The sequence below is a fragment of the Carex rostrata genome, chromosome 23, assembly GCF_964058835.1.
Source record: "Carex rostrata chromosome 23, lpCarRost1.2, whole genome shotgun sequence".
Lineage (NCBI taxonomy): Eukaryota > Viridiplantae > Streptophyta > Magnoliopsida > Poales > Cyperaceae > Carex > Carex rostrata.
The window spans coordinates 66,232-138,320 of NC_135940.1; the positions used below are offsets into that span (position 1 = coordinate 66,232).

At 34.0% G+C, this 72,089-nt stretch overlaps 5 protein-coding genes and 1 long non-coding RNA gene across 7 annotated transcripts in view; 2 read left to right on the forward strand and 4 right to left on the reverse strand.

Moving 5' to 3' along the window:
• Nucleotides 1–3,538, reverse strand: part of LOC144575030 (vacuolar protein sorting 38-like) — a 3,556-nt gene extending 18 nt beyond the window's left edge. Inside the window, exons 1-6 of one of the 2 annotated variants that reach the window (XM_078325146.1) lie at nucleotides 3,192–3,538; nucleotides 2,697–2,903; nucleotides 2,267–2,450; nucleotides 1,638–1,798; nucleotides 893–1,135; nucleotides 1–312 (exon numbers count right to left, since the gene is read on the reverse strand). The exon at nucleotides 1–312 is cut by the window's left edge and continues 18 nt beyond it. In XM_078325146.1, coding sequence (XP_078181272.1) covers nucleotides 196–312; nucleotides 893–1,135; nucleotides 1,638–1,798; nucleotides 2,267–2,450; nucleotides 2,697–2,903; nucleotides 3,192–3,425 — 1,146 coding nt within the window. In that variant the 5' untranslated portion in view covers nucleotides 3,426–3,538 and the 3' untranslated portion in view covers nucleotides 1–195. Of the gene's footprint in view, nucleotides 313–892; nucleotides 1,136–1,637; nucleotides 1,802–2,266; nucleotides 2,451–2,696; nucleotides 2,904–3,191 lie in introns of both variants that reach the window. The other variant, XM_078325145.1, reaches the window with a different exon arrangement.
• A 5,161-nt stretch (nucleotides 3,539–8,699) lies between these two features.
• LOC144575137 (uncharacterized) lies at nucleotides 8,700–10,935 on the reverse strand. The gene is made up of 2 exons (XM_078325257.1): nucleotides 10,181–10,935; nucleotides 8,700–9,774 (listed from the first exon to the last, which is right to left on the reverse strand). Exons 1-2 carry the CDS (start codon nucleotides 10,932–10,934, stop codon nucleotides 8,999–9,001), a joined length of 1,530 nt encoding a protein of 509 aa, XP_078181383.1. The 5' UTR covers nucleotide 10,935; the 3' UTR covers nucleotides 8,700–8,998.
• A 12,317-nt stretch (nucleotides 10,936–23,252) lies between these two features.
• On the forward strand, nucleotides 23,253–24,279 carry LOC144574953 (uncharacterized). The gene is made up of 3 exons (XR_013518320.1): nucleotides 23,253–23,308; nucleotides 23,484–23,644; nucleotides 23,845–24,279. It is a non-coding gene; the product is annotated as an uncharacterized LOC144574953 (long non-coding RNA).
• An 11,419-nt stretch (nucleotides 24,280–35,698) lies between these two features.
• On the forward strand, nucleotides 35,699–43,059 carry LOC144574850 (protein sym-1-like). The gene is made up of 10 exons (XM_078324931.1): nucleotides 35,699–35,963; nucleotides 36,966–37,056; nucleotides 38,854–39,274; nucleotides 39,558–39,645; nucleotides 40,103–40,197; nucleotides 40,383–40,455; nucleotides 41,771–41,863; nucleotides 41,993–42,079; nucleotides 42,425–42,505; nucleotides 42,683–43,059. Exons 3-9 carry the CDS (start codon nucleotides 38,907–38,909, stop codon nucleotides 42,503–42,505), a joined length of 885 nt encoding a protein of 294 aa, XP_078181057.1. The 5' UTR covers nucleotides 35,699–35,963; nucleotides 36,966–37,056; nucleotides 38,854–38,906; the 3' UTR covers nucleotides 42,683–43,059.
• A 20,879-nt stretch (nucleotides 43,060–63,938) lies between these two features.
• Nucleotides 63,939–64,748, reverse strand: LOC144575154 (NDR1/HIN1-like protein 13). Its single transcript, XM_078325271.1, has one exon. The coding sequence runs from the start codon at nucleotides 64,746–64,748 to the stop codon at nucleotides 63,939–63,941; it is 810 nt and encodes a 269-aa protein (XP_078181397.1).
• A 3,202-nt stretch (nucleotides 64,749–67,950) lies between these two features.
• On the reverse strand, nucleotides 67,951–68,727 carry LOC144575155 (NDR1/HIN1-like protein 13). Its single transcript, XM_078325272.1, has one exon. It carries the CDS (start codon nucleotides 68,725–68,727, stop codon nucleotides 67,951–67,953), a length of 777 nt encoding a protein of 258 aa, XP_078181398.1.
• Between the last annotated feature and the right edge of the window lie 3,362 nt (nucleotides 68,728–72,089).

The window sequence follows — 72,089 nt, forward strand, 5'->3', positions numbered from 1 at the left end:
AGAAAACATTGTAGCATGTACATAACCCGAAAGCGGAAAAGTAGAAAAGAACAGTGAACTCTGTGAGGGGTGCACAATTAAAACTGCACCAGCCCCCCCCCCCCCCCCCCCAAAAAAAAAAAAAGGGTAAAACACCAAAACAAAACAGTATGGTTGGTCAATGTTGTGCATCTCTATGATAGAGGCTATATCGAATTACCTATCTAAAAATTCGTCTGACAAGATAACTCTCATGAGTTCCTTCAAGTTAGCCAATATATGTCTCGGGCCCAAGCTTTCTGCACCAATGTAATTCAATACCTGTTCCAAATCCTACAAAGAAATTAACTTTTTAAGATAAGTAAACAGGGGATCTGATGCATAGCAGATGCATGAAATACAGTAGGTGGGTCGTGGATACACAAAAAATGCATGCATTCAGAACTCCGATAAACCTCACACAAAAACCAAAGCACAAAATGTAACAAAAACATGAAAGATTGCTCGACCAAAACCACAGGTATCGAGTTCAAGTGCTATCTGCAAATGCTTCACCAACAACCTTCAATAAGAATATGCTCAAATGTGTGTACTTTTACAAATGCGTGTACTTAGAATTACAAGCATGACTTGGGAGAGACAGAAAAATGCTGGGACAGGATGCACGTAAGAAGAAGAAAATTTTCAGACATTTCCAAGATTATAATAGATTGCAAAAGAGCCCCCAACTTTATAATATTTGCACAAAGAACCCCACTTTTTAATACACAAAACATGCCATGATGTAGGTTCTTTAATTTTTTCTTGTTTTGCAAAATCACAGAAAAGATAATGTATTCAAAGAAATGTCCATTATAATGCTAAGAGCCTCAGATAAAGAGCTAAAGAATAGCAACTAAAAAAACAACTATACCTTATTCAACAGGAAAATTGCGTAGGATGCCCTTGTTATTGTATCTTGACCATCAAAAAAGAGTGGGAATTCAGTAGGAATTGAACTAGTCAGAGAAAGTGCTGGGCTTGTTGCTGCTGAATCAGCACTTGACAAAAAAGACTCAACTGAGGGGGCATAGTCGTGAATATATGACCGTGAACCTCCTAACCTTAAGGGGTACCGAAGCGGTACCTCCAGGTAAGAAGAAATAAGCTGGAGTGCCTAATGAAAAAACAAAAATAAGAAAAAGACCAAAATTTGAACTTAGCAATGTACACACAGAACTGCAGTAAGAGATTTAAACCATAAGCACAGTAACAGTAAAACTATGTGATGGAAAATACATCTCCAAACCCAAAGAACACTGAAGCCAAGCAAAGCTAGACAGGATGTTAGGTCATTGTCTCCTTATCTTGTTATCAAGGGATGGGTCTGGTCATTTCAAAATTCAGGGGCAATAATGTCATCTTTCCTTCACTTAACCTTGATTTTGCTGGTTACTTTTAGTTTGAATATCCAAGAGAAATCTACAACTGGCGGCGAAATGAGAAATGCCAGGTTCTATTTGCATATACAATGCAATACTGGTTAATCATAAAATCGTATTTAACCAAGCCAGTTAGTTACCGGAATGAATCCCAGTAAAAAGAAAGTATTAATAAACTAACTCATACCAGTACCATGCAAGAACACATTGGACAGGTACGATTTAAAGTCAACTTACATGGGCAGCATAGCCAAGAGCAGTTGCTGACTGCTGGACCTCCTTCTTGTCAGAGAAATAGCCTGTCTTCTTTACTGGCAAGGCCTTCAAATGCATACCCAGAATAGTAAGAGATGACTGCGAAGAGCCTCTAGAAATACTTTTAGAGGGTGGTACAACATCTCCTATAAGATTAACTATGTTAACCCAAGAAATATACAAAACATTGTGACTTGAAGTCTTGAATATTATTTCAAACAGCGAGAATAACAGCAAAGTGGCAGAATATGGACCGATGATCCTATCTAATAAATGATAGACCAGCGGGAATGTAAAATAAAGATTTGATCAGAAGTTGATTAAACTAACAGACAGAATCAATGATCAGTTAACAAGAACCAAGCTAAGGAAGCTTTTTGACAAACAGTGGAAGCTAATTCTACTGGCTTCATCTAATAAATAATAATTAATATACAACAAGATCAAAGTATCAGATCCTACTATACATAGATAGCACCACACATAACTTGTATTGGAGTATAGATATACACAGGTTAGGTCAACCCAACAGGTCCATTGCAAAATAGCCAATTTTCATTGCTCATTACCAATGAGAATCAAGAATCTAAGAGAGAGAGAGAGAGAGAGACCAGTTGATTTACTGCTGCTAGAATGAGAATCAAGAATCTTCATAAATATATGTTCATCCAAAGTTCTGACGGGATATATGCTAGCAACTTGAGCCACCATGTGCTGTTGCCTCATTCGCAGCTTCTCTTGTATTTTCTTAAGCCGGCAATGACCATTCTCTCCAGACAACAGGTTTTTAGCTTCCTGTCATGCAAGGTTGTTCACCAGCACTAGTCATATTAGTTTAGCTGTTTATTGTTATTCTTTACCTATGGGTAGACTATAGATATGACAAATATATTGGTTTGGAAATTCTTTTCACAGATTCTTGCAAATTATACCTAATGCATAACAGAAACAAACATCATCACTATGTACTTAAATACAGGTACTGGGCTAAGACATGTGCAAAATAAATTTGACAACTGAAGCTTCTCAGATTATCATCACCTGCAACTGATTGTGTGCCACAGAGAGAGTCTTGCTGGCTACCAGCAGAGTTCTGATTCTAAGACTCAGCTGCTCTATTCTGGTCTCCACATCCTCTGAAGAATTCTTACAGAAAATCAACAGGTTCCTTTGCACAGCCTTTCTTGCCTCCAGTTTTTTCTTCATATCCTCCAGTTCGTTTGTCCTCTGGAGAGATCCGCTCCTTACCTGTGTTTAATTAATCACTAATTTAAATACTTGTGTATGTCAGTTTAGTTCATTAAAGAAACCAATGTCGAGTATTTTGATAGAATTGATTTGAACAATTTATTAGTAGAGTGAATTATTATAACGGTTATGTAGGATGTAGCTATTGACTTATTAATAAAGAATCTTGTGTCATTACAGGCCCGAATCTTTCCAATTCTACCCCCAATTATTCTAGCAAAACCAATAATCTGCAAAAGGGATTTCACTCGCCAAAAATTAAGAAAATAATAATTAAAAAAAAAAAACCTTTATAATCGAATCGAGTCTCTGAGAAAGGACTTGTTTCCTCTCCTTGGCTGTCCTGAGAGCCGCAGAGAGGCTCCACAAGCGCGCGATCTCCTGCTCCATGTCCTCCCATTCCACCACCCTGGGCGCCTCGACGCCCGCCACGTCATCGGGGCTCACCACTTGCCAGTCCACATCGGCCCCCGTCGTTTCCACTCCAGCTGATCGATCGGGTTCTGATTCGCCCCCTTCCATCTCGTGCAGCACATTCTGACCGCTCCTCACCAACGCCACATGGCGGAGAGGAGGGGGCGAGAGAGAGAGAGGGAGGTAGCAGCGTCAAAAATATAGCTAGCAAGAACAAGAAGCAAGAGAGACTTCTCTGAGTGTGAGTTGCCTACTTGCCTTCTCTTCTCTGGATGGAATGGAATGGAATGGAAGAACGAAGCGCAGAAGCGACAGTTTCGGTGCTCGGGAAGCCAAGCCAATGGATGGGGTCAAATCCAATATAGAGTATTTGTTGAGGGTGTATAAACAATTTTTCTAGCGGCTCGGACCGGTCTGGAGTCTGGACTCTGGACCGGCATCGGCTTGTTTAGTTTTTCTCAAGTTTTTTTCCTTATTCAAGTATGGAACTAACTAAACAATTGGTATTTACTACTTGCTTACTTTGATTATGTGAATATGGTACTCGTATTTTGTAACACCACGTTATTTCTAGGTATGATATTTGATACCATAAAAAAAAAAAAAAAAAACAGATTAAGCCCAATCGAGAAACAAATTAAATATCTATACATGTCTTGAGTTAGAATGACATGCATAATTATCCTTATAGAAAATATTGTAGAAAATCTCATAAAAATTATAATAATTGCCCATCTAATTTCTGAAACAAACGTCTTCTTAGTTGACTTCAAATAATTATGAAATAAATACAAATCAAAATCTTATTTAAAAACTTCGTTTGAGCTATATCTTTTGATAACCTTCCGAATTTAGCTTCTGTTGTAATTTTTAGATGAACAACCGTTAGTATCCTAATCACAGATCATTCATATTAATTCAGATTTGAATGAAATTTAATAGCTGAAAAGAGAACAATGATCTACAACTTTCGTGTATAAGACTACCCTAAATTTCGAATGTAGGATTCTCTATAAAATTATAAAGTCAGTAGACGTTTCTGTTCGGAGACTGCAGACCTTCATCGACCATTTCTATCTTTTCTCCTCACTGGAAAATCCGATTAAGGTGAAAACAGTCGCGTTAGAACCATAACAGAAAATTCTACGACTCTTATGTGAAAAATAATTTCATATTCCGAACCCATAATTCCAGTTTTGTCAATCTTTGAAGATGAAAATTAAAACAACAGAAACAGATCTCTGTTCTTAGTCCAAATTGACATATTAAATTTGATCATGGCATATAAAGGCCCAGTCCAACCCAACCAGAAGTTGGAGGCAAACCTTAGCCTCACCTCTATATAAACCTCTTCTCAAACCCTAGCCGGCTAGCCGCCACAGCACCCTTTCCCCCATTTCGGATCTAAACCCCTGCTGGACCCAAACCGGGTAGCCAACTTCCGAAGAGAACCACTGCCCGTACGTCCGGATTTTGGAGAAGCGTTCAACATGAGAGTTGTAGTGCTCGGCGATATGGAACCGTGAGCGCTGGATTCATCCCGATCGGAGTCTCGATCATCGAGAACCGTCCAAAACAGTGACTGCTGCGCGTACCCTTCCTAAACTGCAAATTTCAAGTAATACACTTTATAATTCTCATTTTTCTTAACGATAAGGTCTTGGTATTAAATTGTATTCATGAAACCTAGATGTTCTAAATTTTCGAAGAAAATGATGTACAATAACCGAGTCATCTATTTCTTTAATTCCTTTTCTCCTTTGTTTAATTAAAAATGATTAGTTTTATAATGACACATTACTTAGCTATATTAATTGAATAACCATGCATGGCATGATGCTTCTGTACTCCACATGGATTTGATTTTGTTTTGTTCATCTATTGTTAGTTGTTAAAATTGATAAAAATGATTCGGTTATAAAATTCATTCCTTTCTTAATGAGAAATTCTTAAATTATTTATGCAATGGAGTAAAGATATACTTCTGTGATTTTAAGTACTCATTTAAATTATTCTCTTAATTAGTAGTTATATAATAGATACTAATTCTTTTCAAATCTATAATATCAAAATAAATAAATAAATAAAAATCATGTGAATCAAAACCATCTGTGATATAAAGCTTCAAATTTGCTTGATTTGCTTTCTTTATTTTTTGTAATTATTTAATAGCACATATAATATCAGAGGTTTAGACTAGCCACGGTTTAGAAAGTTAGAACTAATAATCTGTGATTATAATGATAAATAGAGAACTTTAGAAAATAAGAATGCGTGACCTTTATTAAATAGAGGTATATTTAATTCTTAGGTTCAACTTACGAGGGACTAAGAGACGTGGTTAACAGTCAAGAATTTACTACGCAAACAGGTGCGGGTTTCCTGGACTTTTTGTAAAATACTTATTTCCTTAATATTTTATTTCATGATGCATACATGTGAATTGATTGCATGTTGTGAATCGAACCTTCCGTAAATATTTTGGATTAGGCATCATTGGAAATCATAAATGGATAAGGTATTATCTTGTTAACCAAAGATTTGCATACGGTTAATGAACATAGTAGATACCTTGGGATTGTTGCATATCATGAAGTAAATATGAATTGATGTTGAGTGATTAATTATGAGGTAACGCATCCACAGGTGATGGATGGTCAGTGAATTAATGATAAATAACGCATCCACGGTTGATAGATGGTCAGTGAATTAACGCATCACAAACAAAGTGATGGTCAGTGAATTAAGATAAGATAACGCATCCACGATTGATGGATGGTCAGTGAATTAACGCATCACAAACAAAGTGATGGTCAGTGATAACTGCTAGCAGGGTAAAAGTGCAAGATAACACATCCACAATTGATGGGTGGTCAGTGAATTAACGCATCACAAGCAAAGTGGTGGTCAGTGAATTAACACATCACAAGCAAAGTGATGGTCAGTGAGCTATTAGTTATTAAATGAAAGTGTAAATTGTTTTATGTTATGATGAATGGTGCATTTGTGAGCATGATTGCATAAGGATAGTATAGTTGCATTATGATTGTCAAATATGCATATTGGATTAGTAGGATGGTCTTTGAATTTATAAAGGTTTCATTCATGATAGAATTACATAGTAGGATATATTTTTATTATTGTTGAATGATTAAAGTAGTTTAGTAAAAGGATGATTTTACAAATCTCCGGGCTGGAACTAAATCCCGCACTGAGAGAAGGTTCGATCTCTCACCCGTTCCACTTTTATGTGGGTTCCAGGTAATTAAGAGCAATGATTCGAGCAAGGACAAGAGTGAGACTGAGCGGGAAGACTTATGATTGATAAATTGCCACATGTTGTTTAGTTTTGTTTTCCTATGATTCAATAAATGATACATTGAGCAGGCATGGCAGTGCTTGTGTTACTTGATGTGAATTATTACAATACAAGTAATAAATCCTAATTTACGCTCAATTCGGTTGCAAGTGTACAACCTTGTCGAATAGTACTTAGGGATCGTCTCCACAGGGACAAGTTGGAATATCAAATCTAACCTAACAATTTAATTTAGTAAAAGAAAGTAAAAAGGTTTGTTTGTTCAAAGGTTGGTTTGGTTTTGATTAAAATTAATTAAACTAAAGTCTTAAAGCAAAATCTGAATTTTTAACAAGTATGAGAAAATTAGGGTTTCTTAGGGTTCCTATCCACTAGTGTTATGACTAATTGGTTTATTAAATTTGTTCTTTTAGTTATGAAGGCACAGTTGGGTGTTGTAGGTACAAAGGGATATCTCTATATTAATATCATCTTTAAATTAGAATAAACGTCACCTCTCGGTACTTGGCTACTCTAATCTAAAGTCATTAAGTTCTTACTGTCCCAATTGATCTAGAAAACTATCTTTCACCTCTCGGTACTTGGCACAATTTTCTAAACTATTGGGTGAAGCCCGTATAAGACAAGCGTCACCTCTCGGTACTTAGCCTATCAAATACTCTATTCCTTATGGTCTGGACCTAATATTCAATTTCTCAATTGCAAATACCAAATCCTAGGGTTTCATGTGATTTCGATTAAGTCTTCACGATCAATTAAAATAAAGAATAGATCATAACAAAGAACAAGAATATATAAAATAAAACTAACTAAATCATAACAAAAGTTTCAAGTACAACCCTAATCAACCCTAGAAAAGCCTTTAGCCAGTCATGGCTAAAACACAAATCAAAAGAATAAAAGAGTTCCAAAGGAAAGAAAACAATAAAACCGGTTGATCAATGGTGTTCTCTTCTTCCTCCTTCTCTCTTCCTTGCTTTTCCTTGTTTAAAACCAGAAATTCTGCCTAAAAAAACGTACTCAATCTGTTCTACAGGTCTCCTTTTTATCCCCCCTCCAAAACCTAGAAATAACTAACCAAAAATAGCAAATTCGGGCTCTGAACCGACCTAATTGCGGGCCGCAATGCATGTTGGCAGAAGCTCCAATCTTCGTGCTAACTCACCCGTTTTGCTTCGTTAAGCTCCAAACACTTGATTACCTGTAGAACAAACATAACTAGGGCAGTAACTTGAACTTTTGGACATTTCTAACCTAATTAAACCTAATTTAATCAAAACTTGGCTTAATTTACATAACAAACCCTAGGTTTTAATATATACAACTTCAGCTTATCATTACTAGCCATGTCCGCCATGATCGTTTGTTTAATTCGTTTGATTTTGAAATAAATGTGGATTTATTTATATTTTTATTGATAATGTATGTGATGTGCATACGCCTTACGTAGAAATACGTGGCGGGTTGTCCCGGGGTGTGACATATTTAGTTGTAGGGTAAAGTTAATTCTAATTAAATTATTTCTCATATTGTACACTTTATCAAATAATTTAAGTAACATAATTAATTGTCTAAAAGAGAAGTAAGATGTTGAAAAATTAAATGAACTTACTCTAAATTAATTCACAACTCTCACTGTATTTACTCCACTCCTATATATTCATCATTTGACAACTAAAAGTGCAAAATAAGAGATTTATCTCATCTCTTATTCCACAATCAAATATTGATCACAATAAAACATGATCAATATTTATATCCTTGTATGTGTTCTTATTTGATATTGGCATTTCCAACAATCACATTTCGTTTTTTCTTGATAAATACGAATAAAGGTACAGCTTCTTTTATGGGGAGAACATGATGTATACTAGCTATTCATCGGAGGAGCCAGCAGCACCAACCTTACCATTAACGGCTTGTACAAACCTTATTTCATTACCATCATGCATGCATTTTCTCTTTAATTTAATTGGAAGATTGTATGGTAGAAACTTTAACAGATGCCTAACATTACAAAATCAACAAATAATTTTATTTCATTACCATCATGCATAACATTACAAAATCAAATAAATACTCAACGGCAGCAATATATATTCAAAATTCAGGTATACAAAATTTGAATTACTGAAAGCAAAAACATATGTACTCAAGATCTGTCTTACCCAACTGAATTACAAATCCAAGTACTGAAACGGGACACTCTTCCCGCTCTTCAATTTTACAAACACCAGCCCAAATTATACACATTTCACTTTCCTCAAAACATACTATTCCTTGCATGGTCCTAACTAAATGACCTTCATGTGAGCAAGGGAACACACAAATATACCCACACGCACTTTCCTGGAATTCATCTTTAGTCAAAATCGTTCGAGCTAGAACTGGAGCTCTCACCATGCTTGTTTTGTTTTCTCAATATTTTCAAATTGGAAGAGATGGAATCTGACAGAGGCAACCTTTCCAAAAGACTATCTGGTTTTACACCCGTTTCACATGTGACCGACCCGTTTTCTGCACCCTCACTTTCTCCTTCCTGGACAACTGGCTTAGGAACCACGCCCGAATTAGGTTCAGCCTTCACAATTTCTTCACGGAGCTGTTTCAGAATTGATTTTACTTCTTTAACTGAGCTTGTTTCCTCTTCGAACTCTAAGTTCTTGTCTTTTTCACCATTTTCTTCAAATTTGACGGCTTCTTGAAACAATGCTCTTGTATCAGAAAGCCCATTACATGAGTCATCAGGGCCATTATTAACCTTTTGCTCCTCATGTTCTAAATTTTCATCATGTTCACCATTTGCTTCAACTTTGACAATTTCTAGGTCAAGTGCACTCACATCAAGAGCTCCATTACTTGTGTCATCAGGGGCGTTCTTGAACTTTTTCTCTTTGGGTTCAATTTCATTTTCTTCAAGTTTAACTGACCGGAAACTGTCAGATGGAGTATGTTCTTTTCTTGGTGGTAAAATTCCCAATGAGCACAAATTCAAATATTCAGATAGCAATATAGTATCAGAATATGAACTTGTGTCATTCTCTTCCCCACTAACCAAATCTTTCACCATCTCTTTTGGGATAAGTATTTCTTCTTTAGATTCCAATTGTGAATTGTCAGCATTGAGGAGGTTTTTGCCTAAATAGAAATAAAAGATCCAAGTCAAAAACTTGTATCATACAGAATAAATTAATGAATATAAAACTGAACCAGTAGACTCGGGATTTGGTACCAACCAGACTAGCCTCAGTAGTTTTGCATGGTAACCTACCAAATACCACTACATCTTTATTGATCATGTTATTTTCATTGTCAGTTCTTTCATTGAGCTATTTGTGATAAGCAATCCGGCATTAAGCTGGTCCAACCCCAACCCCCAACCCAAAAAAAAAGGATTCACCAACTATCCCAACACTATAATCTGCTTGCTAGGCTGTAATAAAATATTGTACCACATTTCATAAAATATTAAATAATTAACATGTTTTGCCTAAATACAAAAAGGTTAATATTGTACAACTTAAGCTCCACAACAAATTCTTACCTGAGCAATATCTATGAATCTCTGGCAGATTAACATTTCCAGCCACAGTGCCAATATCACACCCACCACGAATAGTCAATCCATTTTTCAAATTGAGCTCCTTTGGATCATCCTTTAACTCAACACCACGCAAATGTCCAATAGTAGTATGATTATGATTACTCCTCAAAGCAGTAGCATCTCTCTCAGCCAGATCCATCTCAGTAACAAGAAATGGGTCCAGCCTCGAGAATCGTGTCGTGCCTGGTAAGAACTCATCAAAAGGGGTCTTTCTCCGATGAAGAATCGTAGGAGCCGAGCCGGGTACATGCCTGGAATCCTCAATTTGATCTGAAAATGGATCCCATCTCGGTATATTAACTAGTGAGACCTTATCCCCAAAGTCTGATGCATCATACATCCAAGTTTCCTCATCTGGGTCTATTAAGTTCCTCTTTATTTCATGCCTTATGCTCATTCTAGCTCTTCTCCTTTCAATTAAGCTCGCTAACCTACGAAACCTCTCTTTTTCAGGGTTTCTCTTCTCATCATGCTGATTTTCTAATTTATCATCATACTCAGAATAGGATGGAGACTGGCAACAGTTGAAATCAGTATTTATTTGGGAATTGTTATCCCTGGAACAGCTTTCAAGGGATTTAGTTTCTCTTTCGCCATATGTGAGGAGAGCAGCAAGGAGAAGAGATGTAATAGCAATAACTGGAGAAAAATGGAGGATGAAAAAGAAGAGAGAAGGGAATATTTTGTACAGCATAAAAAGAAAAATGCACACACAGAAGGGATAGGGGTATAGATGGATATGCTTATAGCCAACCCGGATAGAAAACAAAATTTTGTTTTTTTATCAGTGGAGTTAAATCTTCACTTTTGTCGACAGCCATGCTACTGGTCAAAAGCTCTGGTGTAATAAAAATATTGATTTAGTAATTTATTTACAAGATGAGCAATGGTACAATGAAATACTGGTAAATAATATAACAGAGATAAAAGAGCGTGTTCATGGTAAAGGCAAATGACAGTCAAGTGGTACTTTGAATTTTAGAAGAAGTATCTTGGATCCATTGAAAATGACATGAATTTTAAAAGAACATGCAATTCAGTTGTAATAACTATCATCAGGACAGGATCAACCTTTGGATTTTGTAGGAACCATCATCATTGTCAGTTGTCAGATAGAAATAGAAACCATAATTCAAAATATAACAGAATAGAATAGTTGATAGCAATATGGAGCGACGGCACCTTACCTTAAAATTAGAATTAGAATTAGAATTAGGATCTTCTATCATGGAAAGCAGCATCTGCATCTGGTAACATTGTCTTAACATTCTAACGGCAACCCAAGATTCGATCCCATTACTGAGCGAAAAATCGACTGCCTGATTCCTTCCTTCGACTCCCCGTCGGTTTCAGACCTCAAATCTGTGAGGGATGCTGTGATCGATGATCGGAATCCAAGAGAGATTATATTTATATGGGTCTGTCCGGTGTCGGGTGGGTCAGATTCACTTTCAGCTCAGATTTTTAAATTGGCATGAATCTCAAAGCACAAATAATACTTGCCTCCCTGTGCCATTCCGAGTAATCACCGGCTGGCCATTCGTTTCAGTCAAGTTCAATCAGGTACTCGGAAGGATACGGATCCGAAAACAGAGCGGATAGTGATAAACCATATTCATATCTTCTTCTTTTTTTAGTTTTTCGTTTTTTTTAATATGGATACGAATTGAATATTAAATGATTTCAAATAAAGCCGAGATTTTTATATTTACCCCAAAAAAAAAAAAATATTAAAAATAACCATGGTTTGGCGAAATTTTTAAAAATACCCAACCCATGGAAAAAATCCGTGGCCCGGGATTTTTTATTCCGCCCCGTGGAAAATATCGGCGGCCCGGAAATTTTAATATATATATATTTTTTTTTTGGAAATTATGTTGTTCAGTTTATTTGGAATTTAGATTATTTGAATTGTTAAGTTTGAGTTTTGTATGAATTTTATTTGTATGAATTGTTAAGTCAAAGTGCTTATGAATCTAATTTTGTACCTCTGGTTAACATAGCAAAATATTTTCAAAAATCATGAAAATTGACCGACATATAGTCTTGACATTGTAGAACAAAACTGTGAAGTTTCATACAAAATCTCAAAACAGATCGCGAGATATTATCTCTCAAAAATTACCTGAACTGTTGAAGGAGTGCTTCTGAGCTCAACTTTGCACCTCTGGTTAACATACGAAAGAATCTTCCAAAATCATGAAAATTGACCGACATGCAATCTTGACATCGTAGAACATGACTGTGAAGTTTCACAAAAAATCTCAAAACAGATCGCGAGATATCATATCTCAAAAATTGCCCGAACTGCTGAAGGAGTGCTTCTGAGCCTAACTTTGCACCTCTGGTTAACATAGGTAAACATCTTCCAAAATCATGAAAATTGACCGACATGCAGTCTTAATATCGTAGAACATGACTGTGAATTTTCACAAAAAATCTCAAAACAGATCGCAAGATATCATATCTCAAAAATTGCCCGAACTGCTGAAGGAGTGCTTCTGAGCCCAACTTTGCACCTCTGGTTAACATAGCAAAACATCTTCAAAAATCATAAAAATTGACCGACATGCAGTCTTGACATCGTAGAACAGGACTGCATGTCGGTAAATTTTCATGATTTTGGAAGATGTTTACCTATGTTAACCAGAGGTGCAAAGTTAGGCTCAGAAGCACTCCTTCAGCAGTTCGGGTAATTTTTGAAAGATAATATCTTGCGATCTGTTTTGAAATTTTTTGTGAAACTTCACAGTCATGTTCTACGATATCAAGACTGTATGTCGGTCAATTTTCATGATTTTTGAAGATGCTTTGCTATGTTAACCAGAGGTGCAAAGTTGGGCTCAGAAGCACTCCTTTAGCAGTTCGGGCAATTTTTGAGATATGATATCTCGCGATCTGTTTTGAGATTTTGTATGAAACTTCACAGTTTTGTTCTACGATGTCAAGACTGCATGTCGGTCAATTTTCATGATTTTTGAAAATGTTTTGCTATGTTAACCAGAGGTGCAAAATTGGATTCAGAAGCACTCGGACTTAACAATTCATACAAATAAAATTCATACAAAACTCCAACTTAACAATTCAAACTAATCTAAATTCCAAATAAACTGAATAGCATAATCTCCAATATATATATATATATATTAAAATTTCCAGGCCGCGGATTTTTTCCGCGGGTTGGGTATTTTTAAAAATTTCGCCAAACCGTGGTTATTTTTAATAAAAAATATTTTTTTTGGGTAAATATAAAAATCTCGGCAAATAAATATAGAGGGTTCAAATGCCTCTATTTTTGTGCCTGCCTCCATTTTTAAAAACTTTAATAACTCAAAATTTAAAACTTAAAAGTCAAAATGAAACCGTTGGATATTATCTATGCACGTGCAAAAAAATTATGACATTTCAACTTTGTTTTGGTTGTCATCAAGAGTCTATAAAATTGTACTAATATGGATAATTTCTAAATATTGATTTTTCAACTTAGTGATTGACATAAAAACAAATTCAACATGTACTAATATGGAAATGAAGTTTGACATTTATATTTTAAATTTTGGGTTATTAATATTTTAAAAATTGAGACATAATGGAGGCAAAAAAAATACAGGCATTTGGACCCTCCTCATAAATATAAAATATTATTAAAAAATACTAAAATTTATAATATTTATCTAATTATAATAGTGGATAACATAACTTGTTCATAAAATATTAAACTATATAGTATATGTTGGCTTTTTGAGCCCTCGACTTATCTGTTTGACTAGATTTGGAAAACATATATAAATTGCATTTAATAATTTCCTTGAATTGAGATGTGTGCAGGTTCATAAGATTTAGAAATGCAACAAGACTATTGAGGTTGTTGAGGCTATTTCCTTTATCCTTGAGATAACTGACTGCATCACTGCTCAAATGATGGCTAAGACTTCAAAATCAACATCTACTCTTCACAATCTTCCGAAAAGTGATCATATGTCAAAATCGGACACTCGAGCACCAAGATACGCTAGTTTAAAGAGTGTTGAAGTTCCAGAACAGTTGATGACCATGTTTAGTATATACCAAACCAGCCGGATAAATTTGCTTTATTCCGGCCCCAGCCGGAAGTTGAAACAGAACCGACCGTTGCCAGGACCGTTGCAACGGTCATGGACCGTTGTGTTCCGTCAGCCTGTGCACCTTTTGTATTTTGGTCGCCATTTGGTCATACGAACTCCGATTTGAGTGAATCAAAGCTTGAAATTCTCAGGAGACCGAGATCTACAATTTCTATGTATTAAATTTGTTAAAAATATGAAATTATGGATCTTTATAGGTCTTTGAAGACAAATGTCAGATTTAGAAACAAGAATAAACCTAGATTTGCTTCTCTCCCTTTATATAGAAGCCAATGCTAGGTTTCTTGGGTGTGCTCCAGCCATCAAACTTCATTTTCTCTATTCACAAGAGAGCCATCATGGTTTCTAGACCTTAAACTTCAATACTCATTCAACAACCAAACATCTCCTCCACTATACTCAATCAACTTCAATAATCCGAGTGATTTGTGAAAGATCTTTATTTACTACAAACACCTTATAACCCTTCGAGCCTTTGTCCTCACCCCTGTTATCTTGAGCCTCGCGCTCACCTAGCAATCCTTGAGTCCTCACGAATTGGATTGTCTTTGAGCCTTTAGTGCTCGTATTCGGGCCGTGTGACTTCCTATAAGTTTGTAAGGGCTCACTGGTTCCACCTTATATTCCTTTCTCATTGGGCAAAGAAAGGCGTGTCATCTCAAAGGTCGCAGGCCCCGGAGACATAGACGTTAGTGCCAAACTCCGTAAACAACTCTTGTGTCAAGTGTCTCTAAACTCTACTATTTACTTTATTTATTTTATATTTTAGTTTAGATTCAAGTTATTCGAGTTTTCGCCAAGAATAACTTATAGACACGCTAGATAATTTAACTTAGATTAAAAAGTTTAACAAGACCTATTCACCCCCCCCCCCCCCCCCCCCCCCGCCACTCTAGGTGCCTTTGGAACCAATAAGTGATATCAGAGCAAGAAATTCAAATTAAGGCACACTTAATTTGAAAATTTTATTTGGATCTTTAAATGGCACCAATGTTACCAAGACATGTTAAGGAACCTTCAATCTTTGGTCAAGAAACAAATAAGTTTAGCCATTGGAAAAAGCATATGATTTATTTTTTCAAAACCAATGAGGTTTGGGATATTGTAGAAAATGGTTATGTACCAAAATTTGATGAAAATAATGAATTGACCACCGAATCCAAACTTGAAAGGAAGGATAACCTTTATGCAATAAATTATATAATTAATTTGGTTAGTGGTCATGTCTTTTCATTACTTAAAGATGTGGATAGTGCCCATGAATTATGGGACGATCTAATAAATTGATATGAAATAAATACTCAAATTATATGGAGTGAGACAAAGACGGATGGTCAAGATCTCAACCTTGCGTTGATGGCAAAGGTCAATGAAAGATTAATGATGGTGGATGTCAACTCGATTGCCACAAGCAAGAACAAGAAGATGAACTCGGATGATTCAAGTGAAGCATCAACAAGCTCCACCAATGAGGTAACTCTAGCACTTGAAAATTATAATCATGAGTCGAAAATTGAATTGATAAATAGATGTGTAGAAATTGATGATACAAGTAGCTCTTTGGATAAGGATCAAACACATAGGAATGAAATTAAATTGAGGTTTCTTCTTGATAAATCATATAAGACCTTACTTAGGAAAGAAGAAATTATACAAAATTTGAGGTCTAAGATTGTTGATCTAGAATCTAAATTAAATTAATTTGAGTCAATGACTCTTGAATCACACAATTGTAGATTACACTTAGATAATTAGAATCGGTGAGAATAAGAGCAAATCAATTACAAGATGAGAATAGAACCTTAAAAGCAACTAATGTTTTAAATAAAATGTTAGTCAGTAAGCTTAAAAGTTATGAATCCAAAATTGGAAAGTTGGAAATGACTAGTAAAAGTAACAATTGTCAATCACACTTAAGTGAAATAGAGATTTTAAAATTTAGAATACAAAAATTAGAAACAAAAAATAAGTCTTTAAGATCATGTAACAAGTTTAAAAATTTAATTAATCTTGAGCAAAATAAGGTAGGTAATATAATCATGAATTGCAAAAATACCAAGAGCACTAAAGAAGGAGAGAAATATACACTAAACTCAAAGGTTAATAATAATCAAAAATCATATAACTATGCATTTAAGTATAGATATAATAATAAAAGTTGTAAGGATAATAGGATACACAACAATTTACAAAGGATCAAACAAAGATTATTCTAAAGGATCAAATCAATGGTTTCATGATTTAAAAGAATTCAACTAGGAATATTTTTCAACATCATAATAAATTTAAATCCTACCAAAATAAAAATGTTTCACCTAAAATAGTGAATTGGAGTCAAAATGAACTCTGGAAACAAACTCAATAATTAAAGTGTCACTTTCAACATCACTTCAAGCAAGGTCCAACCTTGAACTTACCTCATCCCTCAACACCTCTCAAACCCTCTCTTACATTTTGAAATTATTATTGTAAGATTGGACATACTTCATTAGAGTGTAGGTTTAGGAAGAAGAACAATATATCGAATTTTTTTTGGATGCCTAAATATAGAAAAGAATAATTAGATGGTCAAATTGTCTCCTCACTAAATTCCAATTTCAAAATTATTGAGGGGGAGATACATTCAAGGAATGTGATAGTAATCTTGACTAGTATATTTCCTCTATATTATGCAGCTTAAATTAAATTGGCTGTCCTGAAACTGCAACGGCTGGGATTTATTGATCTAAATTCGGATTGAATATGAACCCTCCAGTCAAATAATCTGCCTTCTTTTGATTTAATGTATCTGTTTTAGATGTAGAAGCCTAAATTAAGTTAAAACTATACCTGCCACATAAAAGACCACTCGTTGTTTCTCTATAAATCTACAAAGATACACCACCTCTCCTTCCTGAGCCCCGTCTTTTCCTTTTTTTCTACGTTGCCGCAGGAAATACAAAATCAAAATTGACTCCTTTCTTTGTGTGAGAGATTGCGAGAGAGTGCAATATATTTCTTCCTTTCTGTTAAGATTACACTCGGTTCTAGCATAACTTGGGGATCAAGCCAAATCCTCTAGAAGATCTATATCTACTCAAAAGAAGGAAAGAAGAAATTGAAGGATATCAATCATATCTAGTGAAATAGGCAATAAATAGTATTTGATTATTTGTCATTAATTCTAAGGATTGGTTCCATGTTTAGCATGATATACAAAATATTTTTGAATTGATAAATAGGCATGTAAGAGCCGTGTAATTCAATCAAGAAAGAAAAGAAATAAAAAATAAGGGAGGGAATGGAGATTCATGGGAGTCTTGTGTTCTTGAGTTGTTTTATTATTTTTTGACAGTTCTATTATTATTTTTGACATGGTATCAGAGTGTGGTTGCCTGGTGGTATAGCTAGAGAAATTGTTGCCCTTCTTGTCTTTAACTTCCATTTCTTGTGCTATACTGCTCTAAGGAGCGATCCATACTTGGTAGAACAATGTCAGAAGCCGAATCCCAAGAATCGACCAGCAATTCTCCATTGGTAGAAAAAAGTTATCCATTAAGCGGAGGAAATAGCATTACATTAAGCTGAACATTGCTGCACTGATTGAGCAAATGACGAGAATGATGACTCAAATGATAGCTATGCAAACTGCTGTCATAAACAATCCTTGACCGGTGACACAAATCATACCTTAACCTATTACCATGACCGAGGGTATAATTCATTCAAGTGTTATTGATGTAAAATTTGATAGCACAAAACTAAGGTGCACGAACTGTGGCAAAAACCGGCACACAAAGGAGCAATGCTTCGAAGTGGTAGGCTACTCAGATTGGTGGAAAGGTGACAAGAAGAAGAAGTATGAGGAGAAAGGAAAAGGTGTAGAAGCAACAACTGTGGCTACAGGCAGTCTGATGACCAGCAAGCAGCAACCGACATTTGTAAAAGGAGCAGCAGCTGCCAGCACCGAACCAATCTGGTCAGCAGGTAGCAGTCAGAACTGAGTCACAAACAAAAGGAGAAGATTATTATGAAGGTAAAAATGATATTTTCAAAACTAGCATGGGTAAGTGCAATATCTCAAATTTGAGCAAAAACAGGAAAAATGAAGGTTGGGTCATTGACTCAAGTGCAACCGACCACATGACACATGAAAAAACTGAATTAGAAATCATGTGCACTTCACATAAAACTGGAATCATTAACGCAAATGGAAAAGTTTATCTTGTAGAAGGTGCAAGAGAAATTGTATTATCAAATCAAATAAGGTTGAAAAATACACTTGTGGTTCTTTCTCTTGCAACAAAACTGATATCTGTTAGCCAACTTACAAATGATCAAAATTGTGTTGTGCTTATGTTCCCTGACCACTGTATAATCCAAGATATTCTCACGAAAATGATCATTGGCCATGGTACTAGACAGGATGGGTTGTATTACTTGGATGAAGTCAAAAGTGGTAGCAATTATATAGTAAGGGGATATCATATATCTACTAAGAATAAAATTTGGGTATGGCATAAAAGACTAGGTCACCCGTCTTTTGGATACATGAAAAAGCTTTTACCCGATTTATTTTTGCATTTAGATCCTAAAGATTTTGTTTGTGAAACTTGTATCCAATCTAAGAGTCATAGAACAACTTATTATAGTAGTCAAAATAAATGTAAGAATCCTTTTGATTTGATACATACAGATGTATGGGGACCATCCTCTATAATTTCCAAATCTGGTTGTAGATGGTATGTTTCCTTTATTGATGATTGCTCTAGAATGACTTGGCTCTATTTACTAAAAAAAAAGATGAGGTCTCTAAAGTTATTCAAGATTTTCATAAATTGGTAAAGACTCAATTTGGGAAAGAAATAAAAATCATAAGGAGCGATAATGTGACAGAATACTTGAACCAGATGGTATAAAATTCTTTTAGAGAAAATGAGATTATTCATGAGACAACATGTGTAGAAACACCTCAACAAAACGGCATTGCCGAACGAAGAAACAAACATATACTTGAAATGACCCGATCACTACTACTTGAAAATAAAGTACCTCCTATGTTTTGGGATAATGCCCTTTCATTTGTTGTATACCTCTCAAATCGTACACCCACAAGTGCAAATGATTATAAAACCCCCATCCAAGTCCTATCATCTCATGTGACCATACCATCTGTCTTAAATTTGCCTCCAAAAATATTTGGGTGTGTTGCTTATATCCATATACAAAAACCATTTCGCACAAAGTTAGAACCTAGGGCTGAAAAATGTATTTTTCTGGGAATGAGAGCAAATCAGAAAGGTTGTAAATGCTATAATCTAGGTACTAGAAAATTCTATACTACCATGGATGTTACTTTTTTTAGAAAATGAGTCATTTTTTAACAAAATCCAAGATCCAATTCAGGAGGGCAACAGTTATGATGAACCGGACTTTGATCTAACTTTTTTATCCAATCCACTAGTAGCTGGTTTAGGTCCAGGCCCAGCAGCTGATTCGGGTCCATGCCCAGCAAATGAGTCGGATCCAGCAGCAGCTGATTCGGGTCCAGCAGCAGTGGATTCGGGTCGAGTAGCAGCTAATTTGGGTACAAATCTAGCAAATAACTCGGATCCAGTAGCAGTTGACTCAGGTTCGAAAAATGATGAAGGTTCTGAGTAACAAAATTCAGCAAAAACAGGTCAATTGGGTCATTCACCAAATGGAATTAAGCCATGGATAGATCTTATTAAGGCAATACCACGAGAAGATAACAACGAGGTATGTTCTTCTGAAACCCAGCCTAGATATCCTGTACGTGTTAATCGTAGCAAACCACCAAAAAGATATATCCCGGAAGATGGGACGAGTAAAGAAATAACATATCCAATTGCAAACTACACCTCAACCGAAAAATTGCCACAACCATTAAAGAATTTTGCAGACCAACTATCTTCTATCGCCATACCCGAAAAAGTTGAGGATGCCCTTAAAAGTAAAGAATGGACTAGAGCAATGACTATAGAAATGGAAGCCCTAGAAAAAAAATTGTACATGGAAAATAGTTGATTTACCACCAGGAAAAAGAACAGTTGGTTGTAAATGGGTGTATACAATCAAGTACAATGCAGAGGGAAAATTGAAAGATATAAAGCTAGGCTAGTGGCAAAATGGTATACACAAACCTATGGGGTTGACTTCCAGGAAATCTTTTCTCCAGTTGCAAAATTAAATTCGGTTCGAGTTTTATTGTCCCTTGTAGCTAACTTTGACTGGCCATTACATCAATTTGATGTCAAAAATGCATTTCTTCATGGAGACTTGGAAGAAGAAATTTACATGGAGCTGCCTCCCGGTTACAACCATATTGGATCGAAAAACAAAGTGTGTAAATTAGAAAAGGCATTGTATGGCTTGAAACAGTCACCAAGAGCATGGTTCGGGAGGTTCTGCAAGGCTATGAAAAATTATAGGTACAATCAAGAAGATTCTGATCACACCATGTTCTTTAAAAGGACTGAAGGTAAAATTGCAATTCTCATTATCTATGTAGATGATATGATTATAACAGGCGATGACAAAGTTGAAATTGAGAAGCTTCAAATGAAGCTCTCAAAAGAATTTGAAATGAAAAATTTGGGTGGTCTAAAATACTTTATAGGGATTGAAGTATCACGATAAAAAAAGGTATATTTCTCTCTCAAAGAAAATACGTTCTTGATCTCTTGGCCGAAACTGGAATGTTAGATTGTAAACCGGTTAGTACCCCAATGGAACAAAATGTGAAGTTTGAGATTTGTCCTGACCAATGTCCTACGAACAAAGAAAAATATCAAAGGTTAGTTGGAAAATTAATATATTTGTCACATACTAGACCTGACATAGCTTATGCAGTGGGAGTAGTAAGTCAATTCATGCATAATCCAAGTGAAGATCACATGGGAGCTGTCACACGTATCTTACGATATCTGAAGGGGACACCCGGCAAAGGAATCAAATTTAAGAAGAATGGACATACAAAGATTGAAAGATATACAGATGCAGATTGGGCAGAAAATATCATGGATAGGAAATCAACATCGGATTACTTTACTTTCGTTGGGGGAAACTTGGTAACATGGAGAAGTAAGAAACAAAATGTGATCGCCTTATCTAGTGCTGAAGTCGAATTTAGAGGTATGGTGAAAGATTTGCGAACTATTATGACTACAAAAAATGATCAATGAATTAGAACTGGAAATGAAAAATGAGATGAAGTTGTATTGTGACAATAAGGCTACAATTGACATTTCACATAATCCAGTGCAACATGACAGGACAAAACATATAGAGGTAGACAGACACTTTATTAAAGAAAAACTTGACTCTCACATTATTTGTCTTCCCTTTGTTAGATCAACAGAACAGGTGGCCGATGTTTTAACCAAGGCGGTAGTGACTAAACCATTTGAAGAAATGCTGGAGAAGATCGGAATGGTAAACATTTACGTACCCTCGTGAGGGGGAGTGTTAAGATTACACTCGGTTCTAGCATAACTTGGGGATCAAGCCGAATCCATTTTGGCGTAGGTGTCATGAAGGATTATAGAGAAGGAAGTTGGAATTAGTGTTTTACATGGTTTGAAATGGGAAGATTTAATGAGTATTGTTGATTGGCAATTCGGATTTTATTTCTCTGTTTCTTGAAGCCAATGGAAAGAGAAATAAAGGATTCGTTGAAGATTTTAAAATAAGCCCTTATACAAAATATTCATTTCTCTGGTTATCTCTCTTCTAATATCTTGCTTAGAACTGATAAATTATGATTCATTAGAAGTTGATTTTAATCACTCAAGAAGCATTGTTTCAGTTTTTAGTGTTAGATTTCTTTTTTAAGGAAAACAAAATCTTATGCACAATTTAATTTGTCTTTCTTGTATTTGAGGAGATTAATCTTTTATTTTGTTATGATATTCTATATTTTTAATAAATAAAGGAACACACCATATCTAAAGCTCATGTATTAAGTTCGCATTAGTATTGATTAGCTTTCTTTTAATTATGTTCATTATTTTAATTAATTTTGATAATCAGGTGGAAGGTAACAGATAGTGACTCTAGCAAAAGAGATTCACTCGAGGTAATGGATAAGAGAATCTACTGTAGGAGACTGCAAAATCGGTTGTACCAGTAAAACTGGTACAAAAATTGACTTGATTGGATTCTAGACAGAAAATTGAAGACAAATATAATAATCAATGACTATTTCAATTTGATAGAACATATTTACAGTTTCTGTTACCCCCTTTTCTTTGATATCTAATTGTGAGAAAATTTTCTTTGTTTGGATGCAGGAAGGAGGTCAAAAAATTGCTTGAATCATACGGTACAGTCAAAGAGTTAGTTCTTTTCATAACACCTGCTTGTAGTGTACTTAATTTTTTCTATTTTCTTTCTTCTTTTGTCTTTGAATTTTATAGAAGCTCATTCTACGGCCAAGTCAAACAATGCATCTGTCAGTTTGAAACTATAACAGACAGCTACAAACTCGACCAGAGATGGGGCCCTGCCAAATTAACAACAAATGCCTGACAAGGTGTTTTTTTTCTATAAAAATGAACTAATACATGACAAATATGACTTAGTTAATTTTTTGGGTTCTCCTTTAATTTCTTCATTAGGAGAATTACAAAATAACAGTCTAATTTTGGGAAGAGGGGGGTGTCCGACGCCCATCGGACCACTTTTGTGTTCAATGGGTTCTCTCACCGTCAGATCTGCTTTAGGATTCGTGTGTACAGATTTTAAAGCAGACGCGAAATTGCGAGCGCGAATCCTAAAGCATATCCGACGGTGAAAAGAACTCATCGAACACAAAAGTGGCCGATGGGCGTCAGACGCCCCCCTCTCCCCTAATTTTGGTGGGTTTATGTTTTGAAAATGACAGTCTAATTTTGGTCTATGAGTACTTGCCAAGAGGTAGTCTGGAAGAAATTCTGCATAGTGAGTCTTAAATTTTGATTGATAGCTTTCAATTTATTATAACACATGCCTTGAAACATGTAGCTATCTTTTTATGGGAATGAATTATCTTTATGTTGGCAGCTCCCTTTAATTAACATTTCAGCCTTTCTGGAAGAGTGATTTTTATTTACTTGCTGTACTTATTATTTGTCAGGCAGAAAAGAACATAAGGATACATTTGGTTGGAATGAGAGATAGAAGGTTGCGCTAGGTGTAGCCAATGCCTTGAATGATCTGCATGGTCATGGCAATCACCAGCATGTCATCTGTGATCTATAGGGATTTTAATCCCAACTTCAAATATGACAAGCCATACAAGGTTAACTCGGTAATGTCATATCCTACACTTCGAGAGAAGCACGTGTAGATGAGATTAAGAAACAATCATTGGTATATGGGGTGAGTTTGACATGGGAGGTGATAGAAGAACATGTGAAGAATAGTTCGAGCAGCTGGTGGATTGGATGGAAGAACATAAAGCTGCTGGTAAATGGATCGAAACATTAGAGGTCAGATTAGGAGCCTTGACTGTTGTGATTAATTCATTTTTGCCATTTCAGGTAGAATTGGATTTTGGGTTTGGTTCCCCTATCATGGCATTGCCTTGGGTGAGGCCGGCCTGGCTTGGGTATGGTTCCTTCACCATTATGACAACCCAAAAAACAATGGTTCATGATTTGTTAGTGCGCTGCTGTGTCCGAGGTTGGCAGAGGTGATAGAGCAGGATGTTGAGAGGGTGTTTAAGCCGGTCACAACAGAGAGTCTGAGTTTTGTGCTGGCATGAACAATGCAGTTGTGATATTGCAGTTAGCATTGCAAATGTTGCTCAGAATACTTCAACTTTGTTGCAATCTGTTATCTTTGATTCTTTGCCAAGGCTATTGTCCTTGATCTCTTGAAATTAAAATATTTTTAGTCAATATGGAGACAATCTATATTTTGTCTAGTGAATGTTAGATATTGTCTAGTGAATGTTAGATACTTCATAATATAGAAGGATTACCTGTATAATAATAATATGTAATATTGGTTTGATTGGGGTGATTTACTGATTATTGTTCTAATCTTTCTTATTTATTGTCTTTCTTGTTGCTGGTCCTTTTGACTTTGGACCAAAGCAAAGAAAAATTGTTCTCATTTTCTATCGTTATTTATAATTTAGATTTAGAACGAATCTATTTTAATATCATTTATATATATTATTGAATTTTTGTATTAAATATATTATTTGTATGGAATTGTTTTTCTCTTATAATATAGCCCCGTTGCAATGCCCGGGCACTATACTAGTATCTAAATACATATGGACCATTGATTAAGTATATTCAAGAAAATATTTGACCCATTAAAATAATGCATGTGCTATAATTTCAATTACATAAGCAAAATCTTCCGTATCTAAAAATCAATGAATGAGATCTAATCTTACAAATTTTGCAAAGTAACTCTTGTGAAAAATTAATATTTCAAGATGGTAAGACTGAAAATTATAAAATTTTCAGTTTCGGTCTGCTGCGCACCAGTCAATATTTTCTATACCCAAGATTGTGTGTTTCGAACTAAAATTCAAGCCATACATTTTTGAAAACTAGACTTAAGCACATTTCTACAAATATAAAGAACACAAAAAATTATTTATTAGTTTATGAGAAAATTACATTTCAATATCGGATTCCAATTCTGAAAAATAGATTGTAGTTGTCTCTGTAATTTTTAATTTCACATCAAATCCGTGATATTTTTGTATTGCAAAATATAGTTTTTAAGAAACAAGGCTTCATTATCTTTCTAATGATAGGTGGTTTACACAAATCCATTCAGTCAAATTCCAGATATGTTAGTTTGAATCTTAACAAAAACAAAAAACTGGAGACAGAAAAATCCAGCACTGTACCTGTTTTGTCATTTTTGCTTACCTTAATAAAACAATACTAGTATCGTACCCGTGCGTTGCAACGGAAACATATTACTGGATTGAATAGAATGTGGAGAGAAAATCTAGTATTGGATTATTACTACTGCATGAGTTGCTTATTTGCACATTTTTTTTCATTAGAAGAGTTTGCTTCTTTTTCCAACTCATTTCTTGATATACTCTATTGTACCTTCTCTGATCAAAGTAGCTAGTACATTTCTTAACAATTGAGAATTTGTCTTTGGTTTAGTGGCAAAGACACATGGTTCCTTGTGGGAGATCATGGATTCAAAACCCACAATGTGGAAAAATCTTCTGTATTAATACAAATGTATTTGAAATATATTTGATGGCTTGACCTCCAATTCATATTTAAAAAAAAAAAATTTCTCAACAATTTTGTACATGACATGAGGCTTAAATCATATGATCAAGTCTCTAGGATGTATTTGTGTATTTTTACAAATTCTCCAAAGTTCTTAGACATTCATTTCATAATAATAAATGAAACAACAATAAATGAAAAAAAAAGTATCAAATATAATATGAAAAGAATTCTCTCCAGATCAATAAATATATGAAACCTTCGTTGTTAATTGAAAGGTAGCAAAAAGAACAAACAAAATAGTGAAAGACATGTAACAAAACGAATTGGAAAGGTCCTTAACATAAACACAAAAAGGAGAATCATGACATAAATTGAAAAGTTGAGGCATATAACAAAACTAACTGAAAAAGCCTGAAACGTAAATAAAAATAAAAAAGGCAAACATGACATAGATTAAGAAGATGTTAAATTATTACTTACAAGTGTATCAATTCAGGGAAATAAGTTTTTATATAGGCAGGGAATTTTGCCATGGAGGTTGTTAAAGTTCAAAATTTCAAATCTCTGTCAAATGCAAGCAACGGATTAAGAAATTGTGAAAGCATATTAGTAGCTCTAATAAAGATTATTTCTCCTCTTCACACATGAATGTAGCATTTCATAAAAATTGATTTTCTCTACAAATTTGGAAAGATTGAATAATTTATATTTTTATTGTCGAAAATACAGAGGAATAATTGAATTGCAAAGAATCGGAGAAATAAGGAAGGGTTCAGAATTTGTCCGATGCCATTTGTACCAGAGCCCGTCCAAAGGGCTCTTTACACTGTCTGATTGAGTGATTAGATAAAAATAGAAAATTATTCTTTCGCCTCCGGCTTGGTAACTTTTTGTTTCTTATTTGAAGACTAAGTTGAATATTGAACATCAAACAAATGGAGGTTTCCATTACTTCTCAAGATCATATTTCTTATTAAACGCTATTTATTAACAATTTTGTTCAAAAGTAAATTAAAAAAAATATAGAGTTAGAGAAAACAAATCAAAATTTCACTTGTGTTTTTTCTTATTCTTTTAGTAGTAATCTATGTTCAATATTATATATATATATATGTTATTTTAATTCTATATCAACCAACATAAAAGCATAAATTAATTAATTTAGAAGTTCTTGCTTTATAATTAAAGTTGATTCTTAGTTGATTGTTAAAAAAATTGACCTCTCATTCTTAATTTAATTTTTTGAACAAAGCTTAATATTAATTACATTTGTAATTTCCTAGTTATTTGTTATTTTCTATATATTTGTTTTTGTCAAAAAAAGATATCTAGAATCAAAGTTAATTGAAGCCGAATTTTTTATTAATATCCAAATTTAATTTTAAATTTCAAAAACTAACCGCCTTAGCAATGCAATTCGAAAAATACCCTTTCCGGGAAAAATTATAACGGAAACAGGCCCCATTTCCGTAAAATTTTTTTCCGGAAACAGGTGAAATCCGGAAATATTTTATTCGGAAAACGTTTGTTTCCGGAAAATTTTTTTACGGAAACAGGCCGAATTTCCGGAATTTTTTTTCACGGAAATGCATTAAATTTTGTTATAAATTCGCAGTGTGTTTACGGTTCGCTTTCATATCATCCGCTCTCTCTCTCACAGTAAGTTTAAATTTAATTAATTTATTATTTATAATTTAATTTATTTATATTTTAAATTTAAGTAATTTATAATTTTAATTTCATTAATTTTTAATTTCATTAATTTATAATTTCAATTTCATTTATTTCTAATTTAAATTTCATTTATTTGTAATTTAAATTTAGAAGTATTTAATTTGTAATTATTTAAATATGTAACTATTTAATTTGAAATTATTTAAATTATGAATATTGTCATATTAATTGAAAAAAATAAAAAATGGTGCTGAATAAATTTAAAAGTTTTTTTAATTCTAAAATAATTTTATTAATTCTGAAATAATTTTGATTAAATCTGAAATGATTTAGAATTGTTTTAGGAACTTTTTGCTTTTCGGATTCCTTACGGAGCTCTGACAGTCAGATCGACCGGTTTTCGATTGAGGTAATTTTATTTTCTTTATGCTATTTTTAATTTAATTTATATTTAATTACTTCATTCCATTTTTTTTTTTTTCATAATATTGTCCAGAAAATTTAGAATTGTTTACAACCTTCCAAAATGGTTTATAATAATTTAAAAAATTCCAATATAGTTTAGAATGTTGCCCTATTAATTTATGAAATTCCAAAATAGTGTAGAATAATTATTGAAAATTGTCTAGAATATTTTTACTAATGGCAACACAATTTTTAATTAATTATATGTTGTTATTTTTGAAATTGCTAGACCAATCGAAATTAAAAATGACAACTATTTGTGCGAAAATTTATACTGGAGGGGAAATCCAATATAATGATAACGGGGTCTATTACAGTACCCGAGCTAAATACTCATTACCGCTAACCGTGAACCACAATTTTGATTATCTTCAGAATGAGATTTATAAATTTGTTGGGTACAATGCTAGTCAAGCAAATCTGGAAATTCAAGCCAGGTTTAATATGTCCACCGATGGACAACGTGACTATCAATTAGTACCGGTAATGGACCAACAATCATTCGAAATGATTTTAGGAATTGTGTCGTCTTTTTCACAAAGGTTCAAGATTATGGAGTTATATGTAGAATTGGAACCGAACTGTACTAGTCAGATTCCTGAACCTCGATCCCGACCCAGTACCAGTCAGAATCCTGTGGAACCGGACCCAATACCAGTTAGATCTCGACCTAGCACCGGTCGGTACTCTGTGGATGTAAGAATGAGACCCGGACCCAGTACCGGTAGCAACTCTGTGGATCAACCAGTTATATCCCGACCCAGTAGCAGTCAGAATCATGTGGATCAAGACCCAATACCAGTTAGATCCCGACCTAATACCGGTCGGCACTCTGTGGATATACCAATGAGATCCCGACCCAGTTCCAGTGCGGTCCGCAGACATGTACGCGATTATTCGCACGTACCTGTGGATGCAATTGATTCTGATAGTTTGGCGAGTGGAGATGAGATGCTCTCCGGTGAGTCGTCGGGTTCCGATGATGATATCGGACAGCCCAATCAGTCACAACCACAGTCCCGTCAATCACAGTACCCGATTACTGGTCGGGAAAATATGACACATCCGGTTGACAGTTTCAATGACATATCCGGTTTTCGGCCTGCGGATGTCAATTTTTTCGGCAGCTCAAAAAAAATGACAGATAATCCATTGGCTAAAGGTGTATTTTATGAGTCGAAAACGGCTCTAAAGATAGCAATCAATGAGTTTCATCTTGAAAATAATTGTGAGTGCAGGGTTATTAGGAGCGAACCTAAACGTTACGAGGTGGGGTGCAGAGATGCTTTTTGTAAATTTAAGGTGTCCGCAAAGCAGAACGGTCTTTCAGAATCTTGGATTATTACCAAACAAGCACTTCCCCATACGTGCACAGTATCGGCAACACGTACTGATCATTGTCAGCTTACAGGAGAGATGGTTGCCCTTGCGATTGATAAGACCATTAGAAGGGACGTGTGCTCTTCTATAAATCATATTCGAGATATCGTCATGATGAAATATGATAAGGTAACCCCCAAGTACAACAAATTATGGAGAGGCCGTGAGCTTGCTATTGCAAATCTATTTGGGAGTTGGGAGAACTCGTACAACTTGCTTATTCCACTATTGGAAGTCATCAAGAGAAACAATCCAGGAACTAAGTATTGTGTGATGTCGAAACCGATTGAGAAAGAAACTGATAGGCACTTCCACAGAGCGGCATGGGCATTTGGAGCGTGTATTGCAGCGATACCGTTCCTCAGACCAGTGATTAGTATCGATGCATGTTTCATGTCGGGACGGTACCAGGGTAGGCTGCTAATGGCATGTATGTACGATGCTGAAAACCAATTGCTTCCAGTGGCTTTTGCAATTGTGGAGAAAGAAAGCGCTGACAACTGGGGTTTTTTTATGAGATGGTTAAGGTTGGAAGTAATTGGAGATAATCGATTCTTTTGTGTCATATCAGATAGACATTTGGGAATTAAAGCCGTGTTTCAGGATCCAAATCTCGGATGGGATGAGTCTACCGATCAATGTGTGCATCGGTATTGCTCCCAACATGTTGCCGAAAATCTCTACAAGCACGTGGGCCGTAAGAGAGAGGTCAGCGACAGGTTCATAGCTGGAGTGAACAAATGCAAACCTAGGAGGTTGCAGGAGATGTTACAAGACTTTGAAATTGGTTGTCCGAAGGCTATCGACTACCTTAACAAGGTGGGTAAGAGGAACCCTAACGATGAAGACGAGCTTCCATGTCCAGAGAAGTTGTATAAAGCTTTGGACGGAGGCCACCGATGGGGGATAATGACAACAAATGGGTCAGAGTCACTGAACGCCGTGTTCAAAATGAGTCGGCGATTACCGGTTGCAGCGGTCGTGGAGGATACGTTCTATAAATTAAATAAATGGTTTTTTGAACGATGGAACAAAGCTCAACTGGCATGTCAGCATGGTCAGGTGTGGTCCGACAGGGTAACTAAGTTATTGCAAAAGCGTATCGGAAAAGGAAGGGACATGACTGTGATTCCTTATCGTGGAAGTCATGGGCTTTTTGAGGTCCTAGTTAAGGGTGAAAAAATTCCAGCAAGGCGTAATCAGCCGAGACTTGAGTATACTCGTAGGGATTTCGGGTATAGGGTTGTTGTTAAGGACAACAACAAGGTTGAATGTGAATGTCAGAAGCCTCAATTGACCGGCATACCTTGTTCTCATTTCATGGCCGTTGTCCGTGAAATGAGATATAATGAAAATTTATACGTCAACCCCTTGTACCGTATGTCAATAGTGGCACAGACATGGAGTGGACATTGGGAACCGAAAGGCAACCAATGTGAATGGCCTGTGTATGAGGGCCCGAAAATTAAACCTGAGTCGAGACTGATAAAAAAAGGAAGGAGACGGCACGACCGCATACCGATGGAAATGGACAGAATGCGAGGTCGGAGACTCGGACACCAGGCTCATCGTGAGACAATTGATCGAAATGCTGCAGGTATAACTGATCAACCAACTGTTGTTAATTTTTTTAACTAATTTCACAATCTAATGCATGCTCATTATTACATGTAGAGGAGGCAGCAAGACAGGCGCAAGCAGCGGCAGAGCAACCAGCAAGAACAAGTACAACCGTTTGGCGCACCCTTGGACAACATTTCACTATGCATCGTAGAAATTAACATGTGTGTTTTTTTATTTGTATGTGGTTAGAACTATTTTCTTATGTAATTTTTTAATGTTGCTGATTATGAAATTGTAGACCACCAAGATGGACAGTAACAATCGAGAAAAGACCGAGGAAAAGAAAAACATTTGTCAATTCTGTGGAAGAGATGAAAAGGACTGTCCGAGATGTGTGCAGATAAAGGAATATTTACGAGTTGAACTATCTGATGATGATTTTGTAGATAAAAAAGCTTGGCTAGCACGTCGTCTGGGGGAGATAAAAAAGTCTGGCTAGCATTGTTAAGTACGTTATTTTGTGAAGCATTTGTATGTGTTGAGACTTATTTTATTTGTATGTGTTGTATGTGTTGAGACTTATTTTATTTGTATGTGTTGTATGTGTTGAGACTTATTTTATTTGTATGTGTTGAGAACTATTTTATTTTGTTAAGTTATAGGATATGGTTTCGATGCAACACACAGGACAAGATAAATCAAAAATAACAAAATATAACACAAATCTATAAATGAAAAATATACGACGAGTCCTACAAGATAATAAAAAATAACAAGATATAACGCAAATAACAAGATAAAATCCATAAATCCTACTGGCGACGCTGTGCATGTACATGGTGGTCCGGATACTGCGAATGTGAGAAGCGAGAAGTGTCAACCCTAGCACGCTGTGAAATCCCCTTCACTTCATCATCTTTCACCCCCAGCAACTCATACAGTCGGCCTTGAAAACTCGCCGAGTCTGTAAATCCCGTTATCGGCTCCCCCGTAATAGGCAAACCCCAGAGACAACTCACATCCTCTAGAGAAACTGTAATATATTTGACTTGTCAGTAACGAATAAAAAAAAAAATTATTTAAATTAGTTAATACCTGTCATCTCTCCGAATGGAAGATGAAAAGTGTGCGTCTCTGGACGCCACCGCTCGACAAGTCCATGAATGAGGGCCGCATCGAGGGCGATATCGGGCAATGTCGCGAGCTGATATAAGCCCATTCGAATTAAAAACGGTGCGTACCTCTCATTATACTCGCATTTGTGCCGATAATGTCTCACGGATAAAATTTCTGTACTCTACAATAAGGAAAAAATTAATTACAATATTTATTTGATTACTTACAGAGTTATGAAAAAAAAAAAGTAAATGTTTACCTCCTTAGACGCCTCAGATATCCTGTGATTACCGTGAACTATCCACAACAGGGGGCTAAATCTATGCTTAAGTACTGGGTCTGCCATACTACAAAATTCGAACAATATTGTAAATCACCTTAAATTTTTTCAAATTATTCTACACTATTTTGGTATTTTTCTAAATTATTGTACATCATTTTGGCATTTTCTAAATTAATCAGACAATATTCTAAACCATTCAAAATTAAATAAATTAAATAAATTAAATAAATTAAATAAATTAAATAAATTAAATAAATTAAATAAATTAAATAAATTAAATAAATTAAATAAATTAAATAAATTAAATAAATTAAATAAATTAAATAAATTAAATAAATTAAATAAATTAAATAAATTAAATAAATTAAATAAATTAAATAAATTAAATAAATTAAATAAAAAAAAATTACCTTGAAATACGGAGGAGAGCTGGGTTGTGATGGGGAATTGGGGATGGGAGGACCAGCGGGACCAATGCATTTGTAGTGAGGCCTCCTTCCGTAAAAATTTTTCACGGAAACAGGCTGGTTCCGTAAAAAATTTTCCCGGAAATAGCATGGTTCCGGAAAATTTTTTCCCGGAAATAACCTCTGTTTCCATTATAATTTTTCCCGGAAAGGGTATTTTTCGAATTGCAACGCTAAGGCGGTTAGTTTTTGAAATTTAAAATTAAATTTGGATATTAATAAAAAATTCGGTAATTGAAGTGACACTCAATTATGAATTGATGTAATTCCATTTTCTTTATTTATTTTATCTGAATATATTGAAGAAAGATCGGATAATATTATTTTTTCTTGAGATCGAATTTCTTTAGTCTGAATGAAAATATAGCTTTCAAGAAAACTAATTCAAAACATTATGAGCAAATATTGTTGCTGTTCAGATATATTTTTTCTTTATTATAATTTGGGTTTTTAATTTTTTTGTGGTCATATTAGTTTACGCATTAAAAAAAAGCTAATGATAAAGATTAGTAATTTAAAGAGTTAATGGAGGTACCATTTGTTTTATTCTGTTAATTAATGGAGAAGAACAAAATATTTGTATATTTCTTTCCAAAATAACTAAAGATCTATTTCACAATCATCAATATTATTCCAATCCAATGAAGCCGAAAACCTTTGGACATAATATGGTCCAAAGGCCATTGGACAAATTTCAGACCCAATAAGGAAATAATTGAATTGCAGGAATTAAATATAGCTGTAAGGAGAAATAAGGAAATGGACCGCTAGGGATACATTCAATTTTAATTGTGACAACTATGTAACAGTCTGTGTGGTGAGTATGTTTTTAACTAAGTTTAGACTTCTATATATAAAACATATATATTTAATCAAAAAAGACAAATTATATAATTGGAGGACTGATATTTAATCTGAAAATTCATCTTTCAATCTCAGCCGTTGACGGATCAGGACAACTACGTACATAATATAAGAATGGAGATAAACTCTCTGTTTTATTTTAGAATCTTCATCCACGCCTCATAAACTAATGTAGAAATTTTTAGAGTCACAAAAATTGTGATTCAAAAATTACCAAAATGACTTAATGGCTTAAGGACCTAAATTTTACAGATTTATGAATTAGAAACTTGAGAGATAGTTAACTAAATATTTGTGCACTTAACTTAGCACTAATTAAACAACTTTAATTGTCAAAAAATCAAGCCTCAGCTCTGATACAAAAATCATGTTTACACAAAATCTCTCTATAAATTTTATGATCTCCTTCCGTATCTCCTTCCAATTCAAATCATATTTGAGAATCATGTTGAATTCAATTGTTGAATATTTTTTTTATTTTGCATTGTTAATTTTCAAAATTTGCTATCTTCACATTAAATATATTTTAAAAGTTTATAAGAATTTGCATATCATATTTCTTAAGAAGTTAAAAAAAAAAAAATCTTAACAATATATATAATGTTCATGCTCTTTAAAATTGACAACTATATATTTTATATGTAATTATTTGATAAGGAATATTCAAAATAGCAAAAGAAATAATAATTGATGAAATTGAAAATTTTATTTACTTAAGTATTAAATTAAAGTTATTTTTATGTCGTTGTTTCTTTTCAATTTTTTTTTTTTTTTTATGTTTGTGAGACATGGAGGATTTGAGAAAATAATGGAGACTTTCATTTATAACAACAATGGAGATTTGTAAGAATGCATTGTGGGTTGGATTTTCAATTTGCAAACTGAAATATTTTATTATTAATGACAGGGAGCAATTAATGCAAATCAAATTAATTGGTTACAAATGAAATGATCCTGGGGTGAAAAATGTAAGAATCCAAAATAACTATAAAGAGAAATAAGAAAACATATTGTTAGGAATTTATTCAATTTTAATGTGATAAATTATGTTGCAGTTTGTGTGGCGAGTATGATTTTAACTAAATTTAGACTTCTACAAATAAAATAGATGTATTTAAGCCAAAAAGATAAATTATGTGATTGGAGGGTTGATATTCAATTTGAATATTCATCTTTCAATCTCAACCGTTGGCGGATCAGGACAACTACGTGCATAATATAATAATGGAGATATAGCTTGGAAGAGTTTGCTACTGTTCATTGAAGCGCTGTCACCTTCCCGATCGTTCGATTTAAATCCAACGGACTGCGATAAATCCAGATCTATCAGCATGATGCGTGTTCTTCATTGGTTCATTTTACTTTGAACCCTCTGCTAGAGGTGCTACTTTTACCCGATTACCCGGATCCATTTAGTTTGAATAGGGTATGGTTTAAAAAATATAACCGATTAAATTATGGGTATGATTACAAAATTAATAATTTAATATTCGACCCGGATCCGAACCGAAACCGATACTGTAATGGGTAGGATATGGGTTTCATTTAATTATCCGACCCATAACCGAACCCGACCTGATACTCGTATAAATACCTGATAAAACATATATTAATAACTATAAATATATAAAAATACAACTTTGCATATTAATTTTTGCATAAGCTGTGGTGAGCCCAGTATTTTTTTGAATGTGAGAAAATAGAATGCAGTCACATATTCGCTATGTTTATACACATAGATGGATGTCAAATTTATTCCTTCCATAACAGGCACATTAATTTTTTAAATAAAATTTATTACTATGAATACATCCTTCAATATTTGCCTTGATATCCTCTACATACTAATGGAAATTTATTGCTCTCATTGATATGTCATTTCTACAAATTATTAGTATTTCATTCATAGATTTTTGGAGCCATAGAAAAAGAAATCGTCATTTCTAATATTTTACTTTTTAAAAATTATATCTCTTCTTCAATAATTTTTTATTTTCAAAAGTTATTTTTTCTCCATCCTCCTGATTTTTTGTGACATATACCGTTTTGGATTCGGAATTGTCCCGTATCCAAACCAGACCTGGTAATCTACAAACAAGTTATGAATATCTATCTATCCGGAACTGAAAGATTACACTCAAAATATCTACAGGTAGATAGATATCCAGATCTGAACCAGATTCGAATTAAAACAAATAAGTGTATGAATCAAAATTCGGACCCGAACACTTTTATAATACGAGTAAAATTATAATATAATAGTATCCGGACCGAACCCACTCGATAGCACCTCTACCCTCCGCCATTGCCTCTTCTTCTTTCTTCAATCATTTTGCCTTCAACCCCACGCCTCCACCTTCACCTGACCTAAACCCTTGCCTCCGCCTTCAACTAACCTCTCCTCTGTCTCTTCCTCTTCTCTCCCGTCAATGTCTCCTCTACTTGTCATTGTCTTCTCTCCGCAAACCCTTCGCCTTTCTTAAACCTCCGGCTTCATCCTCTTCTCCGTTTCTTCCTGTTCTCTTCTATCGCCCAACCTTCTCTCCTCCGGCAATAAGATTTTTCAACCACAGCCAGGCCAAGGTAACATTTTAAAATGATTTTATTTACGTTTTTCGCTGCTCTGGATTTCTTCTCTGGCAATGTTTCTAAAACAATAGTTGATTTCACATTGGGTAGATTTTGGGATTTAGGGTTTCAAGTTGTTTCAAGTTTTTAGCTGTACGATTTTGACAAGAGAGAGCCAATTTTCGATTTTAAGGTTTAGGGTTTTGCAAAATTGAAGCTTTAGGCAACTTGATGTTTTGTCTGACTGTTGATTCGAACTTTAAGCTTGCTTAATAGGTAGATGATAATTGAGAGATTCAATTCATTAATTTATGTCTGTCTCCGTTATTGCATTTGAACCCCATATTTTTTTTTTATTTTAACGAAATGTAAAACACAATTTTCTTCATATGATTTTAATAATTCAGAAGTTTAAGACTTTGTTTCAATTGATTTACAAGGGTAATTAGTTAAATCTTTTAAGACAAAAAAATTGTCACTGATAAATCTACCAGCAAAGGTAGAGGCTCTATGCCAAATAGCAAAATTATGAGTAATAGTTAACATTAAAGAGTGATTGAGTTGTTTGTGTATATTTTCAATAGTTAACAGTAAATTCGATTTCTAGGTTTGTTCAGAAAATGAATTTCTAGGTTTGTGACAAAATTGGGTCATCGTTTTCTCAACTGTTGTTTGGTTCGAATAGAAATGGAAAATTGCAAACTGGTATATTACCACACCTGATTCATCAATAAATTAGGCACAATTGCATGAAAGAAAGTAAGTGATCAGAGAATATTGTCACTTATGGTAATTGTCACTTACTTTCTTGCCTACACCATATGGTTTTCTCTTATTTGTGTTAACCTTTACTGGTAATTGCCACACATGTTCTAATTAAACTGTGTTTTGTTATTATTTGAATAATTTTTCTTCTTACACTATATTATAAATCAATCTGTAGCACTAATTAAGTTGGTACCAGTAATTGTTTACATACTGATACTTTCATGTTCGTTTTTTTTTTGTTCTTTGTAGTTTCAAAATTGATATTGCTTTGTAAATGCACATAAGGATGACATTCTGAAAAGGAACTTGAACATTTTCTTGATCATTAGCAGAAATTGAGGTATTATTCTTCTCTTTCCTCTCTTCTCAATAGTGTCTTTTTTAATATTCTCTTCTCAACAGTGTTACAAACTGTGAATGTGAACTCTTTTTTGTTAGCAGCCATAGGCTACAATGTTAATAGGTATGTTGATTTCATGCTCTATAAAAACTTCCCTTCTTACTTTATATCAAGGTTCTAAATAGCGTTTATCGCGTCATAGCGGGAAGCCTGCAAAAAAAGCTATAGCGAAAGCTATGCTAAATAGCGTTTTTTTATTTTTATAAAAATTATATCATATATTTGTACTAAATATCAATATTATCTAAGTCTCATAGAACAATAAATAACATCAAATTGATTAAAATATTATAATATTCATATTGAATCAATATAAAGTCCAAATTGCGACTCAAAATATCCATAGTAATACTAATATCATAAACTATTGATATTTTTCTATTCAAAATACATTCACCATCATGACGTAATCTATCTTTTTTCTATTTAAATTTCAAAATAGTCTAGACATCATGGCATAATTAACTATCTTAATCTATTCAAAATATTAAAACTACCATATAGTAAGTATCATTTTGTTACTTCAAGAAATATCTTAATTTATTCAACCTGAGTCTTTATATAAAACCCATATAAATTGAAAAAAAAAGAAAAGAAAAAACAGCTCATGTTGCATAGCGCGTTGTAGTTTCCTTATTTGATTTCGTTTAATGAATCTCTCATTTAATAATTAATAGTTAAATATAAAGCTTAGTACGTCAATTGCAAAAAAAAATTGACGGTTAAAACCTAATATGAGCATTTATTTAAAGTCCATATAAATTGAAAAAAAAGAAAAAAAAATAGCTCATGTTGCATAGCGCACGCTATTTGCGCTACACGCTAGGCGCTATAGCGGACCGCTATTACCGCTACAGCGTCCGTAGTTCAAATAGCGCGTTTGATACCATAGCTTAGCATATAGGGTCCAAAAAAACTATAGCGTGCTATTTAGAACACTGCTTTATATTAATAGATCTTACCTAACTTAGTACCAGTAGCTCTACATGCATTGGCATATCTCCATTTTCGGTTGTGTTGTTGTTTTGCAGTTTCAATATTTCCTCCAATGCATGACAATTGAGTTACATTCTGATAAGAAGCTTTTATTTGTTCTTCTATCAGTTTCAATATTTATCTTCTTAGTTTTTGGTTGTGTTTCATTCTGAGTGACATTCAATACTTGTTTAATATTAAGTTGAGGAGGGTTCAAATGCCTCCATTTTTTGTGCCTCCACCATGCCTCCATTTTTTAAAACTTTAATAATTCAAAATTTAAAACTTAAAAGTTAAAATAAAACCGTTGGATATGATCTACATTATTTTATTTATGCACGTACAAAAAATCATGGCTTTTCAATTTGATTTTGATTGTCATCAAGAGTTTGTAAAAAATGCACTAATGTGGATGATTTCTAGACGTTGATTTTTGAACTTATTAATTCACATAAAAACAAAATTGAAATGTGATAATTTTTTATGAGCACATAGAGAAAATAATATAGATCACATCTAACGGTTTTATTTTGACTTTTAAGTTTTAAATTTTGAGTTATTAAAGTTTTAAAAAATGGAGGCATGGTGGAGGCACAAAAAATGGAGGCGTTTGAACCCTCCTCTATTAAGTTAGACGATAAAAACAAATTTATAAGCTAATATTTGAATTGAATTAAATAATGAGACATCTAAGCCGTTCTATAAAAAAATAGTTTGATTCGGGTAAAAACAAACTGAACCATCCCATCTCTTTTTGGGAAGGCCTAAACCCTCAGAAAAACCCTATCAACGCATTGGATAGGGGCATTGCTGTCATGGCGTCAATCCTCAGCAAGCTTCCGCTTCCTGTGACAGCCATGGAGTCCCTCCGATTTCCTCCAAAGACAACCCAATTCCGCACAAGTTCCTTCCGACTCCGACCCGCTCTCATGCGAAAATGCCTTCCTCAAATGCAACTTCCAGCTTCTTCATGCTACAACTTCTCCAACACCTCTTTGAGCTCTGGATCCGATAACTGGGGTCTGAGAAATTTGAATCACTTTCAGTTTGGAGCTCTATCTGATGGTGCTTCTCGAGGAGGTGGAAGCAACACTAGTGGAGGAGGCAGTGGCGGCGACGGTGGTGGAGGTGGAAGTGGAAGTGGAGGTGAAGAGAGTGGGAACGATGAATCAATTTTCTCCTGGTAATCATTTTTCCCTATTATTTATTTATTTTTTCTCTCTCTTTCTGTCAGTCCTTACACGACTCCCAATATGCCTTTCACTTTTCCAGAAATTTGAATTGAAATCAGTAAACTTTAAAAAATGATGTCAACAAATGTAGGAAAAGTTTATTTCTTTCCATTTTTCTTTTACCTCTTTTACATTTTAATATTTCCACTTGGATGCATAGTTGTTAGTCGATACTTTCATTTTACTGTCAATTTAGAACAAGTACTAACAGATTGATAATGTATATTTGTACAGGTATCTGTCGGCTCTGGATAAATATCCAATAATCACAAAAGCCATAACATCTGCCATTCTAACTCTTATTGGAGACCTAATATGCCAGGTGCATTTTTTTTTTCACTATCTATTTGACACTTTATTATCCCGACGCATGCCTGAAATTGGTAGATTTTGCCATATGCTGATGGGAAGTTGGATGTCTGATAGTTAGTTCAGTGACTGTAATTGCAATTCTTATAGTCAAATAGTATCACAAATTTATATCCATGCTTCTTTCTTGGCACACGTGTTATATGGGATGAAATTCTTCTGAACCTGTGATTTATTACAAATTACAAACTGAGTAGTGTTCGAATTTAGTTTGTAATTATTTTAGCTATGCTAGATAAAATTCTTCTTTACATTATGCTAGATAAGCACAAATCTTAGAAGAGTAGTTTTTTTTTTTTGCTTTTTAAATAATACAAAGATAAACTTACTCAGTTAATATTTTAGCTATGCATTTAACTAGTTGATCAGAAGATAATTAATTAATTGAATGCTGTTTGTGATTTGGGCAGTTTGTGATCGACAAGGTGACAAAGCTAGATTTGAAGCGTACTTTTGTGTTTACTTTCTTGGGACTTGCACTTGTTGGCCCAACGCTACATGTTTGGTAATTACTATACATTTTTCTTCTTTTTACATGCGCGCACACAACCATTCTATCCTGTGAATGTATAAAACAAAATATTCATTTCATTAAGGATTGATAACTAAGGATGACAATACCAGATTTTGCTTGCAGCCTTTGTGTTTGTTATATGTTGTATTTTATCTAATGTAATACTTTATATTTAGGTACTTGTTTTTGAGTAAGCTAGTTACAATGCAAGGTGCATCTGGTGCTGTTGTTCGCCTTTGTCTTGATCAGGTATCAAATTTGAAATATCTGTTATTTTTTTGGGAAAATTTCTAGTGTGCCCATTCAAATTTTTGAAATAGCCAATTTCTCCATCAAAGCATCAAAGCATCAAAATATCCAATATCCCCATTCAAATTAGACATTCTTTCCTTTATACCCATTTAACTATTTAACATTTTATTTGATTATTTTAAAAATATTATTGACCAATATACCCTCTAATTTTAACTAGTCCTCTTCTCCTTCCTCCTTGAAATCCATCTCTCATCCTCGCCATCTCATACTCTGTCTCACTTGTAAATTTTTTTTCACATCGTAGTTTCTATGTGTAGTGAATTGAAAACAAAGATTACATCAATCAATTACCGAACCAAATGAATTTAATATTTGTGCAATGGATGAACTACCTTGCTGTTAAAAGAGACGTTCTTTTTCAAACAAAAACGATAAAACTTACAAACAAGCCCAGCAACATGATTTTGATTCCATGGAAGAAGTATTTCCTAATTCATATAAGTTCAAATTAGAAAAGAATTACGAAAGATGCCAAGAGCTCGAATCTGCTTCCATTGACGGAGTTGAAATTCAAAACAATGATGAGGACGCGCGCAGTTGAATCAGATGAGATATCTTCAAAAAAAAAAATAATGAGGCGGTCTTTGACGTATGTTACAATTTATCACAATTCAATTACACTTAATTTGTCAGATCAATTGTACAAGAGGAGATGGCCTTTTGCTGTATTTTCTCAATTTGGGGCTTATTTATATAATTGGTTCTCAGATCCTTCTTTAGGACTTCTATTAACTTTTTTGTCCTTGAAAAATATGCACTCTATTGTATTTATAAATCTCCAATAATGGCTATAAACTTCGTATACTGAAATTGTAAGTCTTAATTTTACTTTTTTTTCATTATTGAGTATAATGTCGAATTGAAGTATCATTTTAGCTGAGAGAACATTGTGTCTTTTATCCAACTGAACCGTACAAGTTACAACTGAGTGTCGCTATGAAAATCAGTACAGAGATGGTGAGAAGGAGATAGATGGATTCTAGGCAGGAAGGAGAAAGAGGAAATGTTTTAAAGTCAGGGTATAATGGTCAATTTAAGTTATAAAATAATAAAATAAAATGTTAAATAGTTAAAAGGGGATAGAAGAAATAATGTTAAATTTGTATGGGGATATTGGATATTATGGTATTTTGATGGGGAAATTGGCTATTTCAAAAATTTAGATGGGCACACTGGAAATTTTCCCTATTTTTTAAATGTGTTTGGTATGCTGTATGCATGCAATTTAACTCAATTTTATTGGGTGCAGTTCTTATTCTCCCCTGTATTCATAGGAGTTTTCATGGGTTTACTCGTTACCTTAGAAGGGAAGCCTTCTCTTGTCATGCCAAAGCTTAAACAGGTGATGCCCATCTTCTCCCTTTTCTTTTCTTTTTTGTTTATACATTTGGGTATGTTGCTTTGATTATATGGTGAAAAGGAATTGTTTTTATGCTTTTAATTTATTGAATTATCTGTCATACTATTCCAGGAATGGTTTCCATCAGTTATTGCGAATTGGCAGCTGTGGGTTCCCTTTCAGTTTCTTAACTTTTACTTTGTCCCACAGAAATTCCAGGTACCATTTATTCAATTGTTCAATGAGAAAAACAATGTGACTACAAATCAATACTGTACTGTATACCAATAACTATATGATTAAAATGAAGTGGGTTGTGCTGCTATACTGCATAGGTAAAGTCCGATAATGCTGTGTAGAAGATGCCAGTTGGTAACAGTTGGTGCAGTTAATTATTTTCGCAGGATATACATTTCATTTATTTTATTGTTTTATTGTTTTATATAGCCAAATTAAGAATACTTGGGTTATTCTTCAGATTCTTTAGTATCTTTGGGTTGATAAAAGCAGTATGAGAACATTTACCATTATATCTTGAAACTATACGCTTACATTTATTGCCAGGTACTTGCAGCTAACTTTGTTGCACTTGCTTGGAATGTGATACTGTCATTTAAAGCCCACAAAGAAGTAATTATAAAATAGGTATAAGATTGATGCTCCTCAAAACTCGTTATATATGATATTTTATGGGGGTATATCTCCATTTTCTTGTTGTAAAAGCACCTCATCAGATGCGTAATATTGTTTCCCTTCTAGTGTGGTTGTGTAGCATTTTGGGATTAACATTCTCCATATAACTAAATTGTAATTTTCTTGTAGAACTGAAATTGAATCAGTCATGGCTAGGGGCAACTATTGACCACATTTGCTTGTGCTGCAAGGGTAGTAAATTATCACCTGTAGGTTATGTATCTCTGTACCAATTTTGGCTAGTGTTGTACTGGTACAGTGTGTAATCTCTTGCTAGAGAATACTGTAATTTTCTTCTTTGTGGTAATGTAATTTTCATGTATATTTTTAATTTGATTGTACGTTTATGTAATCCATCTTTTATGTGGGTTCTTTTTATGACTTTTCTCCAGCTTATAAATATCATGCCTCCGCATATTAAATGTGTCATAATTTTGGTTTTGAAGTAAACTTGTTATAGACTAATAATAATATTTTTGTAAAATGCACAATGCCAATGCACTAATAATGCAATACAAATAAATCCAGAAAAGTTATTTTGGACCTGACAAGGTTCACTTGTACGCCAAATGGTATATCTATGTTATTTTTTTCCAAATTTATATCTTGTTTTAGAAGAGTAATAATTATAGGGTAATAATTCTGTTCATATGGAGAAAATTGCTTAAATTTCGTTCAGTAAATGATTTATTTTTGTTCGTTCTAAGAAAGTCATGTAGAAATATGTGAAATATTCACGGTGATTATATTAGGATCCTCATAATCATACTAATGATTAGACGTACTGGTAGATCCGTATTGAACAAGAATTATCTTAATTTTAATTTTTTAATATTAACGTAATAGGTTTCGGTTATTCAGAAATGTTAATGCATTCACACGACGCAATTTATCAAAATAATTAATTGAGAAAGGAACAAATCCACTCTTAATGAAGAATAGAGAGCAGCTAATGCACGTTAAAATTATGTTCCTGTTTTGAACGACTAGTCAAAAACCAGTACACCTATTGTCAAACCAGGTTGCATGGAAATAAAACATCTGATTGCTATTAAATATAATATAATATTAGATTAGTATTAAATAAACTATTAGTTTAAATATTAAACTAAATATAATAGTAACATGAGCTACGGTGAGCCATGGAGTAAAACGCATTTGTACTCCACGCCGTATTTTCATTTTGAAAGTCTAAACGACCGATCCGAACCGTTAGATGTGATCTCCATATTGAAATGTGCTTGGAGACCAAATTTTACATTTTTTGGAATTTTTTTACTATTTATTAAGCAATTTTGAAAACTGCTGTTTTGCTGTGAACAGTAAAAAACAGTAAAAATTTCTGGACCATCGGATCAGCGATTTTCAAAATTGCTTAAAAAATAGTAACAAAATTCCAAAAAATATAAAATTTGGTCTCCAAGCACATTTCAATATAGAGATCATGTTGAGCGGTTCGGATAGGTCGTTTGGATTTTCAAAATAAAAATATAGTGCCATGGAGCACCAACTCATTTTACTCCATGACTCACCATAACCCATCTCTTTAAAATGTAGATTAGTATAAATAAATATAAATTAAATTAGATTAATATTAAATAAAATGTTAGATTAAATGTAATATAATATTAGTTTAAATGTTAAATGTAATATAATATTAATTTAAATATTAGATTAATATTAAATAAAATATTATATTATATTAATTTAATTATTTAATGAAATATAATATTAGTTTAAATATTAGATTAATATTAAATTAATAGAAGTGCGTTGTTGAATTAGACTAATTTTATTTTGTATTGGCTGGCTGGCTGGCTGGGACGGAGGGACCATATATTGCAGAAAGTAAAAAACAATGGATGAAGATGTATTAGCTATTTTTTTTTATATTTATATGTAGCTATCATGCTTACAGTTCAATAAACATGGATGGTTTAATAAAAGAACATGATATATCTAAGTTATTAATTGTTGTCATATTTTTACCAGTACAAAAATGTAAGGTACACACCTGGAATCCATGAATGGAATCTTCATCGGAAACACAAAACCATGGACATGGCTAAAACAGGCGTAAAACAAACATAAGAAATTAAAAATCATTAGCAACGAAATTTTTATTATGGTTTGAATGTTCTAATAAACAAAAGTTGCTATTTTTTTATTAAACATAAAATGCTGTTGACATTGCTCTGTCCTTCTACTGTTTGCAAATCATGGATTTTGTTCCTGTATGCGATTTAAAATGGTGAATGATTGTTTTGACTGAAATATAAACTTTTTTTTTTTTTTTGCTTAATTTACAATCTAAGGTGGAACAAAAGACAACTAGACAAGTTTAGAACCAAAAGCAAATGAAGTAAAGAGAGAGAACAAAAATACGCGCAAACTTAGCCAAGTGACTGTATTTTGAGCCGTTAGCAACGGAATAACTAATACAAGTAACGGTTTTCACAAACCGTTGTACAGCACTATCTTGAATAAATCGTTACTGATAAAATAACCGGATTGTTGACTATTCAATAAATCGTTGATCGTTTAGAACACTATTTTGATTAGGGATGTCAATGGCACTCTTTTATTTGTTTATCCGATTTGTACTATATATTTTTTTTGTAAACTTATCAGTTACATGTACGGATAAAGATTTTTTTCGTTATCTAAACATATAAGAGTACAAATAAAGCCTATTCCGTATTTCTTACCCAATCGGATAATTATAAACAAAGTTATATATATTATATATATATATTAATAAGTAATAAAGATTCATTCTCAACTATTTTGGATAGTTGTGTTACACTTAATTAACTATTAAAACACGTAAATAAGTTTCAGCAAATCCCAATAAAATTTAAATCTTTAAAACACATACTTATGTGTGAAAATGAATGTGTTTTAATGTGTTATTTAATAAATAATAAAAATAAATATTATATTAGCATTACTCGTTATTTACTCAGTACTGTTTTGTTAACCGACAATCATAATGAGTAAGGGGAGGATACGATATGGGTAAGTTAATTCGTAGCGGGTAAAGATAGAGTGCAGATAAGGATAATTTGTAATGGAGATGGATACACAAATATTTTCATTTGATCCTTATCGTACCCATTGACATCTCTAATTTTGAGTGTACCAGTATCGGATCATTACTAATCATTACTAACGGTAAGTATTATAAATAGCTAGCTATAGCGGCACTATAGCTTTTTCGGACCATAAACGCTAAGCTATGAGATAAAAGTGCGCTAACTCAGCTACGACCGCTATAGTTACCGCTATGCTACTGTTACATCTCTTAAAAAAAAAATCGTAAAACGTTATAACGTTTTTAAAATGTTATGTAACGTTTTTCACTGTAAAACTTGATAAAAATGACAATTTTATGAAGGCTGGATTCAATTAAAACGTTATAATGTTTTATACACTAAATTATGCGTTTTATACACTATTTCTTGCATTTTTCACTAGCTGAATCGTTATAACGATTTACCAAAACGTTATAACGTTTTATCCGACAATGTGAGGGTCTATTTAGCAAAATTCTGTCTCTTTCTCTCTCACTCAGTCCCTTCTCCCTGCCTCTTGTGTGTTCCGCCAAAGAAAGAAGAAAAGAGAGAGAGAGCTTCTCCTCCCTCAAAAACTCACCAAAACTCCCGTGAAATTGAAGGAAGGAGCGAGAAATTGGTTGCTTCTCTCATCTAGCTCTCCCATTCGGTATTCCCTTCTCTCCTCTTCTCCCTCAAAATCTAAATTTCACCATTGTTAGGGTTTTTCATTTTAAACCCGAGATTTGTGTTTGAATTACTTGTAAACTAGCTCCTTGAGCCTCCTTGGTTGTTTATGTGTTGATTCTTTTCTCGATTTCACCTCGATTTTGGATTCCCATTTCTAGGGTTTTTGGTACCAAATCCAAAATTTGGAAATGTTGTTGATCGGTTAGGCTAATCCGACCAAATAGACTTGTAATCGGTAAACCTGTCTCTCTCAACCTTGACATAGAGCGATTAATTCAATTTTTGACCAAATTAGGGTTTAATTAATCGGCAAATTGAATTGTTACGAGAACCAAAATAGTGAGACGGTAAAGGAATTGTTACCAAATTGGAATTGTGTATGGTCTAGAGGACCCAAACATGAATGTGAGAATTGATAAGAGATGTTAAGTAATTAAGACCAATGAAGAAAAGGTTGACACTAAAATATATGAATTTCGTTAAGGAAAGTATAAAGAGATTAGTACAACTCAAGCAAACACTCGAACAAAGGTTAAACAAGGGTACATGTAATATAGGTGTAGGCTCGGTCAAGCAAGACTTTGCGGAACATTTCGAGACGTCTGATCCATAACTAAGCGGTACGCTCGTCGTAATCAGGTGCGGGATTCTTGGACTTGTTTGATACTTTATTTTCAGGAATTAAACTGTTATTCGTTTGTCATGTTGAATCTCATTGATTGCATCATTGAATTGTGTAAAGCATTTGCATAGCCCAATCAAATTAAACTCGAATTGATATGACTTGAGTGATTTACATGCTGGTATGGTTGTAGGTTGTGTCGATCTATTATGATATGATTTGATTGAAAATCACCACGATTTGATATGTATGTGAATGGAGTTACGAAGTTAAGCACTTGGATCTAATGAATTTGCAAAGTCGGGCTGTATGCTGGCTTTGATTCCTAGGATCCTAATGGCCTTAGGTGAACGGCCCTCAATGTTTCCCAGTACCGGTTGGGACGAGGGAGGGTGATTATGTTATGATGTGTGAATTGGAATCGTGGGTGACTAGTGTGTAACGTTTGTGGCTCGGTGGCATTCTCCTACGTGTTAATGCATTTGGATGGTCAATTGAATATTATGAACATTGGAATGATTCCAAAGATGATTTTCTTTATATGATTTGAACCAGACCTTAATAAATGGTTAAGTCAAGCGATTACAGATGGGTGTCAGATAAAGGGTCCAGCTCGGTGGAACGTCTGTAGGTGTCAGTAACCCTACAGACGAGGGTTTGATAAAGGGTCCAGCTCGAAAGAACATCTGTAATTGCTACAAGCCCTAAGGAATCGAGTTAAGCCAAAATATGTGTTGTGTTTGAAATTCATCTTGGAAATTCCGTTAACTGTGGTTCAAATTGGATTAATTGTTGTCGAGCATTGGCATTCTGTTATTTATGAATATATATCTGTTTGAACTGTTTTGGTTTGGGTTTCATTTTTGAATATGGAGTTTGATTGCAAGTCCAATAATCTAAACTGTGGCAAATTTCGCACTGAGAATTTTATTCTCACCCCCACCCTTTGGGTTACTTTCAGGTTTATTACACGGATACAGAGAGACGGTTCTGGATTTCGTTGACAGCATAACCACGAGAAATTTGGGATGTGGTTTTTATGCAAATGGGGATATTGGTAATGCATATAAAAGATCCACTGCCTTGGGTATACATATATATGTCTTAATAATTATACGCGGCAGGCTGTCATACCCAGGATTTGGGGTGTGACAGCTACATAGGTTTTTTTTTTTTGCAATTTATACAGGCTTCTGTGCTTCTATTCTTATTTCTAATGCTACATGGTCTTCTACGATATGTTAAACCAAACTATGTGCTTCTGTTTATTTGTGATTTATTCTCTCATTCTATATCGAGAAATATTCAAATATTAATTCTTCATTTTGATTGCTCTTCGCATAATATTCATTTGTAAAATTATTATCATTCGTTTCAATTGAAAGCTGATTTTGATTATTATTATAATATATAAAATGTTTAAATATGTATATTGACTTCATTTACCTTATAAAATTAATTGCTCTTTGTCTATTATAATATGTAATACTATGAAGTATGAACTATTAAATAATGTTACTTTTTAGATTTTTATTTTCTTCTTATTTGCGTAATTGATAAAAAGTATAGACTTAAATTAGTTGTCATTTAGTTGTTACATCAATTCTCTAATATTAATTATGTTGATAATTAGTAGAAATATAGAATATAAAATTTGAAAAGGGAAAATCGCTATATATGATAGCTTCCACTATAGCTACGCTATTCGCAATATCTTTTTTTTTTGTTTCCCCGCTATGCCGCTATAATCGCTATTTAGAACCTTGCTAACGGTTTATCTCTATAGTATAAACCGTTATTTACTGTTTAAGCTCTTGAGTTCTTTAATGATAAAAGATTTCTATCCACTGACTTTTGTCCACGTTTTGTTCACAGCGTCTTATCTAATACCTTTTAACTTGTTTTAATAGACTCCGCTCCCCACTCTCATAAAAGACATATTTCTTCCAATATTTTTCTTCTATTTTTTTTCCCAAATAGGTCCGAACAGGAGAATCAGTGAGACGGGAGCAGCGAATCGAATCCCTTCTTTCTGATTCTTCGATCTATAAATCTGGACAAAAAATTGTCTTTAAACGGTGACTTGATTTCGTTTGTCAAGTAATTTTTCACTGATTCTTTGATGGGAGCAGCGAGACTTACTTTCGTTTGTCAAAGAATTGTCCATCTAAAGAACTTGGGCTCGCTGATTCTTTCACCATGCTTTTCAAAAAAAGGAAAATCGAATTTGCTTATTCGATTTGTATAGTCCATATTGGAATGGGTCAAAATTGTCCTTTTCTGGAGCATTAGTTTGATTTTGTTTTTGTCATGAGCGATTTTATAGACATATATATTGGTTTGTCACAATGAAGCTTAGCTCTGTAAGTAAGTTATATATCAGTCACCGATTTAGTTATGAAACCCATAGATATTTCGTTGGGGCGTAACCTTCATAGCGACGCGCCATATCGGAACCCGGGTGTGGTGTTAAATGAGCAAGGGCCGAGTCGTCACCTCATTAGTGGCGCGCTACATCGGGCCCAGATGTAGTGGTAAATGAGCTAGGGTCTTCGCACTTTACTCGACGGGTGCGGGGCAAGGAAGCTAGCCGAGGAAAGTAGAATTCGTTTAGGTAGTTGGAATGTAGGGTCCTTAACAGGTAAGCTAAGAGAGATAGTTGATACTGCGATTAGGAGACGTGTAAATATCTTATGCGTTCAGGAGACTAAATGGACAGGCCAGAAGGCGAATGAGGTGGAGGATACAGGCTTCAAACTATGGTATACAGGGAAAGAACGAAACAAGAATGGGGTGGGCATCTTAGTTGATAAGAGCCTCAAGAACGGAGTTGTCGATGTTAGGAGACAAGGGGATAGGATCATTCTAGTTAAGTTGGTAGTTACTGATATCCCGCAAATATATCTACATTTCGGTCCTGATTTCATACCAGACAATTGCTTTAAACTGTTTAATCAGCTGTGTTTCATTGAAATATGCCAAGATTTGGTACTGCTGTGAGTTTGTTCTTGTTTTGCAGGATACGAGCAAGATTAAGGTGGAAACAAGCGCTTCAACCTTTCGGTCCGACCTCCAAGGTCCGACCCCTGATCCGACCGCCTCTGTCCGACCCTCTTGGTCCGAGTCGGACCAGAGTTATGTCCGGGTCGGACCAGCCTTCGCAGAACAGCTCTATTTCAGCTGACAGCTGTCAGGACGATTCAAACCCTATAAATAGGCGGGATTCGCTCTTTCCAAGGAGAGAAAAAAAACGACCATTTCCAGTAAAAATTGAGATCTGAGAGGAGCAAGAGAAGGAGCAATTGAAGGAATCTTGGAGAAGACTTGGAGAAGAAGGAAGGGAGCTCAAAGAGATCGACGGATTGCGAATTCTCTCCTCCTCCATCTCCATTCTGCCATGGCTTTCCCTCTCTCTTTACTTTCTTTGATCTCTAGATCTATGGATGAGTAGTTGACCTAGTTTCATGGATTAGGATCTATTTTCTTGTTTTGTATTGTATTGAATTGTTGAATCCTTGTATTGAATCTTGATTGTGTTTGTTTGCTTGTGATTGAACTGATTTTACTTGCTTGATCTGTCTTTCTTGATTGTATATGGTGTGCCTATGGATGCTTGATCACATCTACCAAGGTTATGTAACCATTACCTTTTCTTGAACCAAACCAAGCAATTGAGGTAGGAGTAGTGAACCGAAAGGTGAACCCGATCTGTAACCGACAGGTGAACATCTCCTCTAATCGATGGATTAGAGGATACCTTTAGAATTCCAACAAGCAACTAAGGTGAATTGAACCAAAACACGAAAGTTGAGGATTAGAGACCTTAGAGGGTAAAAACTGCAGTTCTATACCAAGTTAACGAACCAATATACGATAGTTGAGGTTTAGGAACATTAGGTATGGTCAGATGAACCCTACACACAAGATTTGTACCTGGTACCAGCAATCTGGTACATTAACTCAGTCTGGTCCGACCTCATTGTCCGACTCGGACCACAAAGGCCGGACCTAATGTCGGACCAACCAAGGTCAGACCTAAGGTCGGACCTCTTAGGTCGGACAGACTGAGGCAAAACAGAAATGAAATCCGAAATCCATGAAGCGCCTCTTACCATAAACCAAAACCAAGTTTATATCGCTTTCTTTACTTAGAATTGATTGATTGAATTGTTAGGAACATTAAATACTCAAAACACCCCTTTCTCACTTCTAGTACTTAACCAATTCGAGTCTAAGCCAAGTTTAGTAATTGAGTCCCGTCCCTGTGGATCGATACCTGACTTTACTACCAAGATAGGACTGTGCACTTGCAGTCTGAATCATAGTTAGGTCAAGGTTTAAACTGTACATCTTTTGGTGTATTGAAACTTTGTTCTATATACCCCTTTGGGGTGTAACAGTTACACTAGTGGAAAAACTGGAATCAGGATCGGCCTATCTGGATCGGCTATAAGAAACAACCGATACTAATACCTATCTGGATCGTTTTTATTAATAAAACCGATCCTAAAAACTAATAAGATCGGATTTTTTGGTCAACCGATCCTAATTTATGAACTTTTAGTATCGGTTCTTATTAAAAATCGATCCTGATAGTATCAGGATCGATTCTAACAAACAACCGATCCTAATTAGCATATATTAGGATCGGTTGTTTATAAAAAACCGATCCTGATACTATTAGGATCGGTTATTTGAAACAACCGATCCTAATACTTTTTTTTTTCAAAGTTGGTTATGCAAAGCAAAAAAAAAGAAAACGATCCTGATACTAATTTTTTTTTTTTTTGCAGAACCAACTTTGAAAAAAAAATAGTATTAGAATCAGTTGTTTCAAATAACCAATCCTAATACTATATTTTTTTTTTTGCAGAACCAACTTTGTGTGGTGCGCTGTATGTAGTCTATATTCTTTTTTTTTGCAGAACCAATCAGTTGTTACATTAATTTTTTTTGATGAAAATTAATGTAATTTATATTATTAAAATTTATGTGATAATATAATTAATTATTTGACATTGATATTTCATTTTGAAGTCATTTTGACTATTGAATTTTTTTATACAATCATGCATGATGCATCAATGACTTGTGTCATATAATAATATACATAGGACTTGAACCCTTGTTGTGTGGGGTTGTGATGGAACGGGTACGAACATCAGCATTTGGTCGATCGAAACCGTTAAAATGAAAGAATGTCATATTGTTGTACCCTAAATAATTGCGAATTAAATAAACAGAAATTGGTAATAATTTAAATGCTTGGAAAGACGTCAAATGATTTAAAATCTTCCCGAGATGAAGGGAAATGACATATTAAAATTCGTGGTAATATTCTACATTTAAAACCATGAATTTTGATATAAAATTCAGATTCTAACTCCAAACGATTAAAGAGTTATGGATTTTCAAAGTTTTGATGACATGGCAAACTCTAAGTGGTGCCACCTCAGCCTGGGTACCCTTAGCAATAACCCTAAGCATTCTGGGTACAAATCGGGAGCCGCAAACCTCCACCTTACAAGTGGGACCCTATGGTCAGTAGCGGAAGCGAAATTTCGTTGAAATCCAGAGATAGGTAGACTTGGAGCATGGAGATTGAACTCTGTACACCGAACTATAAGGGTTTAGGCTCACACTATACCAAGTCTACTCAAATCGTTGGGTTTAAGTTAAACTCAGTGTCCTGGCGCCTTCGACCCCTTCGATTGGCGTGGACCCGGTGCTTTGTACACCATATTTGAGCCTTTGCGCGGCTTACCAAGTGCCAAGCGCACCCTAGCAAACCCGAAGAGGACACTGTGTCCCTGAGTCTCTGACTTGTGGGACCCGAGACCCTGACTCCTTCCTCTCCTCTTTCTCGTCCTGAGCTTGGATTGAAGCTCGAAATTGATGGAAACGAAAGGAGAATTGACTAAGAGCTCACCTGAGACTGAAGAAGGAATGTAATCTCTACTCCTTTCTGCTTTCTTTTAAGCACGAGCTGCTTCCTTTTCTTCCAACTAAACCCGAGAAGAAAGGAGATTGACAAGACGATTGAGCTGAGTTAGGCAAAATTGAGACTCAGGGATTGAAATGGAACCTCTTGAGCATGTCACGATGCTATTTGAACTGTCAATTTGATTGGTAGCATGTCAATTTAAGTCTATACATGAAGGGTGCCTGGTGCAACTCGGGTGCAGTGCAAATGGATTCAATTGGTTGCCTGAATGGTAAATCGAACCTTAGAACATGATAAGGGACATTATGCGATGCCCTCTGTCATCCTTACAAACATTGAAGCGCAAGAATCAAGAAAGGCCCATGTTAAGCTTCGAAATGGCTCGGGTCCAACACAACATGGCTCGTTGGCTATTAATAGCTCACCCTGGTCCCCAGGACACGTGCCTAGAGCACCTGAAATCAGTCCAAAATAAAGGAATCTTCCTCTGCACAAATGGAGTCATGCAATCAAGCTTCCCTTCCAGAAGCCATGAAATCAAGGGCTATTATGCCATGTCATGCCCTAATGGTTGATCTAAAGGTCCAAATTGATCCAACTCATAATTGGTGACATGTTAAAGTGTGATTGGGTGATCCCCTGCACAGATACTCATGGAAAGATGCCAATTAAGCTGAAGCATTTGATCAAACACCTCTGGTCGAGATGAGACCACCTCAGCTACAATACAAACCCTAAACCTATGCCTTGCCTATAAAAGGGCACCTCAAATGAAGCTCAGAGAGCTACACCTAGACAGAAAACACAGACAACAAGCTAGAAACACACAGCCACCCTTACATACACATACACACACATCTACACACATACATTGGTGCACACACACACCATAAGCTTCCTCTGTGATAAACAAGTCTAATTCATAGGTAATTAGAACTTGAATTCAATGTAAGGTCCCTAGGGATCATATCATGTATTACTTTCATTAATAAAGTTTGTTGTTCTTGCTATTTGATCTTCTTTTGTTATACCTTTTACTTCTTTTCTGTTTTTGATGCAATAATCTTCCTTAAAAACACCTAAATAATGTATATAAACATTAAAAATATGAAATATGTTGTTTTAATACAAATCTTTCATAAAAAAATTACATTTTTGTACATTTTTCTCTATTTTCATTTACTTTCTTCTTTTCTGTCTCCTCTGATCACTTTTGCAAATTGATTAAGGGCTAGGATGAGTGTAATGAGCAAGTGGGCATCCTTGCTCATCTAACCCCTTAATTTCTTTGACTTAAAAGTGATTAAAAAGAGAAAAAAAGTGACTTAAACAAAAGATAAACACACAATGACTATTTAAAGTGAGCAAGTGAGCATCCTTTGCAGTTCTCAACCCTAAGTCCCCTTGAGAGAGCCTATTTGCAACTAGATCCAAAGAAATGATGAGATTATGCCCTTCAAATGGCTAATTTCACTATTTTGAAGGACCTAATTGCAAAAAGTGAGAAACTGAGGACCAAGATGTAAATATGCAGCAGTTATACTGCCACATGCCATTTACATTCTTTGTCTAATGAAGTTTTGATGATATTGCTCTCTAAAATCAAGTAGATATGCTCAAAACATGATTTTCAAGACAATCAGGGGCCTCTCTGCATATTTTCAAGCTCTGACATGTTTAAAATATATTAAAATGATGATTTTATAAACTTTGAATCCCTTGATCTGTGTTTTACATTTTTCTGGTATGAAGCAGTGGCCAAATGCCCCTTGAAAACCTGTATTAAACCAAACCAAACCTTTGCTCTTGTGTAGGGTGACCTGTACTAGTCTCTGGTACCATACCAAGCATGGATTCAGCACTTAATTGCATAAAAAGCTCAACTGGTACAATGGAATTCATTGAAATGTATATAAATGACCTCTGCCGACAGATCAGCTAATTCAGATCAGTAGAAGGACCAAACTGGAAAATAGACTTCACAGCCAGATAAAGCACATCAAAACACACAAAATTGATATAAACTTTATCTCATTTGGACCTTCCTACAGAAAGTTATGATCTGTCAAAGTTCAATCTTTTAAAAAAAAATGAAATTCTGTAATTAAATTGGTAAAATTACCATGTATGCCCCTATACATTGATCAAGCCATTTGACTGAGCAAATGAGCTCAGAAAAATCCCAAATTTGGAATAAAAATCCTTGACATATATATCTTTGAATCTATGAAATAAAAATCACACATCCTGTACAAAATTCAAGAGAAAATGATAAAAAAAAAATATTGAAATGTATATGCTCTTCATGCCACTTTGATCCAGATTCTAATCTAGCACAAACCAAGGCTCCAAGTTCCTCTAAACCATTCCAAATGACATGATTGACTCTTCTGAATACTCAGTTTGACTTGAAATCCCTTGTACGAGCCATTGGTACTAAGTTGGAACTGAAACCGAGACCATAAAACTCAAATCATGCCCAAAGCTTCTTTAAATATAAAATTGATGTCTCCAGAGCCTTCTATAGTCTCACACGATCTTAAACAACCAATTGATTGAAAGAAATCACAAAGAAATCGATAGAAATCGATCTGGGTCTTCATCGGTACCGATAGACACTATTCATGCCTACCCCGCCGCCTCTGATGGCCGCCGGTGACCGACAAAGACACCGTTGAACTCCTGGTAACCTCACGATCACAACCGTGTCTTTAGCCAAGGCTGCCGTGACCGGAGCCGGCCAAACTTGTTTTGTCAGTGAAGAACCTTAGCCGGAAAAAACCCTCTGCACGATTCTCAAAGCAAGAAGCACAGATCTTAAAGCAGTCTGCTTAATCCAATGAACCAATTTCAAATCAAATCCAACGGATCCTGACATTTGGGCCCCACCTGTCATATGTTTAAATCAATTAAGAGGTTAACCCGAATCTCAAAGTCCAAATGAGTGGTATCTGAAGCCCTGCACATTAATTAATGGCTTAGTACACATCTCAAAGGCCCAAAGCCCAAATCTTGAAGGTCCAACACCAATCTTAAAGCCCAGAAATGATTAAACAAACCCCTTTTGCATATAAACCTTTATGTTTATTAATAATATGCAGAGAAGTCCCTGTAAATTTATAAAAAGGCCCCTGTCAGCATAAAACATTTTCAAACAAGCCCTTAAAAGCCCAACTTGTATTCCAGACCCTGTTAAAAGCCCAAATTACAGCCTCAGGTCCCTGGAGATTTACAAACAAGTCCCTGGAAGTATAAAATCTTCACAAACAAGTCACTTTCAAGTCCTTTTTGATAATAACTTTTTCATACTAAGTTCAAATCAACTCAAATCAGTCCCAAATGAACCCAAATTCAATTCTCTATAATTCTAAATAATACTTGAACACCTCCATGTCTCACAAATAACCTGAAATGACCAAAATGCCCCTCTATTGACATGTTTCATAAATAAAAGTATAAAAATGACATCCAAATGCTCCTTTCATATCAAAAACATATAAATGATATCCCTTATGAATATTCTCATATTTCAAAAGTATGGAATCATATCTTTCATGCATACATCACAACAACTGACTTAAAACAAATTCAAACTTAAATGAGAACCAACCACACGACCAAAGTAAATCATACATGAGCCCCCTTTTAGCCCTATTATTCAGTTCAATCCAAATAGGCACACATCCCGGAATGCATGAGGTCTTCAGTCTGACCCGAAAGGTCTTTCTGATGTAATTAACGGCGGGGACTTGCGCCCGTCGGGAGTAAAACGTCTTCACAATCGAAAAAAATAAAACCTCCGACAACTGATCATGAACGTAGGTCGTCACAAGGGGTGAATCAGGAGGAATGCAAGAAGAAATCCCGAGTGAATGCCTCTCCCCCGAGTTCGGTGACCTGTTCACATTCAAAGAAACAGAGCACTGGACCCAGCCGGGAGCATTTCCAGTCACCCACACATAAAAAATCCCGCACCGTTAGCTAACCTGACGCCGTGCAACTTTCTGCGCCCTACACATATTAATTTCACCATTATAAAATTTGATACAATTCGGGATTCATTTACTAGTTCATCAAAGCAAAACAATATAGCAACATCGCACGACCGTAAATAGTTTACGTTGGATCAAGACTTACAGTTGTCGGGCCTTCGGCACTTTTACGTTATTAATGTTCCATGTTATATCTTGATCATTTTAAAAATTATTACATGTCATTTAATTACAGACCCACCGTTGGATGATCATGCAGAAATGAACAGTCTGCATTCCATTTAACAATTTGATGCCATTAATAATAATAAAATTGTACAAAATTGATCATGGTAGAGTTGATTTGGCCATACAAACACAAATAAATAATTTTTATATTTTTCACATTTTTCTTAATATTTATCCATGTACATGCATTACCAAACAAAAAAGAAAATAAATGGTATCCGTTTGATGGTTGATAGACCATCAATATGAGTGTGGTTTACCTCAGTGATTTTTCTCATATATAGTATCAGGATCGGTTTTTTATAAAAAACCGATCCTGATACTAATTTTTTTTTTGGCAGAACCAACTTTGAAAAAAAATAGTATCAGGATCGGTTTTTTATAAAAAAACCGATCCTGATACTATTTTTTTTTTCAAAGTTGGTTCTGCAAAAAAAAAAATACTATTAGGATGGGTTTTTTATAAAAAAAACTGATCCTAATAGTATCAGGATCGGTTTTTTATAAAAAAATGACCCTATACTATTTTTTTTTATTTTTTTTTTCAAAGTTGGTTCTGCCAAAAAAAAATTAGTATCAGGATCGGTTTTTTATAAACAGCCGATCCTGATACTATTTTTTTCAAAGTTGGTAAAAAAAAATAGTATCAGGATCGGTTTTTTATAAACAACCGATCCTAATGATAACTCCCTATATAACCTGCTTAGGGTTCTTATTTTCATTTCGCGCCTCTCATTTTCAACTTAGCGTCTCTGTCTCTGTGTCTCCGTATCTCCCTCTCAAATCGTCAGTACTCTTTGTCTCTCTCTCTCTGTCTCCGTCTCTCCCTCTCCTCCGTGTCTCTCTCTCTCTTTCTCTCCGTCTCTTCCTCTCAAAGCCGAGCCTCTCGCACCTCCGGCTCAATTGTGTCAGTTTTTAATTTTTTTATTGTTTCAAAAATTAATTAATGGTGTTTGTATATTGTTTTACATTCTTGAGGACATCTCTCTCAAGTTACTTAATCATCCGGCCGATCAACTATCATGGTATTAGTTTTATCTAATTTTCTCATTATTATACTTTAAAAATACATTTTTTTGTATTTTTAATTGGAAAATGTTTTTTCATCTAATTGTTACCTTTGTTTTTGTTTTTAGGGTCTTTTTTAATCTCAAGTGATGTGATTGCAAAAGAGGTAATTATTGATTTTTTATTGTTGTGCTTTACATTAATTGCATAAATGTGTGTTAATTGAAGAAATAGCCCAATTAGTCACTTGTATGTTTGTTAATTAATTTTTTTTTGGATTTAAATTTCTTGTTATAATATGTAATGCTTCACAAAACTTTGTATGAACATGAATTTTTTGTAATAGTTTAAGATGTGTATGATAATTAATTTAGGATGTGTATATGATATTTGATTATTACTTCTTATTGTGCAAAAAAAAAAATTTAGGGTGATGGCTAGCAAAATATATATGGAAGCTAGTCAAATAAATAAAAATATTTTTTAGCTTCAATAAAACATCAGGATCGGTTATTTTAAACAACCGATCCAGATTACTACTATTAGGATCGGTTGTTTACAATAACCGATCCTAATTCTAAAAAAAAAAACTTTTAGGATCGGTTATTAAAAAATAACCGATCCTAAAAGTTTTTTTTTTTAGAGAATTATATCAAGATCGGTTTTACAAGAAAAACCGATCCAGATACTTAACTATCAAGATCGGTTTTTATGAAATCCGATACTAATTGTGTTTTCTTAATTGGTATTAAAAATGGGGGAAAAATATTAGGATCGGTTCTCCGATATAACCGATCTAGATAAGTACTTATTAAGATTGGTTGGGTACAAAATACAAAACCGATCCTGATAGTATCAGTATCGCCTTCATCAAGATCGGTTATATTCCGATACTAATAGGCTTATATATAACCGATCTTAATTCTTTATTTTCCACTAGTGTTAGGGATAAGATTTTGAACATCATTAGTGTGTATGTCCCACAAGTAGGTTTAAGCGAGGCTGCCAAGAGAGAATTTTGGGAAGATCTTGATGGCATGGTTAGAGGGGTGCCTAGTAGTGAGAAACTTTTCATAGGAGGCGATTTTAACGGCCATGTTGGTACAACTAGTGGAGGATTTGAGAGGGTGCATGGAGGTTTTGGCTATGGTGATAGGAACCAAGAAGGAGAAGAGATCTTGAATTTCGCCGTAGCTTATGACCTCATGTTAGCTAACACCTTCTTTAGAAAGAGACAATCCCATATAGTTACCTTCAGTAGTGGCCAACACTCTAGTCAGATCGATTTTGTCCTTACTAGGAGAGAGGAAAAACTAGCTTGCGTAGATTGTAAGGTGATACCTGGAGAATGTGTTGTTTCACAACACCAGCTTCTGGTATCCGATTTTCGTCTCCGGATACATATTCGGCAGGACAAAGGCGCTAGAATCACAAGGACGAAATGGTGGAAGCTCAACGGGGACGCCTCACGGGTGTTTAAGGATAGGGTGATTGGAGAGGGGGCATGGAACATAGAAGGAGAAGCAAATCGCATGTGGGAGGAGATGGCATCTTGCGTTCGAAAGGTGGCTATGGAGGTGTTTGGAGTGACAAGAGGAAATAAACGAGAACCTAAAGATACTTGGTGGTGGAACAAGGACGTGCAAAAGGCTATCAAGGAGAAAAAGGAATGCTACAAATGCTTGCATCATCACAGGAGTGAGGACAACATTCAAAAGTACAAAGCGGCAAAAAAGAACGCAAAGAAGGCGGTGAGTGAAGCAAGGGGTTGTGCGTATGAAGATCTATATCAGAAGCTAAGTACGAAGGAGGGCGAAAAGGACGTCTATAGGATAGCTAAACTCCGCGAGAGGAAGATGAGAGACTTTAATCAAGTTAAATGCATTAAGGACGAGAATGGTGGACTTCTGGTGAAGGATGACGAGATAAAGAATAGATGGAGAGCATACTTCGACAAGCTATTCAATGGAGAGGATGATAGCACCACGATCGAGTTGGATGACACTTTTGATGACACCAACAGACAATTTGTTCGGAGAATTCAAGAGTCTGAGATGAAGGAGGCATTAAAAAGGATGAAAGTAGGCAAGGCGTTGGGGCCTGATAACATCCCTATCGAAGCGTGGAGGTACCTTGGAGACGTAGGAGTAGCTTGGCTAACTAAGTTGTTCAATAGCATTTTCAGATTAAACAAGATGCCTGACGAGTGGAGGAGAACATATTAGTACCAATCTTCAAGAATAAGGGAGATATTCAAAGTTGTACAAATTACAGAGGAATTAAGCTCATGAGTCATACAGTGAAGCTTTGGGAGAGAGTCATCGAGTATCGCTTAAGAAAAATTACAAGCGTTACGAAGAACCAATTTGGTTTCATGCCTGGAAGGTCTACCACGGAGGCAATTTTCTTGACGAGACAACTTATGGAGAGATATAGGGAGCAGAAGAAGGATTTACACATGGTATTTATCGACTTGGAGAAAGCGTACGACAAAGTACCGAGGAATGTTATGTGGTGGGCTCTTGAAAAGAAAAAGGTTCCAACAAAGTACATTACCCTTATCAAGGATATATACAATGACGTTGTGACTAGTGCCAGAGCATGTAATAGCGAAACCAATGACTTTCCTCTTAAGATAGGACTACATCAAGGGTCAACTTTGAGCCCCTACATTTTTGCTCTGGTGATGGACGAAGTTACAAGGGACATACAAGGGGAGATCCCTTGGTGTATGCTCTTTGCTGATGATGTGGTGCTAATCGATGAGAGTAGGATAGGAGTTGATAGGCAACTAGAGTTGTGGAGACAAACTCTAGAATAGAAGGGTTTTAGACTTAGTAGGACTAAAACCGAGTATATGAGGTGCGAGTTTAGCGGTGTCCAGTCAGATGATGGAGATGTCACTTTGGCTGGACAAGTAGTGCCTAGGAAGGACACATTTCGATATTTAGGGTCAATGTTGCAGAGTGATGGTGAGATTGATGAAGATGTTAGTCATAGGATTCGAGCAGGGTGGGTCAAATGGCGACAGGCATCTGGCATTCTATGTGACAGAAAAGTCCCCCAAAAGCTCAAAGGCAAGTTCTACAGGACAGCTATCAGACCTGCGATATAGAATGTTTCATCTAGTGTCACACATAGGTCATTTGATACAAAGAACAAAATAATGAAGTAAAAAGAAAATACTAAGTCACTTTCAAGCAAGGTTCTATTTCTCAAAAACCAACAATTACCTTTTGTAACTATTGTTGCAAAATTGATCATACCTTCTTAGAGTGTAGGCTTAGGAATGGAGGCAACAACTCAAATGTTGTTTGGTTCCTAAAGCTATATTAGCTTAGATGAATGAAGAACACGACGAATCATCTTTGATCTTCATCATTTACGAATTGAATTGAAGAGCAGCGGCGAAATTTAAATTGAGTGAGTTATTTACGGATTTAAATTTCCTTGATGCATGTAATAGGTTTACATATTCTATACAATATTTTACAGGGTTTGTCAGTTAGGTTTTAAATTTCTGTAGAGTATTTTTTAGGAAACGTTACATGGTTTTACAGGATATATCATATAGTTTACATGAGATATGCATTGTATTTTTTTTTTACTAGATCTGCTTAACAGTTTCACATGATATATATGTAATAGTTTACAACATATATGCAATATTTACAGGAACTAGCTAATAGTTTTACTGATTTAAAATTCCAATATTTATCTAATATATTTAGAGGATCTATACAATATTTTACAGGATATATGAATCATGTTTAAAGGTTATGTAGAGTATTTTACAGGATATAGTTCACAATTTTACATGATATATCTACTATTTTACTGTATCTATTATTATTGATATTTATAGTTTTACAGTATATAGTTTACAGTTTTACATGATATGTAGAGTGTTTCACATGATATAGTTCGCAGTTTTACAGTACCTACATGATATGCAATATTTTACAGGTTATTGATGTTTACATCATATATGCAATATTACAGGAGCTATTTAACAATTTTACTTATTTAAATTTCCAGTATTTATCTAATAAATTTACATGATCTATACAATATTTTTCAGGATATATGAATCAGGTTTAATGTTATATAGAGTATTTTACATAATATAGTTCACAGTTTTATAAGATATATAGAACAATTTACAGTATCTATGCAACCTTTTACATGATTGTTCAACTAGTTTTTAGGATTTTGCCAATAATTTGCAGGATTAGGACTTCAAATTATTATTAATTGTTGATATCAATTTATAACCTTATTTGTTTTATTTTTTGTAGGATGATATTTCTAAAGAACGTATTGTTCTAGTGATGATGCTTCTAACTCATCCAGACAATACTAAAAAAAGAGTTATGAATAGTTTTTGTATGTTAAATAGTATGCTTGTGTGGAATGTATGAATTTGTGCTTAGAATGTTATTGTTTGTTTTTGCTACTGTTGAACAGTAATGTTTTCAATAGTGACAGTTTATGCTTGTGAACAGTTACTAATGTTTAACAATGTGGTTGTGAATAGTGAATGTATTGATGTTTTATAGTTTGCATCTGTTAGTTTTACTGTTTACATCTTTTAAATTTATAATATTAAAATTTGCAGTGTGTTTATCTCAGTTTTATAGTGTTTTAGGTTTCAGATTTATAGTGTTTTAGGTTTCAGATTTACAATTTTATAGTTTGCATCTGTTAGTTTTATAGTTTACATTTTAGAATTTTAGAGTATTGAAGTTCTATAGTTTGCATCTGTATGTTTTACAGTATGTGTAGTGTTAATTTACATGATATAGATGCATATATAAATATTAATAATTGAAGAAAAAAATTATGATTTTTTTTTTAAAAAAAAAAATTAATTTTAATTTTGAAAAAAAATTTATTAAAAAAATTAATTTTGATGCAAAAAATTAATTTTGCATAATTTTTTGGATTATTTTGAAAAAACTACAAGTTTGAGACGTGGTTCAGTTTTAAAATGTTCTAGAAGGTTTTAAAATTGTCATTAAATATAAGTTAGAGAAGTATATCAAGTAGTGCCGCAACAAGTACAATTAGTTTGGTAAGTTGTGCAAGTTGCAAGTACACAAAGTGGTCTCGCTGGATGTTAGAATTTTAAAGTACGTTTTGTATATGATTCGTCATATGAGATTACGGTATAGAATTGAAATTTTATAGGATTCGCATATGTCAAATGACAGTTTTTTTATAGACAAAATGTGGACAAGTTATTGTGGACATTTAGACGCTTCCTTCTTTGATTTGGTGTTTAAATTTTTAGCTTTTAATATACTAATTAAACATGTGTGATAACCTAATTTTATACAAAGAGATTAGTATTAAAAGCATTAAATATATACATTTAGCTCTGAATTTCTTAAACTTGTATTTCTTTGAAGCTTAATTTCTTTGCTTATCGGCAATATATTTTGATCCATTTTTAAAAGCACAACGTCTTACCACTTTTAGTGTCATTTGATATTATTTTTGAAATCGTCAAACATAGTTCAACTAGATCAACAATTGAAAAATATGATATGAAAGATCTATGTAGTAAAAACAAAAGAAAAAACAAAAGAAACCAACAATCCACATTTTATTTCATGTATGACATGTATTAGTTACCATGTAAACTCTATTTATATTTTGAAAATCTAATCTCAAACTGTAGAAGAACAAACAGGTAAAAGATCATTTTTTTTACAGCCTTCATGGGTCTCACGCTTCATTCAGACCTAGTTTTAAAGTACATCCAAATCACCACAACATATAAAAAAATCTGTTAAATTTTTTCACCTGAATACAAAAATTTCTTTAACAATTATACACAAAACTGTCACCAAAGGTAATGCGTTTTAATACGGCATGTCTTGGAAAGAATAGCTGCTTTACCAGTAAGACTGCTAACCATTACATCGCATGAGACTCTAGCCGTGATTAACCATGAGGTAATAAAACTAAATTTGATTTTCACAGGGACCTTCGCATTAATTGCCAACGGCACGCTGCCATTTGTTTGATCTCTTACCAGTTTATCTCTGTTCAAAGCAGTGAGCAATACCCCCGATCCGGTTAATTTTGTCACAAAAGCCGTCACATTTTTCGGGCCCTGGCGAAATGAAGGCCAATCTCCCTCGCATAAATAAACTTGATCGAAATGGAGCCAGACTGAACCGCCGGTTTGGTACAAAATCGATATCCTCTTATTCGGGTTCTCGGTTTGTACTGTTGCAATGACTGACGGGTTGAGGGGAGTAACCGAGGAGTTTAACAAAGGCTCAAATCCGGAGATCGAAAAGCCGGTAAGAGTATAAGTTGGGGTTTTGGGACGGAAACAGAAATAAACAATGCAACAAATAGCGATTAGTATAAGCACGAGCAAGCAGATGGAGGCGCACAGGCAACGGAAAAAGCCATGCCGGATGCGGCGCTGTATGGGTCTATATTTTGTGTATCTTTTGTACCTCTGCTTGCTCTCGTCGGACGGCACCTTGAGGACATGATCTCTCGGAATCTGAAGCATGTACACTTGCGGGTTATCGGAGAAAGATGAATTACCAGATGCGCGACTATCTTTGTAGTCGGGTAATGGTGGCAAAGGATGTGTTTGTTTGGTCTTTTGAGAGCTCTTGGTAGGATCCGCCATTGATTACCCTTTGAGGCTTAATTTCAATGAAAGAAGAGAGAAATTATTTGGCTTTTGATTAAGTGGAAAGCAGTTAGAGGGCTAAAATATATATATATACTAAAACCTTGGATAAACCTTAGCAATGTAGAAATATATATATAGTAATAATGGTAAACAACTTATTTGACTGGTTAATCAAATATAAAGAAATTTAATTATTTGAATAATTCCTGTTGGCGGGGCCTCTAGTTTCCCGCATCTTAATTTAATTCCTAAACCCTTTGGACCAACTTAGACACTTTTTTTTTTTTTAAAATGAAGTTCGAAAATGTCGAAGCCACCTCTTTTCTTTACATTGTCAACTTGATTTGAAGTACCAAAATATTTTCAAATACCTCTTTAAATTGTCATAAATACAAATTACATAGAGTTGGAAACATGGACGGACCCAAGATTAATTGTTAGTAGGGTGAGACAAAATTTTATAATTATTTTGGATTTTAAGTTTTTTTTTTGTGAGAAAAATATGAAAATACAAGCATATATATTTTAAGGAAAGAAATTTACCATTAAGGATAATTTAATAATATTTTCAATATTGACTATATACTTATATTTTTTTCTAAAAAAATATAGAAATAGATTCCCGAACTTTTTTTTGTTCAACGTGACTTCGCCATTAATTGGAAATACCTCCTATTAATTTTAATATTAAATTTTGATGAAGAATGATATAACACGCATCTTGTTGCCATGACATCATATATCGTTGTTAAATCACCACAAATTACAGTTTTTGTTGCCGCTAAAGTTTTAAAAAGCACACTAGTGCACCGATCGATCGATGTATGTACCATTTTCAAACACCAAAACAAAGTAATGTTATTAAAGAAATTAGAAAATACATATGATATGGTAGAATGAATAAGAGCTTTCTTAGTCTCACAAACTATAAAATCTATTGAATTGACTACAAAAGAAAAATTAATATTATTGATACCGATCTATTTCATGAAAAATACATGTATATGTAGAATTTACAAATTTTCAAATTAATTTAGTATGAAATCCGACAGTAAAAAAGTAACGAAAAATGCACGTATTAAAATTAACTTATGAACCTTCTGTTTTGACTGTTTGATAATTATACTAAATTAATTCAAAAATTTATAAATTTAACATATAAATTAGTCCAAAACTATGAAAGAAGATAAATATACATCTATCAGATATTAATATTATATTTTGTATCTAATAAAATTTTCATTTCTAACATTTTGGAGATATATTAATTTATATTTATAATTCATCTTCAAAATTCATAAAAACAGCATAAAAATCAATTGTGTTAGGTAAAAGAAAGAAAGTCCTTGTGTACATAATTTTTAATATCATCAATATGGTTTCAATACCTCGTGTCTTTCATACCTCATTATATCTCATAGTTTATATCTTCATTTTCAAAGTCCAAACTATCGATCCGAACCGCTCAACATGATATTCATACTAAAATATACTTGGGGATGAAGTTTTATAATTTTTTTAATTGGTTTACTAAAGATAAATACAAAATCATTGTTTCTGGACCATTCAAAAATAGTGATTTGTACCTACCTAAAAAAATAGTATAAAATTTTCAAAAATTATAAAATTTCATTCCCAAGAATATTTTAGTATAGATCTCATGTTGAGTGATTCGGATCAACAATTTGAATTTTGAAAATAAAAATATAACATATATTAGGAAAACATATTAGGAAAAAAAATTGGGAAAACATATTAGGAAAAATACTTGCATTATGAAAATTAATTGTGTTAGGTAAAAGAAAGAAAAGTCCTTGTGAGAGAATTTTAATACCATCATCTTTTATATTAGGAAACATATTAGGAAAAATATATACTTGTATTATTAAATATAAATACCACAACAGAGACAGTTTGATCTTCTCTTGTGACCAAGTTGTGCAAGCTGTTATATACTTATATGGAAACCTTTACCAGCCTTTTTGTTACATGAAGTATTGAAGTAGGACTTTTCGTTTAATTTGTTTAATATTAATTTGATTATTTTTTTAGTAATAATACTACTCCACAAAGTCTAAGTAAAGATTTCGATGCAAATTAGTTTGATTTGAGCATATGATATCTTATGTTCATAGGAGGCATTATTATCTCGAATATATACATAAATAATAATAATTACATATACGTGTTAATCTAATAAATATGTGAGTCTTTTAGTTTAAAATAATTATATTAAGTGCGAGCATATTGAATCAAAATTTGTCTTTTAAATGTCATTTCATGAAATGTACCTATTTGTTGTCACTTTTAAATGAGCCATATAATGATATATGTTGTTCCCCTTAAAAGAAATTAAAAACATGCATATTCAGCATACTATTTACTAAAACAAATACCGTCACAATACTTTGTTTTCAATAATTAATAAAAATATATAGCTATATATATGGTGATGTAATATTGTGTTAATTCTTCAAATTATGCATGTATTTACATCTTTATAATGGTGGCATAACTTGGTTTAATTAGACCGCTGGTAGATACTATATATATACAGGTCGAGGACAATATAATTATATTGTCCATTAAATGTTTGTTTATATATATGCTATATATAGTACAGCTTCTCATTTGTTATTATGTTGTACATTTTCTCTGTGACTTTATATTGTTTGATTTTTTATACAACAGAATCTCAATTAGTGTTCTAAAATTAATTAAATGATGAGCACACTGGAAATGAGGGAATCTGAATTGCTGTCATTTTATTTTTTTTCTAAAATTAATGTATTTTTAACAGGAATAAAAAAATAAAGAAATTTACATAAATAATAGTATAACAATGAAAATATATAATATCTTCAACAAGTATATTAAAAATTAAACATGAACATATGACATATATATCTCCACACTGATTTTGGAAGGTTGATTCTAGACGTACAATTCAGCCTCATATCATATGCAAAATAACCAAATTAATTATATGTAGTAACCGCAAATATATATTAATTAAATTAAACAAACAATAACTAACAATTATCACAATTCATACGGAGCAAAAGCAAAAAAAATAAATTAAATAGCTAACGACACAAGCGTATATATATAATTAAGTACAGGCTATATAGGAATGAATATATATATATATATATATATCATACCGTATACCGTATACCGTACGTATATGTATCGATCACCACAAGTAGTGAGTATCAACATGACATGCCCTTGAAAGTACTGTGGCTGTACCGTTGAGAGAATCAACTATGACATCACATGAAACCCTAACGAGAATGCGCCACGACGTGACCATGCCGAACTTGATCTTCACTGGCACCTCCGCCTTCACCCTCAATGCCACTTTGTTAACATCGACGTCCTTCAATATTGCACTACGGTCCACCGAGGTGAGCAAGACTCCCGACCCCGTAAGATCTGTCTCAAAAACTGTCACATTATGTGGCGGTTGGCGAAATGCAGGCCACTCGCCTTGGCATAAGTGAACGGTGTCGTAATAGGCAGAGACCGACCCTCCTGTTTGGTACCAGATTGAAATCCTCTTGTTTGGGTTTCCGGTTTGTAACGACGCGGTAATACTTGGGCTCAATGGAGTTAATGCTGAGGACGATAATGGTTGAAAACCGGAGATAGTAAGGGCAGTGAGAGCGTATGTCGGCGCCTTGGGGCGGTAGATGAAGTAGACTATGGCCATCATCATCATAATAGTGAGGATAAGTAAGCAGACACCACCACAGAGGCTGCGATGACAACGACGAAATACACGTCGCCGCATTTGAACCCTCGAGTAGCTCGCGTACTTCGCCAAGTTCTCTTCGGGAGGTGACTTCATCACATATTCCCTAGGGATTTGTATAGTGTGCACCGGCCTCTGATTGCTGGATAGTGGGGCCCGCGGTGGCAGCTGATTGGTTTTCGTGCTGCCGTTCGACGTCGGGGTTGAATCCGACATCGATCGCCGTGCTGGTGTAATGCAGTTGAAATTAATTAATTTGATCTATATATATTTGTGACTAATTGTTTGTATTAATTTCTGTGGTAATTAAGTGCTCTTGATGGAGGTCACATATATATATATAGCCGTGAAGAGGGTTTAATTGTTATTTTAAAGAGAATCTTATCACGTGTGGGAGAAAAGTAATTCAGAATTTAATTTGATTAATTTGTTATTTTAAGTTACGTCGGTTGGAGTACTATTTTATTGTTATTTTGTTATTTTTTTTCCCTTGGCATGGGAATGGTGCGAAAGTAGTGGTTAGTATAATTTGGGAATTTTTTTAGTAGCAATTAATTATTCTGTTTTGCAAACTGTCATGTCAGGATAATTAATTTAATGACATGATGAGAATGATATGTTAACTAATGTTTTCAGTAAAATGAACATATTTTTATTTTCAAAGTTCAAACAGTCGATCTGAACCGTTCATCTTGTTCTCCATATTAATATGCGCTTGGAGACCAAATTTTACATTTTTCTGAATTTTTTTACTATTTATTAATATGGGTACAAAATTCAATGGTCTGAATTTGATTATTTTTTGTACCACAATTAATGATCAGATCTTAGGGATCAAATTTATGCATGACGAATTAATTATTCCATTAATGAATTAATACTGGAATCATCGTGCCTAAAGATAAAATTAGAAGAATTACATATGCAATTTTTTGGCAAGTATTGAATGAAATATTTTTTTTTCAAATAATTTTATTGATTGGAACTGTACTGCTTACTCTGTGCATTAGCTGAACCTATGTTGCATCCCAGTCTAACGCATATATACTTATAAATATAAAATAATTCTAGTGTATAGTTAAAACTTGAAATTTTAAATATTTCCGTCTTAAGTCAAAATCATCCAAAAATAATATATATGCTCTACAATTTGGAAACTATATTCAAATTTGCAATTTTAAAGCTGGATTTCAGTTCTTGGGAATTTGAACTTAGCTAACTTTAAACCTGGATTTCTAATTAAATTACTGCAGTTTCAACTCTGTAATATCTTAATTAATTGAAATTATATTATATATATATATATATATATATTTCTTTACCATAGTTCATTTACTTCATCTGAAAGCTAGGGACATTTTTTTTTTTTGTTGCTTTTGAACATAGCTATCATCGGAGTAAAGATTTTAACAATACTATTTTGATTTCATGCAACACACAACTAATAAAATTCAAGTGAAAATGTATATGACTTATGCACTGAATAAATTTAAAACAGCCCTGTCCTTTAGTCATTTAAAGTACCTTGCAGTTTATTTAGAGCAAGTCTTACCAACCACAATTACTTTTTCTATTCCACGAAAAAAACTGCAGTAATATTCCTCTGATTTAAGCAGATCGTCATCGATAAATCGTGTGATTGATACTGAGATTTTTTTTTTTGCAGTTTTAACAATACTTTTTTAATTAAATAAAAAGTTCTAAATTAAAGAAAATTAAAAAAAATATATTTTTTATGTGATGTTAGGTAAACAACGTGCTTAACTATTAAATTGCACACAACTCAAGCAAGGACATTAGTCTAGTAGTCTGCAACTGATAACAATGTTTCATCTAATGGAATGGGTATTATATGTTTTTTATAAAAAAAAAATCATTATTCTAGTATTTACAAATATTGAATGTCTTTCTTTTTATACTGCATAATCGATATTGTTAATCAAGACATACTTGTAACGACATTACATAGAATTTTGCCTTAGATTTTATCTTGTTTTCTCACCTTTATGTTTAATTTATTGTTGAATTCACTTACTATTGCTCGAATTTATGTTGACGCAGAAATCATATTTTGAGGCTATTTTACATCATATGGAGTAAGAATCGGGTCGATTGGAAAAACACAGCATCGGTTCTAGGGCTCTGTTACAGACTGTATCAACCAATACGGAGTCAAGCCCATTACGAACCAGGAGATAGCCAAATCTAGTAGCAACATTGTATGGGTACGGTCCGTATTACCTCGTACGAACCGTAACCAGAGGCACCCTTTGGAGAATAACTGCTCCAGCTGTATCCAGATCATATCCATTGTACTGCAACTCATTGTCAGCGCCCCTACTCCTATACATACCCATCTGGACTGAAGAAGAAGATATCTTAGATCTATTTTGTATTTTTCTTTTATAGTTTAGTTGAGAGGAGTGTAAACATGCCGTTCCGCGGCTAAGTATATTTTCTTAGGGCTAAACTATAAACTTTGTTACTCATGATGCTTTGATATATATTTTTTGTTTGATCATTGTTTAGTCTTTTGTCGTTTGATTGTTTTTGTGCTTTATGTTCAATTTCTCTCATTTTTGCTTGTTATTCTAGGCCATCATTGTGATGGTCACACATGGAAGTTAGTAATTATTAGATTAACTGAATCGGGAAAGGAAGAATAAAAATACTAGACTATTGAGAGAGATCTTAACCGAAGAAATCAATAGTCGGATCAACAAAAGTATACATGAGAATCTCGGCATTCGCAGACAAATGTCGCATTATCATGCCTTACCATGGGACACCCTATATGATCAATCGAGGGACCTAGTCAAATGAAGGTTGTGACTTTGGGCTAATCACATATCTCCTTGCACTTTTCAAGTCAAGCCTTAACAGGAGGGCTTGATTAGTAGTGTGGCAGTCACTGTGTTAGGATTAGAAACCCTCTTACAACAACTGAAAACCAACATCAAACCAAAACAATAATAAAAGGCGGATTGAAGTAACAATGGTGTGCCGAAATCCTAGGAATTAACATCTCATGTTTTACTATTCTATTTATTTTTTATTTCCATTAAATACAAAGTTAATTTGTATCTTTGATCACCAATAACTCTCAAAATATAATTTTGTCTAGCATTTCAAAAGGTTGAGATTTGATTATTCAAGACTCTAAACCTTATTCCCTGCGGATCGATACTCGATTATACTATTCGATAGAATTATATACTTGTAATATGATTTAGTGCAACCGAGTTTATAAATTTAAAAGCAAAGCGGCACAAATCCACCCATCAGTTGTTGCTGAATAAAATAGGGTGCTTTGAGAGAAATTTAAATTACCATAATTTATTTTGTTTCCCCCATGAAAATGGAATAAATAAGTTATTCGCTATTTATATTTTTTTTTTTTAATTGACAGCGACAACTAGTCTTAAAATTACGAGAATACTTTTTAGAGCGAATACAAATTTTAGGGATAGTATAGTCATTTATGCCAAATTTAATAGTATTAGTTGAGATCAACAGTTAGAGGGTCATTCTCACAAATTTAAAAATTAGGTGGATGTTTGTCAAAATAAGAATTTCAT

What these genes read in the sequence shown, in the direction of transcription:
- LOC144575155 (XM_078325272.1), bottom strand. Translation starts at nt 68,727, where the DNA reads ATGTCGGATTCAACCCCGACGTCGAACGGCAGCACGAAAACCAATCAG.
- LOC144575137 (XM_078325257.1), bottom strand. Translation starts at nt 10,934, where the DNA reads ATGCTGTACAAAATATTCCCTTCTCTCTTCTTTTTCATCCTCCATTTT. An exon ending in GATTCATAGATATTGCTCAG is followed by an intron (nt 9,775 to 10,180) that starts GTAAGAATTTGT and finishes ATTTCTATTTAG; the next exon opens with GCAAAAACCTCCTCAATGCT.
- LOC144574850 (XM_078324931.1), top strand. Translation starts at nt 38,907, where the DNA reads ATGGCGTCAATCCTCAGCAAGCTTCCGCTTCCTGTGACAGCCATGGAG. An exon ending in TTCGCCTTTGTCTTGATCAG is followed by an intron (nt 40,456 to 41,770) that starts GTATCAAATTTG and finishes TATTGGGTGCAG; the next exon opens with TTCTTATTCTCCCCTGTATT. An exon ending in TTGTCCCACAGAAATTCCAG is followed by an intron (nt 42,080 to 42,424) that starts GTACCATTTATT and finishes ATTTATTGCCAG; the next exon opens with GTACTTGCAGCTAACTTTGT.
- LOC144575154 (XM_078325271.1), bottom strand. Translation starts at nt 64,748, where the DNA reads ATGGCGGATCCTACCAAGAGCTCTCAAAAGACCAAACAAACACATCCT.